Source organism: Heteronotia binoei, chromosome 1 (genome assembly GCF_032191835.1).
Source record: "Heteronotia binoei isolate CCM8104 ecotype False Entrance Well chromosome 1, APGP_CSIRO_Hbin_v1, whole genome shotgun sequence".
NCBI lineage: Eukaryota > Metazoa > Chordata > Lepidosauria > Squamata > Gekkonidae > Heteronotia > Heteronotia binoei.
In genome coordinates, this window is record NC_083223.1 from 160,677,335 (window position 1) to 160,749,423 (window position 72,089).

The following is a 72,089-nucleotide window of genomic DNA, read 5'->3' on the forward strand; positions in this document are numbered from 1 at the left end:
GTGACATGATAGCGGTTTACAAGATTATGCATGGAGAAGGTGAAGTACTTTCCTCCCTTTCTCACAATACAAGAACTCGTGGGCATTCAATAAAATTAGGGTTTGTAGAATCTTTTGGGCTCAAGTGCCGTGTTCTACTGGAGAAAGTTTTCCTTCCAGACGTTTCGTTCTCAGCTGTGGAGAACATCCTCATTGGCGTTGCAGCCGGAGCAGGCACTCTGACCTTCTTGGCTGCTGTGGATTGAGTGGGGCCAGGGCTGCTGGAGAGCTGCTATTTCTAGGCTGGAGGGGGTGTGGTGAAAGGGCAATTGGTTTGTGGATGTGTCCATTGTTTGGTGGAGCTTCCTGGAAGCGTAGTGATAAGGAAACTGGCTGTTGAATGTGACCATTGTTCTGTGTTAATTGCTGGGAGGGTTGGAAGGGATGTGAAGATAAGGAAGATGGTTGTTGACTGCTGATTGTTCTGTGGAATGTGCTGGTTGTTCTGTGACTTTCTGCAATTTATAGTCTGTAGGGTGTTTTGCAGAGCTGGGTACCAAGATTGGTGGATGAAAATGCCTTCTTCCTTTCTGTTAAAATTGTGCTGGTGTTTGTAAATCTCAATAGCTTCTCTGTCCAGGAAGCTCCACCAAACAATGGACACATCCACAAACCAATTGCACTTGAGCCCAAAAGATTCTACAAACCCTAATGATGTTACCAGCCGTGAAAACCTGAAATCTTATTCAATGAAATTGCTGAGAAGTCGGGTTAGAATGGATAAAAGGAGGTACTTCTTCACCCAAAGGGTGATTAGCATCTGGAATTCACTGCCACAGGAGGTGGTGGCGGCTACAAGCCGCATAGCCAGCTTCAAGAGGGGATTAGATAAAAATATGGAGCAGAGGTCCATCAGTTGCTATTAGCCACAGTGTGTGTGTGTGTGTATAAATTTTTGGCCACTGTGTGATACAGAGTGTTGGACTGGATGGGCCATTGGCCTGATCCAACATGGCTTCTCTTATGTTCTTAAGGTGCTGGTTATTACCTTTAAAGCCCTATATGGCCGAGGACCTGCCTACCTTAGGGACCATCTCTCCCCATATGTTCCCCAGAGAATACTGAGATCTAGCTCACAAAATCTGTTGAAAATCCCTGGGCCAAAGGAGGCCAAACTAAAAGCGACAAGGGAGCGGGCCTTCTCGATAACAGCACCCCAATGGTGGAACCAGCTACCAGAGGAAGTGCGGGCCATATGGGACCTTAATCAGTTCCTCCAGGCTTGCAAAACCGTCCTCTGTCAGCTGGCCTTTTAAGGTGGAACCATTGCATCATCATCATAAAAACTATGTTTATACGCACATCAAGACTGTAGCACCATCTTATGTTATATTGTGGTTTTATATTATTAATTTAAATGTTGTTTATATCTAATTGTATTTTAATTGTTAATTGTTTTAATTTTATTGTATCATTGTATGATGTACTATGCCTTGTAAGCCGCCTTGAGGGGGTGTGGCCTAATGTGCAAATGAATGCAGGAAGTAAAGGAAGTACAGAAAAAATTGGGGGAAAGCAGACATGGTGAGGTTGTTCCTTGTGTCTCAGCTCTTCCCCCCACTTTCTTTTACAGTCTCTTTAAACCAACATGGTTTAAAGGAACTGCAGAAGAGGGGGGGCAGTTGAAACATGGGGAGACTGTTCCTTGCATCTCAACTCTCCCCTCACTTTCTTTTGTAATTTTTTTGTAGTTAGATCAGCCTGGTTTAAAGGGAAAATCCAAAAACATTCTACACATGCCATGATGAAATCATTAGAAAAAATCTTAAAGTTATATATCTAATATTTTCAAATGTATATCAATATAAATAGTAATTAATTATTCAAATAACATCATTTACAAAGGAACAACATTAACAACCTTCATCAGAAAGTGCAGTCTACGAATCCTATTGGATAGTGATGCTCCTCCTACTTAAAGTGACTTTCTGCCAATTCTCCTTAATAGACATTCTTAAATTTCAAATTCTCATAGAACTACTGTAGAGAGATTAGACAATTAGAGGACAAAAGTTGCTGTGCACCTGTGAATTATGACTCAAATTTCTAGAATTATTAAAATTGTATTTGATATTGATTGGATGCATTGATAGGAGTACATTTATGTTTTTATTTAATGAATACCTTAAACCCCCCCTCCTATACGCTTTACCAAAGATCCATAAACCAGGAATAGCACTGCAAGGGCATCACATAATCTACAGGATCAATAGATTATTGGAACCATTATCTAAATGTGTGGATATTTTCTTAAGACCATCTATATATAGTATTCATAAGGGGCACACAGGGTTTTATTTCCCAGGTGGAAGGCATGAGAGCTTCTGCAGAGGTGGTGTAATGTCTCTTTATACCAACATTCCCCTGGATGAGGCAAGGAGCGTTTGAGAGGAGACCCTTAAAAAATGTGAAAACCAACATCCTCCAACCTTCTTTCTATTAGAATTTACCAATATTACATTTGAAAAGAATTATTTTAAATTTGAAGAAGATTTCTGTTTCCAGGTTAAGGAGGTGGCTATGGAGAGCACATTTGCCTCCAGTGTAGCCTGTCTGTTTATAGCTGAGCTGGAAGAAGAATGGATCTGTCATAGAGAATGCAATCCCTTTTTCAATAAGCTCTCACTGAACAAAAGAAATATTGATGACTTGTTCATTGTTTGGGTTTGTAATGAATCATACCCTCCACACATCAAAATCAGTATTATCAGCTCAATCTGGAAGGGGCTCTCCTGGGTCATGGGGGGAAAGTTCCCAGGTTCAATTCCCAGAATTTCCAGTTGTTAGAAGGACCTGGTAGAGATCCACCCCATTTAAAGAGTCACTTTATTACAGTCTAGAAATTCCATATTGTGATAAACTAGAAACATTTTAATATGAAAACAAAATGATCTTTAATGGTTAGCATTTCTGAAATAAACCTATAACAGTTTTTGAGTTATACATGACTTGTCTTAATTATTTATTCATTATTTTAATTCTAGGTCTGAACATAGTGGGTGCCCCACAAAAAAAATGCCCTCCAAAATGAAAAATCCTGGCTACAGATTTGGATCAGCCTACAGCCAGGGTCGGTGCTAGGCTTTTTGGTGCCCTAGGCAAGACTACCTATTTGTACCACCACCATCCCCGCTCTCTCTGCCCTTTGTCCAGTACCTACCTGTGGCTCACTCCCCACCGCCCCTGAATCCTGCCCTCATGTCAGGGGCAAAGGAGATAGCTGTTGCCCCCCAAACATAAGAATACAAAGCATCATTGCAATGATATAGTGTTCTCTCTATATCGTATGGCCCCTGTTATCTAGAAGCAGCATTTCAGGGAGTGTTTTGGTCTGTAGCCATAAGGAGGAGATGAGATTATTGTGCTCTATGACTGAATGAAATAAACTATTCGTAAGCAAAATGCATGCCACTTTTTTGTCTGTCAAACAAACATATTAAATAATCAGTTTCATCTCTGTGAACAGTTGGCTGTATAAGGTGTGGCATTTGAATTAACCTCTATGCAGAGGTGTCAAACATGTGGCCTGGGGCCCAAATCAGCCCTTCAAGCAACTGTCTGTCATCTGCTTCCTTCTCTCTCTCTCTTGCTTCCTTTTGCATAACAGCTTGCTTTGCAAGGCTTGCTCAATTGCACAGGATCTACAGAGCAAAACCTCTATATCCTCCATTGGCTGAGCTTCCTCCCTTGGGGAGGAAGGCAGAGCTTGTTTTTCCAGGCTCTCTCAATCACAGAGCTTGCTTTTCCAGGCTCTCTCAATCACACAGCAGAGCTACTGAACAAAGTTTCTTCTATTGGCTGAGGATCCTTCCTTTCCTGAGGAAGAAAGGAAAGAGCCAGCTTCCTTTGCCCAGTTCCCTGGATCCCATGGGGAAAAGACAAAGAAAACACCTCTAAGTGACAGCCCTTGAAATACTTATAGAGAGCAATCATGTTCCCCCCCCCCCCAGCCTCCTCTTCTCCAAACTGAACATTTCCAAGTCCCTCAGCCTTTCCTCATAGGGCTTGGTCTCCAGGCCCCTGATCATCCTTGTCGCTCTCCACTGCATCCATTCTATTCTGTTCACATCCTTCTTGAAGTGAGGCCTCCAGAAATGTACACAGTACTCCAGGTGTAACTTGACTAATGCAGTATACAGCAGAACTATGACATCTTGCAATCTGGATGTTATGCCACTGTTGATGCACCTTGTGATGCATTGCAGCAAATATGCATGCTGAGAGGCAGTGCATGTGAGTGACAGCTAATGAAACTGCAAGTGAGTGACAGCTAATGGAACTCACTCTGATTGGAAAACAGCTTCTAATTGTCAAAAGAGGGTGACAGGCAGTTGGAGAAATGCAGTTACAGAGCTGAAGGAATTGAAGAGTGATTGGAAAAGAGAGTAGTCATCTTTGTGATGCTTTCTAGTGTGTGACAAGAGTCACAAAGCAGAGACTGATTCAGAGCCCATGTAGGTCGTTTTGAATATTGGAGACTCTGGTAGGAGGCTGTTCCAACGAGTTAAGAATAGTCTCTGTATTTGTAAAACTAAGAATCACATCTTGAGAAGGAAAACAGTTTCCTGTATTAAACTTAGTATCCAAAGGGGGAACTGTTGGCAGTCTGGAAGATCAGGCTTTGGCAAAAGGTTTTGAGGTGGCAGTGAAAGTCCCTTAAAAGGTGTCAAGGTGCAGGTTATTTATCTTAAAAAAGAAGATAGTAACAATCTTGCCAGAGAAAGAGGTCTAGTGGAAAGACCTTAGTCTTACCACCAAAGGGACAAACAGTGTATACTCAAGATTGTGTGATTTTAAAGTGGGAAAAGATAACCAGAAATATAGAACATTTATCAGAAGATAAACACTTAACACTGATGATATCTTTAGGGAAAGTTAAGCCAACTTAACACTGTATCTTGTAAAGTCAGTTACCTCAGAAGTAGTTGTGTTCAGTTTTAACTGTCTGTGTGCATCTTCTAAGTCCCCAAAACCTATGTATATATTGAGTCCCTTCCCTGCCAGTTTGTTTAATAAACCTTCCCTATGCCTACTGTGCCATTTTCTGAAAGGCAAATTTTGACAACAGAAGCAACAACAGGGTGATCAATTTTAGTGGAGTGCTTATTAAATCAGTCACGCTTATCACACACACCAAGATGCCATTTGCCTTTTTTGTCACTGCGTCACACTGGTCGTTTTCGCACTTAGCGTTTGCTCCCCTTATTCCGCGGCGCAATTACATCCGGATCATTTTCCTCGTTTTCGCACATTGCCTCTTTAGTGGAGTCGCTTTCCATGAAGCCCCGGCTCAAATCGTTTTCGCACTAGCATCGACTTGAGTTCGATGCCCTGTCAATCATTTTTTTTTAAGCGCAAGTCTGGTTGCGTAACTACGTAACAACGAGCAGTCACAGCTGTTCTTTCCCCTTCTTTTCGTGGACAAACCGCATCACGTATGCTGCTTCTGCTTATGGATTGGCTGCAGCTGTAGTATCCTCCACAGCCCTTTATGTATTAACAGAAGCATTCACAGTGGAGAATCCCAGCACTAGATTCCGCCCCCCCCAACACAAATTCCGGAGTTGCGAAATATCGCAATAACGAAGAGAGAGAAATCGAGGGGTTTGTGTGTGTGTGTGTGTGGCAGCTTCTTCCTTTCCCAGCCTTGCTCTCTCCCGGGTGGCGAAGCTGGGATTTCCTCCGTGCTCTTCCCCCTCCCCGGCTGGCGCTTGCAGCTGCAACGGGGACCTGACTGACTCCTGCTGCCAGAGCTCCCCCCCCCGCCCCATTCTCTCCTTCCCCTTCTGTGGCGCGTGTGAAGAGCGAGCTCGCATCTATTTTCTAACCGAGCGGAATGTAGCCAGGGAGGAGAATGCAGGACTCCAACTTCCCATTTTATACATGGCGATTTTGTGCAGGTCCAGAAATGTTGGTGGCACAGCTGAGGGAGGCATTGCCTTTTTAAAACACACACACATGAACGCTTTGGCCCGCGCCGGCACTAGATTTCCCCCCCCCAACAATGTATAATGTATAATGCAATTCCGTAGTTGCGAAATAATGCAACAGCGGAAAAGCAACCTCACATACCCGCCGCTTCAGCGAAATAACGCAACTAAAGTCAATAATAAAAAAAAAAAACACAAAAAATATGAAGTTTTTTAAAAAAAATGGCCGTGCGGGCACTTTTGGGAAGCGCTGCGAACGGCTGATGATTGGCCAAGGGGGTGGATGGGGTGGGAGGACGGAAAGGGAGAGGGTGACGCCCACAAAGCAGTCGATCCGGCGTGGATGGATTTCCCACAGCAAACTCCGCGGAGTGGATCCGGAGGTTTTCAAAAATTCCGGAAGCATGTTGAAAAACATACTCCGGCGTGAAACCCCTGAAACGCCGGAGCAAACCGCAGCCCCGGAGCAACATGTGCGAAATCCAGGAAAAGATCTGGAGGTAAATGGGGTGCTACGCCGGAGTAAACGCTAGTGTGAAAACGCTCACTCACTGCTCATATTAGAAGCTATTGGATTTATATCCCGCCTTCCACTCCGAAGAGTCTCAGAGCGGCTCACAATCTCCTTTACCTTCTTCCCCCACAACAGACACCCTGTGAGGTGGGTGGGGCTGGAGAGGGCTCTCACAGCAGCTGCCCTTTCAAGGACAACCTCTGCCAGATCTATGGCTGACCCAAGGCCATGCTAGCAGGTGCAAGTGGAGGAGTGGGGAATCAAACCCGGTTCTCCCAGATAAGAGTCCGTGCACTTAACCACTACACCAAACTGGCTCTCCATTTAATTTATGGTCCACCCACACCCAAAGATCTTGTTCACACACACTGTTAACCAGAAGTGTATTCCCCCATCCAGTAAGTGTGTTTCTCAGTTTTGTTACCAAGATGTAGAACTCGGCATTTGTCCTTGTTAAATTGAAACTTGTTCACTTCTGCCCACTTTTCCAGCATGTTCAGTCTTCTTGAATTCTAACTCTATCTTCTAGTGTGTTTGCTGCTCCTCCCAATTTGGAGTCATTTGCAAATTTAATAAGTAGCCCCTCCACACCCTTATCCAGATTATTGTTAAAACATTGAAAAGTACTGGGCCCAAAACTGAGTCCTGTGGCACCCCACTGGACACTTTCCATTCAGATAACTACTCTTTGAGTGTGGTTCTTCAGACAGTTCCCTATCCACCTAGCTATCCTAGAGTCTAGTCCAGTCTACAAATCATATTGAATACTTGGATGTATGGGTATATAAAACTTACTCTGATTGTCTGGCTATAAAGACTTTTTAGAAAACAAAATATAGGCAGAAACTCATATTTGCACTTCTAGTCATTTCACTGTGCACACTTAAGGAGGAATTTGCCCTCCTTTGTTATTTGTTTGATCTGATGAACAATATCTTTCCAGTAAAATTGTATTAATTAACAGGTTGGTGGGATTCCTCTTGATCCTGAGGAATGGACTAAAGGAGGAATTTGCCCTTTGGTCAATTCCTCAGACTCAAGAGGAATCCCACCAACCTGTTAATTAATACAATTTTACTGGAAAGATATTGTTCAACAGATCAAACAAATACTTTTGATTTACCTTTAATATCAGAACTGTTCCTACTTGATTTCTGGAAGCAACCTTTAAAGGATAAAAGTAGAATGAAATTAATATCAATATTGTTAGCTATAGCCAGAATTACATTGGCAGCTATGTGGAAAGATAAGAAAATACCTACAATTGAGCAATGGCAAGCTCAACTTTGGGACTACTTTCAGATCGAGTTAATTATACTAAAGCAAATAATTCCTCCATGAAATTTGTTGAATTATGCTTTCTTGTAGCTCAATATATTAGTGAAAAAGGTATACTTCTCAAAAATATATTGCCCCCCCAGTCGGAATGAAGAGGCAGACACAGGAATTGGGTTTAAAACCGGGCCGCTTTATTAAACACATAACACTGTAACTGGCAGGGGGTGAAACCTGAACCAGACAAGCCCTGGGGTCAACACCTGGACCCCGCCTTGTCCAAAGGGCGAGCCACCCTGCCCCCAGCACAAGCCCGCCGTATTCGGGTTGTAGCTGAGCGGCCAGGCCTCCAGCCATCACCATCTGGGCTGGCATCGATCCCCATGGAAAGATCCAACCAGGTGAGGCTCCCTGTGATCTGCATCACCGCACTGAGCCGTGTAGCCCATCTACGGTTCCTGCAGACCACTGCACCAACGGTGCTAGGCCATAGGTGCTCCCCTGGAAAACCCTGTGGCCAAACCTCCTCCAGCCTGCGACCTTAACCATTACCAATAACAAAACTAAACTAACCGGCAGTACAAGGTAGGCAAAAAACACCCCCACAATAGCCAATTGTGTGGAGCTGAAAAAATTCCTACCTGGCCCCTAATAAGGCGACCGGCATACGCCTGTACTACCGAAAGGGACGGGTGGGCGGGCAGAGAGCCAAAGGAACTGCGTATAGAGGGGGCGGGGCTTATATAGCCCCGGCTCCGCGCCTACAGCAAACACCCGTATGTGGTGTGATGATGCCCCTCCCTCCTTCCGGGGCGGCAAAGGCGGCCCCCAGCCTGAGCGCCGGCAAGCCGGCTTGGCTGGGAGGGGCCGGACACTGTATCAAGATATGTTATTTTTAAAAACAGACCTCTGATATATTTGTAGATAACCAAAAGATATGAAAATGTCATTTAGGTGACTGCCCACACGCTATATGTTATTTTGTATATATAATTTTTTAAATAACATTTAAAAAATAAAGATACAAAGGAGAAAAAGAGGAATCCCACCAATTTTAAGGATATTGTAGAAGATTACAGCAGAATGGCTAGGGATTTCCAAAACAGTGGCTACCCAGAACATGTTGCCCGGATTACTAGGGCACATGCTGTTGATGTGGAAAGACATAGCCTCTTTGTAGACTGGATAAGCTCAGAAAGAGTGAACATAAATTGTGCCTTAGATTTTACCATGGGCTCTAATTCCAACAGATTAATAATTTTGAAGGATTGGCACTTGCTACAGGGGATATGTGGATGTGAGAACCCACTATTTGTGGATTTTAGGAGGAGAAGAAACATTAATGATAGGTTCTTAAGAGCAGCCATCAGAGAATTGGAGTATGGGGACTTCATTGATGTGAGAGATGTCTTTATTATTTTATTACTTTAAATTTCTATCCCGCCCTCTCCGCAAGTAGACTCAGGGCGGCTACTCTTTAGCTCTAGAAAAATAATTTGTGCCTGTTTCAGGGGGCCTCATGTGAATGTGGACTTTTGTATATAAAAAGCATAAAATGCCCTGCATTCTAGAACACCATTTTAGAATAAAGAACAAGATTTTAGACACTTTCCTTGTACCATATTATACAGAATTTGAACGTGATATCGACAAAATTAGATTTTTTTTTGCAATTTATAAATATGAGGGTACTCCTACTCTGGAACAAGGTATTCAAAAGGTAGTATTGAGAGAAGAATGCTGTTGGATTTTCAGATTGAACACTTTAACACAAAATAGGCTGAATTTGAATAATGCTTTATCAGTATTTCTGTAATGGATGACATTTTCTGATAAATTTTCTGTTCTAAGTTTTGCAGTTTCTGAATATGTAGGCGCCTGTCAGCTTAAACTAAGTTTGAGGTTTGCTTCTCCAGCTGTAAGGATTTAATGAGGTATCTGTAAAGTACTGGGAGTTGACTGGGTGTTTGTTGTGAGAATTCATTGGTACCTGTCAAAGATGTAATAATATATAGGAGACTAGTGAGTGTTAGGCTCCTTTTAGAAATTATTTTTGGGAATAATTTAGCCTTTTTGGTGATCGAAGGGGACCACTTCCTCCTTTTTCACCAGTGGAAAACCTGGTTGGATTCCAGTGCTTCCAGTGAGAAATGCTAACGGATGCTACAATATTCATTGCTGAAAATATGAGCCAATTGAAGTGGAATTGTGGAAGACCTTTGTCACCTCCAGGAGTCATGGATGATGCAATTTCTCTATTTGTAACTGAGTTGCCTTGCAGACCTGAAGCCTTGCTGACTCAAACACTAATTTCTGTTTTGGATGTACCTATAGCTGATGAACTGAACTGGGGAGTACATTGTTGATAACTTATGCACCTGGTAAAGGGAATATTGGGAACATAGCACATCTATACTGATGTTTGCTGTCAAGAAACTAGTCTTTCCCTAGCCTTTTCTTGACCTTTCAAAATCTTTGGTTCAGGCTTTGGGGTCTAATAAGTTACAGAAGGCCCTTTCTGGGAAACTAATGTCATGATGACCTACAAATTCAGAGACAGATGTAGGTAATAATGAGATCACGGGAACTTTAAGACTGACAAAGAGGGAGTTTTGCACTCACATTCCATCTCATTAGCACAAGGAACTCTGGACAATTTGCTTGACTTTGGGCATGTATTAGCTGAGGACATATTCAGTTAATACCTGATTGGTCAGTCAGGGTGAGGCCAGCTGTGGGCAGTCTGACATAAAGAAAGATAAACTGTTCTTATTTGCATGGGCCATCCTTTTGACTGGGTTGGGCCTAGCATAGACAGAATACCTCCCTCTTGGATATTGGACTTTGAAACCTTACTTGAACTCTGTGTTCCAGCCTTGGCAGGTAACATCTGGGTCAGAGGACCAAAAGGTCTGTTTTGTATTGCTCTTACATTTGTACCTTTTGCATATTTCATTTAATAATCCATATTAATTAAGCTTCTGTGGTGTTATCTTAGGGTTGCCAATCCCCAGATGGGGGCAGGGCAGTTTGGAAGCCTTCCCTTTTCTTCAGGGTCATTGGAAAGCATTGGGGGGGGGGGAAATGTATGCGGGACACTCCATTATTCCCTGTGGAGACCGATTCCGATAGGGTATAATGGAGAATTGATCTGTGGGTATCTGGGACTCTGGTGGGGGGCTGTGTTTTGAGGTAGAGGCACTGAATTTTCCGCATAGCATTCAGTGCCTCTCCTCCAAGTTTCAAAAGGATTGGACTAAGGGGTTCAATTCTATGAGCCCCAAAAGAAGGTGCCCCTATCCTTCATTATTTCCAATGGAGAGAAGGCATTTAAAAGGTGTGTGGTCCCTTTAAATGTGATGGCCAGAACTCCCTTTGGAGTTCATTTATGCTTGTCACAACCTTGCTCCAGGATCCACCCCAATTTCTCCTGGCTCCACCCACAAAGTCCCCAGATATTTCTTGAACTGGACTTGGCAACCCTATATTATTTAGATTTTGGAGCTTTAAACTCTGTATCTTGGCCTATTTTGGTTACAGCTTCCAAAGTAATTGTTTTTGGAATTTATCTTACAAGTGTCCTACCCTACATTGCTGACTTCTTGAGTAGCAACCCATGATCTATGATCTATGTCTATGATCACATCAGCTGGCACCATGGGATAAAAGTCCTCCTAAATAACATAAGAGAATCTTCCCCAGCCAGGCAGGGGTACTCAGAGATAGCCAGGGCAGTCACCTTGACAGGAAGCAGAGGGAGGGGAACCAGCCTAACTGAGATAAAAAAAAAATTGGGTTCCATAAACAGCCAAAGGAAATAGGAGGTGGCACTGAGCTTGGAGTGAAGGCTGAGTGCTCCTTGAGGAGTGGAAGGATTTGATGTGTTGCAACCCCTGTCCTCCCTCCCAGTTTCTAAGGCCTGGGGGAGATGTGGATGGGAGGGGACACAACAGCAGAGGGACCAGGCCAGCCAAAGAAAACACTCACAAATTTTTACAAACTCCTGTGAAATTAATGACTTTTACGATAGTATATAAACCTTTGGAAATGGGAGTTGTATGCATGCGCTGAAGAAAGCCAACAGCTGGCCCGTTCTCTCCTCAGTGTAATTTGCTAAAAGCTCAAATAATTTGAGATAAGTCTGTCCTCAAGACAAATAGTAAGAAGGAATTGCTGTAGGAGTATTTGCTGATTGAAAGAAGTCTTATCTCAGCGTTCCAAGGGTAAGAAAACAATCATTCTTTACTCTTCTAAGGAGGCAACGCCCTGAGCGAATTTAAACTCTCATTAAGCCTAGTACACTTTGAAGATGGCGAAGACAATTAGGGAGTTATCTGAGCAGCTAGCTGCATTTCAAAATATAGTTACTGCCTCACTTAGGGCAGCTATCGGATGAAATTAAATCAGTAAATGAAGCAGTTTTGAGTATTGCTGAACAACTGAGAATTACAATGCAGATGGCTAACTCAGCCAAGGAACTTGCAAGCAAAAATAAACAAAAAATAGATCAGTTATCCAGCCAGCTGGCAATGATTTCAGACAGGAACAGGAGAGCTAACCTCATATTTGCAGGAATTACTGAAGAGATAAATAATACACTTCTAGAGGGAATGCTGAGAGAGTGGATTGTAGAACAAGGGGTGGAGGTTCAGCCCCAAGAAATTGAAAGAGCCCATAGACTACAGAGGAGAGGAGAGGGTGGGGCTCCAAGAGATGTTATTATTAAATTTACAAGAGAGAAGCTACAGCAAGAAGTTTATAAAACTTTGAAAAAGAAGAAGGATTTGTCCCTCAGAGGCAATAAGGTCTGGGTGAGAGAAGACTTCTGCCAAGATACTATTAAACAGAAAAATCTAATGAGACCTTACGGGAAAAAAAATTATGACAACAAAATAAAATTTTCATGGGGGTATCCAGCTACAATAATAATATTTAAAGATGGGAAGAGGATGATAGCTAGAAACCCCAAGGAGGCAGAAGAACTTTTGAGAAGATTGGGACTTGTCTTAGATAACTTGAGTGCACATCGAGAAGAGGAAACCATGGCGACACCTGATGATCCAGGAGAAGGAAGAAGAAGATATTGGATTTATATCCCGCCCTCCACTCCGAAGAGTCTCAGAGCGGCTCACAATCTCCTTTACCTTCCCCCCCCACAACAGTCACCCTGTGAGATGGGTGGGGCTGGAGAGGGCTCTCACAGCAGCTGCCCTTTCAAGGACAACCTCTGCCAGAGCTATGGCTGACCCAAGGCCATGCTAGCAGGTGCAAGTGGAGGAGTGGGGAATCAAACCCGGTTCTCCCAGATAAGAGTCCGCACACTTAACCACTACATCAAACCACTACACCAAACCAGAAGGAGCATCAAGCAGGCTTGATAAAAGGCGAAGGACAGCTTCTCTTGAGGATATCTCATAAAGGGAAGTATGCAAGAGTTTAATGAGCTAATTATATGGAATGATATGAAGGGGGAAATTAGGGATGCATACACTCTGGGAGGTGGGAGACGAGATGATGTTTTCGTCCACAAATTTGTCTCAACCACAGGGAAGGGGGGGAGGGAAGGCATCTTCTAATATATATAGATAAACACCCACAGCCAGGGAGGCCAATGAGGAAAAAAAATAAAGAAAATGGATAGGTCATTAAGAATACTTTCACTGAATGTAAATGGGTTAACATCAAATCTGAAGTGGTATAGGTTAACTAAATTAGCCAGAGAATAAAAGATAGATCTGATGTGTCTGCAAGAGATACATAAAAAAAAAAAGATAGAACATCGTTATTAAAAGATTCGTATTGGCAGGTCTTAGCAGAAGCTAGAGGGACTTCCACAGCCAGGGGGGTGGCAGCCTTGACCCATAAGAATTTAACAATAGAGGATATCGAAACATTAATGGATAAGGAAGGTAGATACCTATTAGTTAAGTTTAAATTGGAAGGTAAACGAGTTACCCTAGTGAATATTTATGCACCAAACAAAAAACAAAATAATTTTCTAATTAAGGTCTTCAAAAAGATTCAACAATTCTCAGAGGATGAATTAATAGTTGCAGGAGACTTTAACATGGACATAACAAAGAATAAAAATATTAAGTTGGAAGTATGGGGATTGAAAGAAGCACATGAATTTACAAGTTATAGATCTAAACCCATACACATTTCTAGTGGGCATAAAATGGCGTCATGCATAGATTATATAATTCTGGAAAAGAATAACAATATGTCTATAAAAGAAATTATAGCCTTTCCAATCTGGATATCTGACCATTCTCCTATAAGCATTGAGTTAGAGTTAAATTTACCAATAACATATAGACCCTGGAGATATAATAATTTAATAATGGCAAAAGAAGAGGATAAAACTTTATGAAAACACAGATAAATTTATATTTTAAGGAAAATAGAGGAACAGTCCCTACTAATGTATTATGGGATGCTGCCAAAGCGGTAATAAGGGGGCATTGTATAAAGAGCAAAAAGAGGATAAAAAGAGAATGGTACGACAAAAGACAGGCCAAATTTCAGGAATTGGAGAAGTTACAAAAGGAACAAATGATAAAATATTGCCCTGCAAAACAGAACAAAATAAAAGAGATCCAAAAACAGCTGGAGGCATTGGACATAGCTACAATATGAAAAGGAAATTATGGTAAGGAATGATTTTCAGAGAAATAGTATTAATACGGTGAAACGATTGGTGAATTATTTGAAGATTAAAAAAGCAAAACAGAAGGTTAGAAGTATAAAAATTAACAAAAACTCAACACAAAGCCTCAAGGAAATTATTAAGGCCTTTGAGAATTTTTATAAAAATCTGTATAAGGAAAAGCCCATAAAGGAGTTCCAGAAATCAATTAGTCTTTCTTTGGAGAAAGAGAGGATTGAAGCATTAGAAGGTGCTATTTCGGTCCAGGAAATAAAGGATGTCATAAAAGGTTTAAAAAAAGGCAAATCACCAGGGCTAGACGGTTTTACAGGTGAATTCTATAAAGAAATGATTGAAATTATTGCACCTGAAATGCAAGCAGTTTTCAATGAAGTGTTGGGAGGAAAGAATGCCCCAGATACGTGGAGGGGAACAGAAATAATATTAATCCTAAAACCTCAAAAGGACCCGGAAGAGGTAGGTTCATACAGACGAATAAGTCTATTAAATCAAGAGTATAAGATTTTTGCAAAAATATTGGCTAATAGACTTCAGAAGGTCATTTCGACAATCATCAAAGAGGACCAATATGGGTTCATTAAGGGTAGAAACATCACACACCCCATTAGAAACATACTTAATGTCCTATATCATGGTCAGAAGGAAAAAATAGGATTATTAAAACTAGACATTTATAAAGCTTTTGACACTCTATCTCATGAATTTCTATGGCAAATATTGAGAAAAATTGGGGTAGGGAAAAAGTTTCTACAGGCACTTCAGGGGATCTATAAAGGAGGAAATGCGAAAGTAAGGGTGAACAACAACCATACACAAGTATTTTCTATACAAGGAGGAGTAAGACAGGGTTGTCCTCTATTTCCTCTCTTATTCATAATAGCAATGGAACAACTAGTGGAACGGATTAGAAATTCGGGTAGAATAGAGGGCTATAAAATAGGTAACAAAGAGATGAAGCTTAACCTTTTTGCAGATGATATTATTGTAATTATGTCTAATCCTAAAGAGGGGGTTAAGGAAATTAATATTATCCTAGAAGTCTTTGAAAAGTGTTCAGGGCTAGGGGTTAATTTGGCAAAATCAGAAATTATTTATTTCAATGTTAATAGAAAAGAAAGGCAAGAGATAAATAGGTCTACAAAAATAGGATTGGGGGTTAAGAAATATAAATATTTAGGTATAGTTCTGCTTAAAAATATCGATAATATGATAAAGAATAACTATGATAAAATATGGGGGAAAATGGTGAGAGACATGAAAAGATAGAAAAATAAAACGTTAGGGATATCAGCTAGAATAAGAAGCGCTAAAATGTTTTGGGTACCAAAGTTAACATACCTATTTCAAACGCTGCCTCTGGGAACAAGGAAAAATAAAATTGAACAATGGAATAGAGCATTAAGAGAATGGATATTCAACAGTAAAAATTGCAGATTCCATAAGCGAATAATATATAATCATAAATCAAAATTTGGATGGGGGATTCCGGACCTAAATATTTATTATGAAGCTTTCCAACTAAAACCATTATTGGAAATAGGTGAGGAAAAGACTCAGAAGTGGGTCAATTTTGAAAATGAAATAAATAATAATATTGGGAGTTCAGGCATTTTTTCTAAAGTCACAACCAAAGACTTACAATTAACAATAGGCTCTAGAATAGCTTCATTGGAGGTTTGGAAGAAATGGCAGCCACACTGGTTAGGAAGAATTTCTAGATGGGCACCCCTGGAAACTGTCAATGAGGAAGTGCAAGAAACTAATTGGTGGGAAAGGTTAAACCTTAAAGGTTATTGCAGAGTGGAAGACATGTTTCGAAGTGGAATTCTTAAACCCTTACAGGAAATAACAGAAGAAATAGGAAAACAATACTGGTTAAAAGCAGCTGGGCTATACAAGTCAGTAAAAAAGATTAGTGAAGATGAAGATTTTTGGATAGACACGCCAATGGAAGTATTATACAAAGAAATGGCAAAGCAGAAAAAGGGTTTGGTAAGGAAGATATATAGAATGATGATAGTAAATATGGAAAAAATAGTAGAGTATTTACAGAGGAGATGGAGCCAGGAGGGCAGGATATCAGAGAGGTCGGTGGAAAAAATTAAGAAAGGAATAGAAGAAATCAAAGTAACCAAGTTTAAAGAACTTGAATATAAATTCCTTACAAAATGGTACAAGACCCCAGCACAATTAGCTAATATGATTCTAGGATTGAGTCCGCTATGCTGGCACTGTAAACTTTCTAAAGGGTGGTATGCTCATATGTGGTGGGAATGCCCGGAAGTAAAGATCTTTTGGAACAAAATTATCGAAATAATCAGAAAAGTATGTAATACAACATTAACTATAGAGTTTAATCTTATGTTGGTAAGTACAATAGGTGGCCTGATAATAGATAGGAGTATGCAAAATTTAGTCAAGGCTATGGTATTGGCGGGTAAGGCGGTCATTGCTTTGGGTTGGAAGGACAAAAGTAAATGGACAGTAGAAATCTGGCACAATTATTTGTTTGAATTTATATAGTCGGACTTCATGGCGGTACTTAACAAGATGACAACATGGGATGAGAAAACCAAGGAAATTACGACCAGATGGAAGACCTACCTAGAATGGACAGCGATAGAAGGAAGGACAGACATTCAGTGGAAGATTAAGACTTTGTGCCCATGGCTAGGGGGAAGAGACTAGGAGTAAAGAGTGGGGGGGGGGGAGGGAGGAAGGGTGTGTTGGAAATAGAAAAAAAATTGTTGTAATGGGTTTAAAAGATTAACAAATAAAGATTATTTATACAAAAAAAAAAAATAAACCTTTGGAAATAGCCCTGAGATTGGAACTAGGGATGGGCATGAACCAGAAAAATGTGATTTAGTTTGTTTCATGGTTCATGGTGTGCCCCATTTACAAACAACCATGGACTGTCAGAAACTTTTAGCTGCCTCACTGCCTGTCATTTCCCCATAAAGCACTTTTCTGGGTGCACCTTCTTTGGACATGTGACTTGAACCCTGCAAATTCAATCCTTACCAAACTTGGAGAGTAGGTAGAAGTGAGTCAGCCTGACAGCCCATGTGAGTTTGATGTCTTTATGTTGTACAGGACCTGTTCTATACACTCCTGAACCTGCATCTGTCAAAATGATAGCTGACAAGCAGTCATTTTGACAGCTGTAGGTTCAAGAGGTTTGGGAGGGGTGTATAGAATGGATCTTGTGTGAGTTAGAGACATCAAAGTTGCAGGAGACCTCTCCCAGATGCTCCTCTACATGCCCTCCAACTTGTAGCTTTAAAGTTATGTAAACATTTTGATTGAGTAGAGACAGTCTGTCTGGAAATGTCTCCACTCACAAACTGGAATAAACCTCCATGGACAGTTTGAAAATCTGTGGAAAGTTCATGCTAGTTGACCTACCATGAATTTGTCTTCAACAGCAAAGAATGAAACTGCAGAACTCTACTGTACTGCTGGCTATTTCCAGGAGGTTCATCAATTGTTGGTCTGCAGGGGTTCCCAGTAGTTGAATAGTATATAAACCTTTGGGAGTAGCCCTGAGATTGGAACTACAGATGTAAGTGTAACCCATGTCATTTTTACCATAACATTTTATTTCTATTAAAAGGTTTTAAATTTAGGACTAAATGAGCAAAAAGTTACAGAGCATGGGCAGTTAATAAAGTTGCTCATATTTTACCCATTGCAAGAATCTCTCCCCCTCAGTCAGTCTGGCCTTCTGCAGGAGAGAGAAGGCTCAGAGCTTGACAGAGGGAACTTCTAATTTCTTTGCAGGTATGTGATGCAGCTAACCAGGGGAAAATTGCACATTAGAATCTCCCTTTTAGGTGATATTTATTTATTTATATTTACTTTAAATTTATATCCCACCCTCACTGTGTGCAGACTCAGGGCATCTAACAACAAAGAAAAAATTACTTGTTAAAATCACTAAAACAATGCAAAACTAAAAACCGTAAAACAGAACATTATGGTGCTATTATAAAGGAAGTGCTTGGCAAGCTGTTAGATGTTGTTTAAAACTCTTCCCTATGATTCAGTCTGGTCTTCAGCAAGAGAGAGAAGGCCTAGAGCTCAGCAGGAGTGAGAAGGCCTAGAGCTTGGTTGAGGGAACTGCTAATTTCCTTGCAGGCCCAAGTTAGAGAAAGCTCCCAGAGCACTAGCCGCAAGAGCCACGGCAAGAACATATGGGGAAAAACAACCTTGCAGTTCTTTAAGTTAAATGTTTTGGGCTTTCTCTTTTTCTTATCTTACTGGGCATTGTTTGCTAGGATTTGCTTTTGTTCTGAGTGCCTTTTCTGAAGGGCACTGAAGATCCTGTTTCTATAGAGGTTGCTACTTTCATTGCTATAATGATTAAATTTTACCTTTAGTTGTAAATTTGTTGGATTTATGATAAATGTTTGTTACTTTGATGAAGACCATAACATCTTGAATGTTTCTCTTCTTGAAGCAATTTTACATTTACTTGACAAGCCTCAAGGGTCAGTTATTGATTTGAGTCCCCTCCCAAGTCTCCAGCTGAAAAAAGTAATTTAGGAGAGGGATTTATGTAGCCAGGGTTCTGCTGGGTTACATAAACATATTATTTTCTTGCATTGATTCTTTGGTAGATATATTTTCTTCTGTAAGCTACTTAAGCTACCTAATAAAATCTGTTTTCCTTCTTCATTTGTGTGCTCATTGCCTCCATATCCTTTAGAGGAAAACAGCCATTGCCCCTTGGCAATTCACTGCCTCAATGAAACCTCTTCAGGCCATGTGACCTGGTAACTAGAATCTGTCAAGCTTTGGTTTATGGCAATAAACTTTAAGGTGCCAAGAAACACTAAATAAAAAGGCCACTTTGTATTCTTAAAACAACAAAATTGCTTGGTTTCTTTTGGTTTCAAAATAATTGTAACACTGGAAAGAAGTGAAGGGGGTTTTTTAATTAAAAAAAATCTTCATCTCACACACTTCTATTATTTTGGCTGCAGCAGTCTAACACAGCTTTCCCTCTGGAAATTTCCACTTAGCAGCCACTAAATATTAATAGTGCAACATGCTATCAAAATGTAGCTGGAGAATTCTTATACCTTTTCATGCTGGCCTAGTATTCTGTCAACCAATAGGATCCAGCCAGATGCTTCTGGAATGCTCATGTCGGGTTTGAGGATTATATCCAACCTACTTTTAGTCAAAGGAACACAAAAAGCTGCATGAGTTGACTGTGGTCATGGAAGTCATGGTGGCACTAGCAGACATTCCAAAATGAGGCCAGGATAAGTGTCACAATCTGGTGACTACACAAAAAAGGATAGTGAGCAATAGGGATGGGCACAGACCAGAAAATGTTAATTCAGTTCACAAACAGAACCGGACAGGTTCCCGAACCAGTTAGTGAACTGAACCACAGCCAGGTTTGTAGTAATGGTCACACGACTCAGGGTTGAGGTTCATTGCACCAGTCTGTCCATGCTGCTTTTCTGACAGTGGTTGCGTTTACTTTATACATTCTTTCTTACACAATCATTTACCAGCAACGTGCAGATTTAAGGAGACAAATGTTTACTTTAGCTGTCTACCCCCCCCCCCCCCGATGTGGACTCCAGGAAGGAGGGGAAAGGGCAGAACATTTTGAGACCCTCAGCATTCATGCATAGGCCAAAGTACATAAAGGCTTTAATGCTGCCTTCTGAGTCTTAAGATGGAACAAGGTTGGCTAGGCCATTGTCCTCACTTCACAGGTTAGCGAACCAGTTCGCAAATTGATCCGGTTTTTAAAAAGCCCCCCAAAGGGCTTTGAGGCTCCAAAATGGCAAGTTGTCTCCAGATCACTCTCCTCAATGTACCCACCAAGTTTGGTCCACATTGGACTTTGGTGGGCTGAGTTACAGATCCCTTAAAAAGGTCATTCAGTGCAATGCTTTTCAATGGGATGTCACCTCTGCTGGTTCAGGAGTGACAAAAACTGACCTGTAACATGTGAGCCTTCAATACACACAATTCCTCCTTGGGGTGACCCTCCACATGACCCACATGTTACATGCATGTCAGATTTGGGGGGATCCAAGTAGCAGACCACCAAGCAAGGTGCCTCCAGGAAACTGTTTTTGGGGGAGTTGTCTAATGCCAGTTTGAGACACTACAGTGTGGACCTGGTTAAGTTACAGGCATCAGACTCACAGAATACCTCCCCAGGGACCACCCACATGGCTACAGGTGGCTGTGTCTTCCTAGGACCAGCCACCCAGCCCTGGCAACACGATGACTGATTGGGGGCAAGCCTTCCATCCTACCTGAGAAGGTGACAGGGACAACCAAGCCTGGCAACTGGGACTCACCACAGCACTGGTGGGCTAGCTAAAAGAATGTGTGGGAATATGTGGCAGAGGAGAAAGGATGCTTTTTTGGAGGAGCAGAAAGGGTACCCCACAGCTGGGGAAGAGGGCAGTTAGCCAAGCCCCCCAGAAATCTGTAGGTAGTTTGGGTGCCTGAGTGGGAGAAGAAAGAGGAAACCCCTCAGGTAGAGACTCAGGCAATGTAGGAAGAAATGGGGTGCTTTTCGGAGGAGCAGAAAGGGGACCCCACAGCCAGGGAAGAGGGCAATTAGCTAAGCCCCCCAAAAATCTGTAGGTAGTTTGGGTGCCTGAGCGGAATAGGAAAGTGGAAACCCCCCAGCCAGAGACTCAAGCAATGCAGGAAGAAACAGGGTGCTTTTTGGAGGAGCAGAAAGGTGACCCCACAGCCAGGGAAGAGAGCAGTTAGCCAAGCCCCCCAGAAATCTGTAGGTAGTTTGGGTGCCTGAGTGGGATAGGAGAGTGGAAACCCCCCAGGCAGAGACTCAAGCAATGCAGGAAGAAACAGGGTGCTTTTTGGAGGAGCAGAAAGGGGACCCCACAGTCAGGGAAGAGGGCAGTTAGCCAAGCCCCTCAGAAATCTGTAGTTAATTTGGGTGCCTGAGTGGGAGAGGAGAGAGGATACTCCCCAGGCAAAGACTCAAGCAATGCAGGAAGAAACGGGGTGCTTTTTGGAGGAACAGAAAAGGGACCCCACAGCCAACATGCAAGAAAAGGGCAGTTTTCAGAATCTACAAAAGTGAACAGTCCACCCCCAAATCAAATAAAAAACATGTTTTAAAAGAAAAAAATCTATCCATGCTTCCCACTCCTTACAGTAAAGAAATAGAAGGGGGGAGTGGAGAGAAATGTAGCTCTGAATGCAAGGAAAGGAGAAAAAAGAGAGAGGTGATGCTTTTATTCTGGCAGTTTGTATAGAAGCCAGGAGATTCAACAGATTTCTCCACCCACCCCAGTAATTCCCCCCCCCACTCAGTCCACTAAAAGACATTCTTTCACGTGCAAGCAGAACAAGACTCACAAAACCCAGACACAAACAGAGGACAGGAATGTGCCTGCAGTGATTATATATACTCCACACACACACACACACACACCCGCCCATCCTGAGGGAGTCAGATTGATGCCTGTCACTGGAAATCAGACTTGCCTGTCAGCTTCAGACTGTCACTATTGGTCCCTCAATGCCTGGAAATATCCCACCCATACCCACTTTTCAGTGCAATACTCCATGGGTGGAATTTCTTTGCTGAGAGTGTACAAGAGCTTCTGAACTGGGCAAAAAGTTTGGAGACTTCCTGGTCCAAACATGTAACTTTCAACCCAAGCTGTCCAAGCCTCGAACAAGGTAAAGTCTGGGCCAGATTTTAGTTCGGTGTTCGGGTCTGTGCCCATCCCTAGTGAGCTGTAAGTTTGAAGGCACAATCATGCTGTGCAGAAACCACAGATATATAAGCAATGAGGCAGAAAGGCTATAGGGGGGAAAACACACTTTGTCTACTGTCCTCATCCAAGTTTAGGCTATAGTATTCAAAAACCAAGAGGCACAGTCTAGACCAACTAATACATGTGGGATATATACAAATAACTCGATAAATATTACTCTTTACACATTAACACTGCTTTGGAATGCTCCAAGTTTGAATGGATTGGTAGCACTAGAAGACAATGCATTCACTCCTTTTCCCCATTATGGTTTTCTGGTCTAAATAATCCTACTCCCATCAGAAGTATGTAGAAACCTCAATGGGACCAAAGCCTGGCTTTATAAATTAAAGTTGAATACGTCTATCAGTGGCTATTAGTCATGATAACAAAACGGAATTTCTACAATCAGAGGCAGCATGCAAACAGTGGAGTAGGGATGTTGCTTTCATGTCCTGCTTGTGAACTTCCAGGTAACATTTGGTTGGCCACTCTTGGAAAGAGAACACTGGACTACATGTGAACTTCCCAGAGGCCAGGCCTTCCCACTAGGTAAATTAGGCATTTGCCCCTCCCAAGTCGGAATAAAGAGACAGACACAATTAGATTGGTAAAACGATGGGCCACTTTATTAAATAACACAGCAACGACAAGGGCAAGGGCAACCGAACTGCGGCCAGGTCAGGGCCAGGGGTCTCCTCAGACCGCTCCCCTGCCTTTTTCAGTAAGCAAGAGACCCGGCCCCCCAGCCGGAGCTGTGTGTCACAGCTCCCGTCAGGCAGGCCCAGCAGGGAGGCTCGCACTGGAGGGCCCAGACACCAGACGCGAGTCTTAGCGAAAGGCACCCATCCAATCGAGTCTCCAGGACAGTCTGCATTCACACACCTTGGGCCACACCCAAAGGTTGATCCTGCCAGACCCCTAACTCCCCAAAAGGGGGAGGCTAACTGGTCCTCCCCAGGCCGCATGGTGCCATAAACCCCATAAAACCTGCCACAACTAAGGCCAAGTCTCTACTTAGGGCTTAGCATCCACCGTAAGGCCCATGCCAACACAAGCCCTTGCCGAAGATCCCTCAGGAAAAGCATATTACCCTTTTCCGAGAGATGCACCCCATCCACTCTGTAGAGGTCAGGACATTCCCTAGAAATATCCGGATGGGGCACATAGTGGCCCAAACCACCCTCCAAAACCTTGCGAATCTCCTTATTCGCTCTGTAACGAGTCCTCTCTAACCCCGCTGGATTCCAAGCACTGCGCCACACCAAGCGCGGAATCATGGCTGACCACAGTATAATGGTACCAGGCCACCTCTTCCTTATGTACTTGAAATCCTCTCAGGATTGCAAGATCAAAGCCTTGCCTTTAATCAACCCGAGATCATTTTCTCCCAGGTGAACAATTAATACCTGCGGAGGAGGACCCACACAGCCATGAAACAAAAGGGGGAGCAAGCCAGGCCACTGAAGACCCCTGCGCCCCCACCATTCAACTGTAACATATTTGCTGAGCCCCAGCTGAGAGCCAACAGCACTTCTCCGAGCTTGATGTGCCGCCCAAAACACATAATTGTGCCCGCAGATGAGAACTCGGCTCCTACGGCCAGGAACAACAGCATCTAAAAAGAGAAACAAACAAGTTATAAAACCAACCTCAACCCACCCCAGCTCCCTCAGACACAACTAAGAGTGGAGCAAAGGGTGAACATAACCCTTAAAAGCCTGAGACCACCAACGGCCCAGTCACTGGATGGACGCTGAAGAGTAACCCAAGGCTGCGGCCGTAGAGGCCGCTCCAGTTCTGAAAGAGTGAGTACCAAACCTCACCCCCGACAACCCCAATAATCCTAAAGCCCTGGACATCACCGACCAAAACTGATGTTTTGTCAGAGGGCTGCCTCCAAAATGACAAAACAACAACCCATCACAACCTCCCCGCACAGCCAAATAATCGGCCAATGCTGAAACTGGGCAAAGTTCCACCTCTGAACACGGATCCAACTCCACCATGGTCCCAATGCCCAGTTGATCCATCTTGGATCGTCGGATGGTAAGAGCTGCCATACCCCCCTGCAACCTGACATCCCTTAGTGACAAGGCTCTATCAGAAACATCAGTCCTGGAGCTTGCCACCAATTCACTAATCCTCAAAGCCCCAAAGAAAGCAACTAAAGAGGCTGCATGAAACAAAACCTTTTCGAAATGAGATGCACAAACTGCGTTCCACACCCCCTTCAAACCCCTAAGAATCTCAGGAGACTTAGGGGTCCTAGTATCAGGCTTAGGCTCCACCTCTCTGGACCACCCTTCCAGCATCTTTTGAATACGAAAATCTGCTGTTTTCTCCTTATACCCTAAGACTTTGCTAGCAAAGGCCAGCGCAGACATGCGTCCCCTGATTGATCACACGGCCAGTCCCTTACCTCTTAAGGAAACACAATAATGGAGCAACTGCTCCACTGGGAGGGGCCAAACAATGTGATACCCTACCTCAGCCTAAAGTCTTCAAACTGCCGTACAGCACGTTCATAAGACTTCCTGGTGCTAGGTGCAATGGCTAGGCATATCGCTCTGCAGGCCTTGGCTCTCCAATCAGCCATAGCTCCTGTGGCATTGGTGCCGCTTCCAGATCGGCATCCGGGGCCAGCTGACCAAACCTCTCCATCTGTTTACGAGAGAGAGCGTCCCATTATTCACCCCAGGAACATGCTTGGCCAAAAACAAAATATTAAGCTGCAGGCAACGCAGAGTGAAGGCCCTCACCAACCTCATCACCCGCTGCGATTTGGATGAAAGGGAATTAATCACATGAACAACGGCCATGTTGTTGCACCAAAAATGAACAGTGCGATCAACCATATCTCTTCCCCACAGCCAAACCGCAACCAAAATAGGAAAAAATTCCAAAAATGTGAGATCCCAGCTCAAACCAGCCTGAACCCAGGACTCTGGCCACACCTCCATGCACCAATGTCCACAGAAGTAGACCCCGAAACCTAATGACCCAGCAGCATCGGACATGACCTGAAGCTCTGCCTCAAGCCTCATGTCCTCACTCCAAAAAGAAATCCCATTGAAGGATTCCAAAAACTCTTGCCATACTCGCAGATCCTCCCTCATGCTGCTAGTAACCCTGGTCCTGTGTTGGGGCAGGCGAAGGCCCGCCATTGCATCACAGAACCTATGAAGTTAAAATGCCCCACCATCTGCTGCAGCTCAAGAAGCGTAACCTTCTTCTTGAGGAGGAAATAACCAATCCTTTCCTTTAAATCCACCAGCTTCTGGCCAGGAGTCCTGGACGACTGCGCTAATGTATCCAGCTCAATCCCCAAAAACACAAGGCACTGAGCAGGGCCTTCGGTTTTCTCCTCAGCCAAAGGCACACCTAACTCCGTGGCCAACTCAATAAATCCAGACAGCAACTGAGCGCAGCATCCAGAACCAGCAGGGCCCACAAAGAGGAAGTCATCCAAATAATGAACGACATCCTGCAAACCCACTTTCTCATGCACAGCCCATTCAAGAAAAGTGCTGAAATGCTCGAAAGCCGCACACGATACAGAGCAGCCCATCGGCAATGCCCTGTCCATGTAAAATTGCCCTGAAAAAGAGAAACCCAAAAGCTCAAAATCATCCGGGTGGACACGGAGAAGGCGAAATGCAGATTTGATATTGCATTTAGCCAACTCAGCCCCCTGACCACAGTGTCGAACGACGCCCATGTCCTGATCAAATGTGGTATACCTAATGGAGCATAGCTCCTCAGGTATACCATCATTAACAGAGGAACCCCTAGGATAAGAAAGATGGTGAATCAAACGAAATTCACCCGGTGCCTTCTTTGGCACCACGTCTAATGGGGAAATCCTAAGATTAACCACTGGAGGGGGCAGCTTCAGCTTCAACTATTCCATCAGTGGAGCGGACACAACTAGGAGATGACTGGCCTAGGGATTCCAGTACTCCTGGGGAGGGGAAGGTATGATGGTGGGACTAGGCGGAATTATAAGGGAAGGGGGTTGAGACATGACAGGGCTCGACCCCCTCCAGCCTACGTCCCATCCCGACGGTGGCAAGTAGTAGGGCCAGAGGAAATTACCCGCCTCCGACACTGGTGTTATGCAATGCCAGGTCCATCAATAATAAGACTTCTACCCTTCGGGAGTTCCTGTCGGAACAGGATATGGACCTGGCATGCGTGACCGAGACCTGGGTGCACGAGGGGGAGACTGTGGCTCTCTCCCAGTTGGTTCCCCCAGGATTCTCGGTCTTTCACCAGTCTCGGACCAGCGGGCGGGGGGGTAGGGGTGGCTATACTCATACGAGAGGTTTACTCCTTTCGGGCTCTCCTGCCTTCGGAGATCAGGGGCATTGAATGTGCCGGTTTGGCGTGGGGCGTTGGGGAGGGGTTGGCGGTTTGGCTGGTGTACCTACCGCCTAACGCACCGGCCGACACCTTACCATCCCTGATGGAGGCCGTAGCAGGCTGGGCATTGGAGTACCCAAGGCTCTTGATCCTGGGTGACTTCAATGTCCATGCCGATAACATGTCCTCTAGTCAGGCGATGGACCTAGTGTCATCCATGGCGACACTAGGACTCTCCCAGGTTGTTACAACACCCACCCACCAGGCGGGGCACATGCTAGACTTGATCTTCGCGGCGGGAATTTTAGTGGATGATATTACTGCTCAGACAGTGCCATGGTCAGACCACTATGCCCTTAAGGCTCATGTGGATATTCCACTCCAAACCCGTTTAGGCGGCGAGCGCATTTTAGCTCGCCCGCAGAGCCAGATGGACCCTGAACGGTTCCAGATGGCTCTATGGGATCCCTGGCCCTCTGGCAATTCCCTCAATGACCTGGTGGAAGCCTGGAATGATAGGCTCTCCAGGGCCATCGACGAGATTGCACCTAGGCGCCCTCTGTGCCCTCGCCTAAAGCTAGCACCCTGGTATAACCAGGAGTTGCGGCAATTAAAGCGTGGACTCAGACGACTAGAGAGACAATGGCGGTGCACTCGAGACGAAGTGACTAGAGCATCTTATAGAGAATGCATGAAGTCCTATGAGATGGCAGTCAAAGCCACAAAGAAAACATACTTTGTGGCTAGGATTGCGTCTGCAACTTCGCGCCGGCACAATTGTTTAACACAATTCGGACTTTGATAACGCTGCCACAGGGCAGCCCAAATGCTAGTCAATTGGAAATCGGCTGTAAGGCCTTTGTGAATTTTTTTTGCAGATAAAATTGCATCGCTCCGCCGCGACACCCCCGCCATATTGGAGACAGTATGCGAACCCGAGGCTCCTTGCCTGTCTTCAGACTGTATTCTGGATGGTTTCGGCGCTCTCAGCCTGGAGGAAGTTGACAGGATCCTCCTATCTGCACGCCCTACAACTTGTAATTCGGACCCGTGCCCCTCCTGGCTTATTAAATCTTGTCAGAGGGAGCTTAGGTATCCTATACAGGATATCATAAATAGATCCCCAATGGAAGGGCAATTCCCAACACCTCTTAAGGAGGCAGTGGTCCGCCCCCTCTTAAAAAAACCAACATTGGACCCGGCTGAATTGGCACACTATCGGCCGGTCTCGAATTTACCCTTTTGGGGTAAACTCATTGAGAGGGCAGTGGTGTTGCAACTACAGAGTTTCCTGGAGGATGCTTCCGTCCTTGACTCCCATCAGTTGGGCTTTCGCCCGGGTCATGGGACGGAGACAGTGCTGGTTGCCCTAGTGGATGATCTCCAGCGGCATCTGGACCGAGGCGGCTCGGCGGTACTGATGTTGTTAGACCTATCGGCAGTGTTCGATATGGTTGACCATCGGTTGCTGACTTGCCGTCTTGCCGACGTGGGGATTCAGGGGTTGGCTCTACAATGGTTTACCTCTTTCCTCAAGGGTCGGGGACAAAGAGTGGCGATTGGGGGTGAACTGTCCCGGAGGTACCCGCTGGATTGCGGGGTCCCTTAGGGAGCAGTTCTCTCCCCGATGTTGTTTAACATCTACATGCGCCCTCTTGCCCAGATTGCCCGGAGATATGGGCTGGGTTGCCACCAGTATGCTGATGACACCCAGCTCTATCTACTTATGGACGGCCGGCCTGCCTGTGTCCCAGAAAACCTGGACCTGGCATTGCAGGCCGTATCTAGATGGCTCAGGCTGAGCGGGCTGAAGCTAAATCCGTCGAAGACAAAGGTCCTTTGCCTGGGTCGCCGTGGTCCGGGGAGGGAGATTCCCTTACCGGCCCTCGATGGCGTGCCTCTATCAGCGGCGCACAGGGTTAGGAGCCTGGGGGTGCTATTGAAGCCTACTTTAACTATGGAGGCCCAGATAGCAGCCACTGCCAAGTCCGCATTTTTTCATCTTAGGCGGGCAAGGCAGTTGGCTCCTTTCCTGGAGGACGACGACCTGGCAACAGTGATCCATGCAACGGTCACCTCGAGGTTGGACTACTGCAATGCCCTCTACATGGGGCTGCCCCTGTGCCGAACCCGGAAGTTGCAGCTAGTGCAGAATGCCGCTGCCCGGCTGTTGTTAGGGCTCCCTAGACGGGAGCACATTCAGCCAGGGCTTCGGGGACTGCACTGGCTGCCGATAACATACCGAGTTCAGTACAAGGTGCTGGTTATGACCTTTAAAGCTCTTTATGGCCTGAGACCTGCCTACCTTAGGGACCGTCTCTCCCCACATGTTCCCCAGAGAGTGCTGAGATCGGGGTCTCAAAACCTTCTTACAATCCCTGGGCCAAAGGAGGCCCGTCTGAAAGTGACCAGAGACAGGGCCTTCTCGATTTCAGCTCCCTGTTGGTGGAATCAGCTCCCGGAGGAGGTGAGGGCCCTGCGGAACCTTGAACAGTTCCGCAGGGCCTGCAAAACAGCCCTCTTCCGGTTGGCATATAATTAATTGTTATCGGAATGCCTGAACATTCAAATCTCGAACATCAGATTATTCAATACTGGAATATTGAAGAATTGATTTAAGGAAGGTAGCATAGTACATACTGAAGTGAGTTTTACGTGTTTTTATGTATTTTATAAGTATTTTATGTATTTTATTGTATAATTATAATTATTAATGTATTATTAATGTATTTTAAATTGATTTTGTTAGCTTTTTGTGTTGTAAGCCGCCCTGAGCCCACCTCGGTGGGGTAGGGCGGGATATAAATCGAATAAAATAAATAAATAAATAGCAAATGGGCCTAAAATCTTGCCCTCCACCAGTTCCTTGGCGATCTTAGCCTGAACAACGTGCACTAAACCCATAACTGAACTGAGGTTCTGAGACCAAGTTGGTACCCGAGAACCTTGAAAGGGAATTCGAAAACCCAATGTAAAACCATTCAACAAGTATAAACCGTCATCCCTACATGGGTACCTATGAAGCCATTGCTCAAGAGGTCCCACCCTTATCGAGCTGGGGCCCTTTTCCAGTTTGAAAGGGGCCCCCACCCGGTTTTCTCTGACCCTTGCATGGCTGAAATCTCGGACAGCTATTAAACGAGTGTGGGCCTGCACACAAGGGGCATTCATGCTTGAACTGGCAAGCTTTACAACTGCACGCCCCTTGCGACCCAAACTCCCAGCAAATCAAGCGGGGTTGAACCGCCTGCCCCGCAAAACTGTGGGAGGAAGATGACGCACTAGAAGGAAAAGAGGAAGCCCTAGTTACTAGGTGACCACTGTCCGATCGGTCCCCCAAATTGGGCCGCGCAGGTGACATCACTTGCAGCCACAACTGTTGGTGAATCCGATCCCAAGGGAGCGAAGGGTACAAAGCAGCCCTCATCCTGAACTCCTGGTCGTATTGGATCCACGCCGGGCCACTGAACATCGTATACCCCTTGTATATAATGTCCATGTATTAGATCAACGCAGCAGCCCGCCATGGCTGCGCACGTGCAATCACTCCAGCATATATAAATAACCCCGGAAGCCAATTGGCCCAGGTCTGATCAACCTTCCTCTTCTTCAGCTTCTCCTTCTCTTTATCATCCAGTTCCTCCTTATTCTTCTTTTCCAGCTCCCTAAATAATAGTGAGAATATATCAACATATTCCCCTTTTAGGATTTTGTCCCTCGTGGCAGGCAGCAGGTGATCCCACAAAGGTAAGGCCACCTCACCAAAAGGCATAGCGTCAAAGTGTACCACCCCGTAAGGAGATGGGAAACCCCATCCACCCGACAGAGCCGCTCCTGCCCCCTGCTGCCCAGCCCTAGGCCAATTTCCAAATGGACCAAACTGGCCCTGCAGCCACATCCAATTGTTCTGTTGCACCAAACCCAAAGTTAAAGGAGGCCCTGAACTACCCGACATAGCCCTGGCCCCATTAGGAGCAGCGGATCCCCAAGCCCCCCAGGGCCACAAAGGCCCTGTGTAAGGCAGCGAACCATCCCCTGACTTACCAGGAGGTAGAGCTGGCACCAACGATGACCTGGCACCGAGCACCCCGTACGACGGGCCTGCTCCCGCATCTGAGCCAACAAGCCCCACAGCTCCTCCGGTCGAAGACGCAGCAGACCTGCCCTCCAAAATAGACAAACGGGTCAGTATATCTGCCTGCAAAGCCCGCTTAGGAACCTGCCCCTTCTTAGGCATCTGAGAAGGTGGAAACCCTGATGCCTGCTCCAGGGCCTGCAGCCTCTGAAAAATGACTGCGTTCACCTCATCCTCTACCTCATCATCAGAAGACGAGGGCGGCTTCGGGGACGGCCTAGGAGCCTTAGGGGCAGGCTGCTTCCCCTTTGATTTACCACTACCTTTACGCCCTGACATGCTCACTAAAGCGCACAGCCGAAATCAAAATTAAGGGGAGAATGGACTGCTGCAATGCTGCTAACCACCCTGAGCCAAAAAGGGTGAGTCACAAAAAACCCACCAAACCCTTCAATTAACCTAACAGAAAAAGGGGGGGAGGGCCAAAGCCTACACCTAAAATGGCCGCCGCCTCACTTTTTCTTAAAATGGCCGCCGCCTCTCTAGACCTAAAATGGCCATCAAGAAGAAGAACCCAACAAAAAATGGCCGCCTAGCCCCAGGCAAAAGAACCACCACCCAGGCTCAAACAAGATGGCTGAACCTCTCTCCCACTAATAACCACCTCAGTGCTCTTAAAATGGCTAAAAAATGCCACTGCAAGGGAGCTCCCCACTCCTCCAAAAGCAGAAGTCGCAAGGAGAAATGATTACCAACAAGGCAACCTTTCCCCACCCCGCTGCCCCACAACCGCACTCAGCCCCCAGTCCACCCTGCTGGGCTGAAGCACGAGGCCAGCAGCCCTTATACCCCTCTACCCCCGAACAAGCACGACAAGCCTAAAACGGATCCCACCATGATCTCCAGCCGACCGCACTAACGCACAAAACGACTTTCCCAGGCCTAATCCCCCTCAGGTGCAAGCCAGGAGCTCAAACACACACTCCCTACTGGCCAAGCACCCGAAGAGGACTGAGCCTTCAAGGAGTGGAGGCTTCCGAACAAGCGCGGAAGCCCCGCCCCCTCAGATGCACCGAGAGTGCGCCGAAACGTTCGCTTTCCCTCCAGGGGGGCAAAAATTCCCCAGCAGCCACACCGCAATGCGGCGGGCTGCTGGAGGCTCAATTGTGTAGGGAGCCAGGAGGGGGGGCACTGAATAGGAATTCCCCCCCCCCTCCCGGCACTCAAGAAAAATACCTAATGGCTTTGCTGCGGTCGTTGGCTTGCGACGGCAATTAGGAGATGGCAATTAGGTGGTGGTGGTGGGCAGGCCACCCTCCTTGGCACTTAAAGGACCGACGCCAGCCTCCTGCTTACCAGCTTTGGCTGGCATCTCAGTGGAGCATGCTGTTTTAATAGAGATCAGGAAAAGTCTTCGCTCACCCCTCCCTTCCTGTTCTGGAAGGGAGGGGGGAGCAAAGCCTCTTCCTGATCTCTATTAAGAGAAAATGATGTCCTCTGAAGTGGGAAAGCAGGAGACTAGTGTTGCTCCTCTGAGCACATTGTGGGGGGAAGAGAGGGGCAAGCGAAGACTCTTCCTGATCTCTATTAAGATACTATGCTCCACTGAGATGCCAGCTGAAGCATAAAAGGCAGCGTGACTACTAGGACACATCAGGCTCCCTTTTAAAGAGACTAGGGTTGTAGTGCATCTTGCTTTCAGCCACTGAAAGCTGGTGCATCCTTAGATTTCCATAGGGTAAGCCACAGTTTCTCTCTAGTTATAGGGGACACCTGATTCCTAGTTTGCAAGGAGATCTGGTTTGTCCCAGGATATAGTTAGAAGAGGTTTAACTAGGAGGATATAAAAGGATTGTCTTCATCTCAAGGTAGCATTTTAAAAACTGTAGCCAAATAGAGGGAGGATCACCTAGTCTCCTAAACTTTACCAGATCACTACTACCCCAACCCAAAGAAGGACAGATTAGGGACCAAAACAAACAAACAAACAAGTTTTGGTGGGAGGGTTTTTAAAAAGAAGTCAGGGCACCTGTTAGTTCAGAGTACAGTGCAGTGAGTTAGGTTTGTAGAAAACCCCACTCTCAGTTCAGGTTGAGTGAGACTGGCCAAGGGTGACATGAGTGGCAGGCAGCAGAAGAGGGGCCCTAGGGGCAAGGCAAAGGAGAAGACTAGAGGGGTGGAGGGGAGGGGGAGGACCCAATTCCCCCCCCCCCCCATCTGTGCGTAGGGCGAGTCCACAGCCGCCTTCCAGCACTCCGACCTCTGGCTGGAGTGTGATGAAGAAGTCCCACCTTGGGCCCTTCATCGAGGCTGCTTCTCAAGCAGAGGTGCCATTAGGTGCTGGCACTGAGCAGGGGTCTGCTGCTCGGGCAGTCTCTCCTCCAGCTGATGTCGGTCGGCCTCATGTGGGGGAGTTCCCTGAAGCTGCCCTGCAGCTTTGAGGCCTCTCCCTCAAACCCCCCTCTGGCCAGAGCCACTTTCCCCACAGCAATTATAGTGGAGGAAGTGGCTAATTGGGCTTTCCCCAGCATTGGTGGCAATGGGCCTTTTGGGGAGCCCAAAGACAGGGACCCCCTGGCCCGAACTTTTTGGGACTTGGGGGTTTTGTAGGGGAGAGTCCCCTGCAGGTTCCCTGCAGTTTTGGGGGCTCTCCCTCAAACCCCCTGCCCCCCAGTAGCCTCTAATTATGCCCTATGTTGCCATTGATTTCCATGGCCCATAGGATATAATGGTGGGATAGGGGCACCCTCTTTGGGTGCCCCTGGAATGGGACCCCCTTGCCCAATCTTTTTGAGACTTGGGGGGTTTGTAGAGGAAAATCTCCTGCAGGACTCCTGCAAGTCTGGGTTCTCTCCCTCAACCCCCCTCCCCTCCAGGTGGCTTCCAATATACCCTATTTTGCCTTTGATTTCAATGGCCATAGGGTATAATGGGGCTGTATATTCGGAAATAGCCGCACATCTACCGTATATATGGCTATTCCAAGTACCAGTATTCGGAAATATATGGTATTCCGAATTTTTTGACCCTGTGTATTTCCGAATCCGATTTTTTCCATTTTTTTTTTTTTTTTGCACACCCCTAGCAGTGGCTTCCTGGCAGGTCTGCTTATCTTTTGCCCCAATCAGGATATCATCTACATATTTCTCCTGGCACAGTTGGGAACTGGCTCAAGTCTTTACTGAGTGCTTTGCCAAAAAGAGTAGGTAAATTTTTTAACCCCTGGGGTAAACCGGTCCATGTATATTGTAGTTTTCTACCAGTCTCTTTCTCTTCCCACTGGAAGGCAAACAGTGGCTGACTCTCAGGTGCAAGTCTTAAACAAAAGAAGGCATCCTTAAGATCCACCACTGAAAAATAAGTGGCAGAGGTAGGTATAGGTCCCACAAAACATATGGGTTTGGAACGACAGGATGCAAAGTCAGTGTGCAAGAATTAACAGAGCGTAAATCTTGTATTGGTCTGTAATCATCGGTGCCCGGCTTCTGGACTGGCAAAAGAGGGCTATTCCATGGAGACTGACATTCTACAAGAATTCCATATTCAAGAAGCCTGTCAAAGTGTTTCTGGATGCCAGCTACTGCCTTCTTAGGGATCGGGTACTGGCGTTCTTGGACTGGAACAGCCCCTGGGATTAATTCTACCTTAATAGGCGCATGGTTTACTGCTAGCCCAGGCGGGTTCTCTTCTGCCCATACATCTAGTAATTGTTGAACCCAGACTTCTGACATAGCCATTACAGGAGCTGATTGGTAGAGCCTCCACTCCACTTCTTGGGGACATTCTAAAACATATACACCTTGATAATGTAATTTGCCTTCTGAGGTTATATAAGGCAGCTCAAAGGTCATTTGACTTTCTGATTCAAAAGTCAATCGGGCTCTTAACTTGGAAAGCAAATCTCTTCCCATCAGCAGCACTGAGCAATCAGGCAAATGGACAAAATTGTGACGGACCACGTGGCCTTCTACTGTACAAGTTTGTTTGGCTAGAAGTTGTCTGAATTGTTTATGCCCTGTAGCTCCAATTATATTAATATACTTGCAAATTGAAAGAGCAATCTTATCAGGCACAACAGATCACGCAGCCCCAGTATCCACAAGGAATATGGATATCAACAGTGATCATAAGCTCCGCAGGGTCAGAATTGTCGGTGCCCGGTCTGTCCTAGTCATCCCATCCTTCCAACCCAACCAAGCCCTGGACAGGCTCTTCTTTGTTTCTCCAATATCTGCCACTCTGGACTTGGCCTCTTCCTCTTCTCCTCGCTCTGGCTCCTCTGCTCCCTTGGGCTTTAAACTCCAGTCCTGTCATCTGTCTAGGAGCATTTTGAATTTCTTGTGTGCGGGCGGGGGTCGATTTGGACATGAATCTTTCCAGTGCCAAAATCCTTACAAAACGCATACTGGTTTGGGTCTAAATTGGTCATCACCGTTCTTTGATTTCTGCCATTCATTCCTTGCCCTCGAGCAGCCCTTCTGCCTCTTATAGGTGGCTGTCCAGCCAAAGCTGCTGCCAACAAATCAGCCTTCTTTTTCATCTTTCTTTCTGCCTCTCGCTTTTGGTCTACGTCCTGATTGGCTTTCTGGGACTTTCTGAGCAATCTCTAACAGTTGGGATAAGTTCATGCCAGCAAAGCCATCTTGCTTCTGAAGCTTTTTGTGAATGTCACCATAGGATTGAGCAACAAAAGTTGTATTTACCATGCGCAAGGTCTCTGCAGCCTCAGGATCGAATGGAGTGTACATTCAAAATGCCTGCATTGTGTGCTCAGCAAAAGCTCCAGGGCTTACATCTATTTTCTGGAGTACTTTGCTGACTTTAGACATATTTATGGGCTTCTTGCCTGCTTCTTTCATCCCTTCTAAGATAGCCTGCCTGTATTTTGGTAGATGCTCTTTGGAAATCTGAGAATTGGGGTCCCAATTTGGATCTGCTGGAGGAAAACGGGCCTTTATCCACTCCTCTCTATCTGCAGTTCCCCGAGGAACTTTTCCTTCTACATGTTTTCGAGCATGATGCAGGATACCGCTTCTCTCCTCAGTTATGAAGAGGGCCAGTAAAAGCTGCTGACAGTCTGCATAGGTAGGCTGATGTGTAGCCATAATACTGGTTAGCAGATTTGTCATTGGGACAGTATTATCAGAAAATGCAACAGTATGGGTTTTCCAGTTTAGTAGATCACTTGAAGTGAAAGGTACATACATGTATCGGGTCTCAATACCAGGGCTAGGCTGTTGAGGGATATGGAGCTAGCAGGGAGCCCTCTGTGCTGGATGTAAAACCTGGAAAAGTTGGGGGTGAAGCTGTGGAAGAACTGGAAGTTTTCTCAGTACTTGATGAGAGTTCTGTATGCAGGGGAGGCTCAGGAGGTGAATTAAAACTTGCAGCCAACATCTGACTATTAAACACAGGTGTGGAGTAACGAGGAGTTGTTGCAAAAAATGGTTGCTCTGAAAACAACTGCTGAACTGAATTTAGAGTTTGCAGGGGTGTCACTCGCCCTTTCCAGCTCTAGTTCCCTCATTCATCTCTATTTCCTGGCTCTCTTCATCAAAGGATTTTAAAGCACCCTTAGCTAGCTGCACTTGATCCTTGCCATCAGTACCTCCTTCTGCTGCCTCAGCACCTCTTTCAGCTGGCTGCATTGGGAGAAGAGGGTATACTGGAACATATGGCGGGGGACTAGCCAAGGGGTCTTCGGGATCGGCATCTAACACTGGAGGCTTTTCCTTCTTTGGAGGGATTGTTGTTTTTACTAACACATCCTTGCACAAAGCCATAATTTGACTTGCAGCTTTATCAGCGGCCCTCTGAACCCACTTCTTCTTCATGCTCTGTAACTTCTCTGGCTACCAGTAAGACTTTTGCACCATAGCTGCCCAACTATCAATGTAGGGAAACTGACTTTCACAAGTCGGGGACTGTACCACGCTCTTAGAAACTCGATGAACCAAGCCTCGGTCAAAGCTACCCTCAGGCAGCCATTCTACATGTAAGGCCACCCAGTCTTTCTGATATAACGCTTTCAGAGTTTCAGGAGTCAGTTTGACTCCATAATCATCACAGAAATGTTCCTTAAAATTCTTACACATATATTCTAGCTGAGTTTTTGGCTGAATTCCACCCATGGCACCAGACGTTTAGACAAGACACACTTTGAAACACAGAGGGTAGGGAGGGTGAGTTGCCAGTGGGATTCTGACAGTTCCAGACACAAAGGAAGCCTTAACCAATTGCTTCCCCACTTCCCTGGCTCAGATCCACTCACGTGGCTGAGAACCTCGATACCAGTGGGTACAAAAATCTCTTAGAGGCTGCGCCTCCTCTCATTCACACACACATACACACACCCCAGAAATCCTCCCAGATCCTAGCCTTTGTGTTTCAGCACCAGAACGGAGCCTACTGAACAGGGCTTAAGGGGTGATCAGACCCTTCTCTCTTAAGGAGAGGTAATCCAGATTCCCAGAGAGTTCATACAATCCTGAAGATCTTCCGATTCCCTGCACACGTTGGTTCAACCAGGTGCAGGATCTTGGTTGTCTGGCCAGGCACCTTCCCCCATCGGGGCAAAGAGAGCTGGACTCGATCAAAAATGTGACCATGGCGTTTAGTCCGTTCTTTCGCCACGAGGGTGGAAGGCAGACGGTTACGCAGCCAGCCCAAGGGGAAGGAAAAATCCTACCCCGTCATTTTCTAGCCAATGCACCAGGTTAATGTAGCAGGAAAATAATGGAGCTGCACACATTACTGGTATGAAGCATGGTTTTTTACTTCTGGAACCAAAAGCAAGGTCCAGTTGAGCAATATAGCTCCAAAATACTGAACCTCCCCCCACCCCGATGCTCAGACCATCTTTTTAAGCACAAAGCAAGCTTAGCAGACAGGCTCACAAGTTTATCTGATTCAACATTCCCCACCCCCTTGCAACTCCTTCTAGTACTTTTCCATTCCTTCTGTCTCCTTCCTTTATCAGCTCCAGCAAGAAGCTTCTCAGTGAGGCCCCTTTGTCTTATCCTAATACACATCTGTGAACACCCACCCACTGAAGGCTGTCTGTGCTTCTAACAAACACTGCATCAGACACCCTCATTTTGAAGGCAGAAGCATGCTTTCATTCATTATTATAGGGGTATTCATTAATTATTCAGGGGTCCCCTTTCACTACTGTTTTATGTGCTCTGCCTTCTCTGCACCCCTTGTGGCTGCATTACAGACCTGAACTAGAAGTAAAATAAATCAAGATGTAGTCTGAATACAGCATGAAGCTGGTTTCAGGGCTCCCTAGCTGACTTGGACCCTATGGAATTTGTCTCCCCCAAATTGCCCTGTCTCAGCAGCTCTAAGCTCCAATACCACTAAAGATGAAAGAATACTGTTCACTGTTGAGGAAAAGTGGTTAGAAAAAAAGAGTTAAGGGTAAAAAAGCTTTTTCTGTTTGCTGACCATTTGTCACATGATTTGATCAATATGGAGCTGAATCAGGCAGTCCCATTCAATGCTCCCTCTAGGCTGTGGAGTCTTGTGAGCAAAAATATTACTTTGTGAGCTACTGCATAATTTAGTTTGCTCTGGGGCCATTTTTCCTGAGATAAGACAAAAATCTGTGAGCTGGAGGGTAAAAATCTGTGAGCTAGTACACACTAACTCAGCTTAGAGCAGGGGTGTCAAACTCATATGTTATGAGGGCCACATTTGACATAAATGAGACCTTGCTGAGCCATGGGCTGAGCCATGTTGGGCCGGGCCATTTGTGTACCTAATTAGGTAGCAGAGATAAAAACTTTATAAAGGAAACAGACAAACACAATTAAAGATTTTTTAAAAAAATAAAACTTAAAATAAAACATGCTTAAAATATGAGCACTTGTTGGTCTGAAAGGTGCTTTCTTTGTATCTCTCCCACAGGATCCAGGGAACTGGTTCTTTCTTTCCTTCCCTGTGGGGCCAGGAGGGGGAGGACCCTCAGCCAATAGAAGGAAGAGAGGCTTGGCTCAGTAGCTCTGCTGTGCAATTGAGAGAGCCTGGCAATGCAAGCTCTCCCTCCCCCCATCCTCCCCAGGGGAGGAGCCTCAGCCAATGGAGAAAATAGAGACTTTACTCTGTAGCTCCTGTGCAATTGAACAAGTCTTGCAAAGCAAGCTGTGGTGAAGATGGAAGCAAGAGGGAGAGAGGGAGAAGGAAGCAAATGGCAGCCAGTTGCTCAGGGACTTTTTTTTTTTTTTTTACTTCCGGGTTCCGGCATCTCGAGCTGGGTGAGGTGTGCGGAGCTCGCTCTCTGCAGCCACTCAAACCTGGTGGTGGTGGGGGGTGCCACAGCTGTGGTATCTTGAGGAAGATCCTGGAGGGGTCTTCCAACAGCAAGGGGGCTCTACAGAAGCCGGGGAAATGGCGGTCATCCCTGTTTCTCCTGTCTGCCTCAATGCCCCACCGTCACAGTCACCATGATGCAGTAAGAGATGAACGCCCGACTGCTTTTCTTCTTTAACAAGCTTCTACTATATCATATTTCTACCTTAATCACCGAAATGCTATCATGCAAGTAAGTTTTTTCTTTTTACTACTACCAATCAATGGATCTTCTGTTATAATGCCAATTCAGACTGTACATAAAAAGGAAAGAGGAGGATATCCCCCCCTTCTTTCCCCCAAGGAAGGCTTCAAAAAGACAAAGAACAAACTTAAGAACTATTTATAACTTAAATTGGACTGAATGTGGACATTTGAATAGATTTGGCTTACAATTAAGCAAGCTATAATGAGAGCATTATTTTACTTTAATATGGTCTTAACAAAATTCTGCTATATTTTTTTAAGAGAAATGCTTTTGACATCTGATTGGAATTGAAATAATTATAACCAAATTGTAAGAGGAAAGCTCATGGCTGGAGGAAATTGAGAAAGATAGACTATCTGGGACTTTGAGTTGGTTTTTAAACTTTGATTATTAGACTGAGTTATACTGCAGAGAAAATGGTGATTCAACCTGAAGGGCTTGATAAAAAAGATATTATGATTGCCATATCCTCCTTAAAGCAGGAAATTGATCTGCTAGCAGAGTTAATACAGGACAAGATGGAAATCTTTATTTTAAAAACACAGCAAAACTGAAAATCTACATGAGCGGAATGATGAAGGGATCCCAGTGATGTCTACGAAGATGAGATAGGCGGAGAAAGATCCGGTGGAAAAGATGTTGGAAGAAATCAAAATGGAGACAATGGACACTGTGCACAATTACAAAGGAGACGGAAATCAAGGTTGATTAAAATTTGTTGTGGGAGGAAATGACAGTGTGGAGATCCCATTGCGTTTAATAAAATGGATATATATGCTAAAGGGAGAAAAGGCTGACTACTTCAAAAAGATCAAGACTTGGAAAACTTTTTAAAAGAAAGGATTATAAACTGTTGCTCTCTCTTGTAACTGGTTAACATGGAATCAATAAAAGGGAACTGGCGCATGGCCTTGAAACGGATTGGAGATGACAAGCATGATTTTTAGAGAGGTATGATTTTGAAATGACAAATGAGATTTTTAGAATCTGAATGCTTTTTTCCTGTTTGTTATTTTTACTTATAGGTTCCATATTTTTGAAACCAGTCAATTTAACAGAGAGTGGGTTATAGAGATATATGATTTTTTTTTCCCATGGGTAAGATAAATAAGTGAGAGAAAAGAGGCCGTTTTTACTTAGGGATTTTGCTTTTTTTTTTTTTTTTTTTTTACAAAGTTAGATGGAGCAAGTTAATAGAGTGGGTTATAGAGACTGTATGATTTTTTTACTTGGGTAAAAATAATAAGCATGGGAAATGAGATTGTCACTGGTTATTAAATTTGAGTGTGCTTTTTAAGGGTAATATGAGTCTCCCAAAAGTCTAATGAAGCTAAATATTTAAATACTCAATTTAGACAAATACTTAATTACTTAATTTAGACAAATAAATAATCAATTAATGTGGGTCAATTTATAACAAAGGAGACAACATGAGTATTTAAAAACTTTAAAGATCTGCTCTTGGTTATTTTTTGCATTGTTATTTCTTTTTAGCAATAGATTCTGTTGATATTGAAATAGATAAAGTAATATCTGTTAGATTCTATTTTGATCCTTTGCTATTTTTATTTTAACTTTTTTCTCTGTTGGCAATAATTAAGGTAGTGTTAAGGATAAAGAGATTATATTTATCTTCTTTCTTTATGATTATTGTTGGTATGGTTAAAGTCAGTAATTCTTAATATGGTTAAAATAAGCTACTGGGTTCTATTTTGTGATTGGTTTCTTTGCTTTTCTCGTTTGTGGACATTAAAGATGAATAGTATAGATTTCTATTATAAGTAATAATTAGTAAAACTATATATAATAAAGTAATAAGACTGCAGAATGTTATGTTGGATTGGGTTTAAATCTAAGACTTGCAGGTAGAAAGATTTTAAAATTAGGTTTGGAAGGTAGAAATGTAACAGCTTTATCTACTGCTTCTCTTTTTTTCCTTTGTATTGTTCCCCCAACTCCCCTCCTTTTTTGTTTCTGTATCCCTGCACCATTCCTTCCCCTTTATACTGAAACTTAATAAAAAAATTAAAAAATAAAGATTTTTTTTAAAAAAAACTTAAAATAAAACTTGTTTAAAATATTAGCACTTGTTGGTCTGAAAGGTGCTTTCTTTGTATCTCTCCCACAGGATCCAGGGAACTGGGCAAAGGAAGCTCTGGTTCTTTCCTTCCTTCCCTGGGGTCCAGGAGGGGGAGGAGCCTCAGCCAATAGAAGGAAGAGAGGCTTGGCTTAGTAGCTCTGCTGTGCAATTGAGAGAGCCTGGCAAAGCAAGCTCTCCCTCCCCCCCCCCCCATCCTCCCCAGGGGAGAAGCCTCAGCCAATGAAGAAAATAGAGACTTTGCTCTGTACTCCTGTGCAGTTGAATAAGTCTTGCAAAGCAGGCTGTGATGAAGAAGGAAGCAGGAGAGAGAGAGAGGGAGAAGGAAGCAGATGACAGCCAGTTGCTCAGGGACCTGATATGAGCCGTCCAAGGGCCTGGTTTGGCCCCCGGGCCACATGTTTGACACTCCTGGCTCAGAGAAAACACTGGTCCCAATTTATTCTCAATATGGACAAGAACCAGGACTGGATTAAACCTTGTCAAGGCCCCTAGGCAGTCATAGTCTCAGGAGTCCCCTCGCAGATTATTTCAGATTATATCAACCTGCAGGCACCTTCTCAAAAGCCCCTTTGAGAAAGCTGCAGGGGAGGGGCAGAGAGAAGCAAACTTGGCAATGACACCAGCATCAGCCGCCTCAGGCAGGTCGGGCAAAGAATGTTTCAGTTGCTGGCTGTGCATGCAGGCTGAGAGAGCTGCAAGCAGGGGGGAAACCGGGGGGGGGGGGTGGGGAGCTTCCTGGGGCTCCTAAAGGCATGCAGGCCCGTAGGCCAGTGCTTACTTGGCCTAATTGTTAATCTGGTCCTGCCGAGAACAGCCCCCTTCCCATTTGTGAGAGGAAAATGCCTTCATAAAGAAAGAGAGCATTTGCTTCTAGGGACATTGTGAAGGTTATCTAACTTGGGCAGACATTTACGGAAGGTAGAGCATATCTCTTGAAACGTAGAACTAGCTTAAAACCATCCAAGTGCAAACAATGGATTCCTGTAGCAGCTTGACCCCCTCTCTGTATCTTTACTTAACACTTAAGTTGTCCTGTTGTTTCTTTTATATTTGCTTAAGATAGGAAGAGAAAAATCTGCAAGTAATTTGCTTGAAATACCATAAAGTAATTCATCACAGTTCAGTCTTACACCAACTGATACCAACTCACAGGAGTTCTGATGCTTGTTCTATGATTACAGGTTTTATTACACTGAATGCAACAACCCATTATTAATCTTAAACCCACAAACTGATCCTTGCTTGCCTCCTTTGTCTTTGATTATATTACTGATTGAATGCACTGTCAATCTGTTTTACTCATTTTCTACTTCCATAATCAGTTTGCATTCTACCTATAAAATACCCCATTAAAAAAAGGAAGCATTAAATGCTGCAATTGTATTGTGTCTAGAATATAAAGTTTATTCCAAAAGATCAATGCTAGTGGCAGTTCAAATAACATAAGTGAATGTGCAGTAATTGAATGGTACTGTTTACAGTAAAATTAAATATATCTGATTTACATGAAATGTGTTCAAAGTCAGGGACTGATTCCCCACCAGCCTCGCTATGGTCTCATTTCTCCTTTTTCTGCCTAATTTTGCACATACTTCTGTGAAGCTCCGACTTGTCCCACCTCTTACCCAAGTTCTCTCTGCTGAAAACCGAATTTTGAAGCCATGGAGAGAACTTGGGAAAGAGGTGGGGCAAGTTGCAGCTTTGCAGCAGCATGTGCAAAATTGGGCAGAAGCACCATGGGAAAAAAGGAGCCTGAGACCACATCAAGGCTAGTGGGGAATAGGCCAGGGCTGTTGAAAGTCACTATACCTCCTCTGACAAAGGTTTCCTCTAAGCCCCTCCTTATACCGCTCAGATACAACTCAAATCACAACTTGATTTTAGTATGGATAGACTAATCTCAATACATTTACCATCAACCCATTAAATTAAAACTTAAAACGTGCCCCAGGTGCCCATCTCATAAATATTCAAGTACATCTTCCTTCATAGGTCAGCCCAGTTAACCACTCACAGCCTGGATCCTGACCCCCACACAACTAGGGTTTCAGTCTTTTACTTGTACCAATCAGAATACAGCCCTGAATCAACCAATGAGCTCCCCAATTTTATACTATTGTTCCAATAGGACCACAGCAGCTAGTTTTGCATTAAATTTAACCAATGGCTAGGCTTTGCCATTGCAGAAAAATTCAGATCCATAAGAACAGCACACCATGCCCCCTCAGACTTTGTAAATGAATTCACACAGCCATTTTTCACTATTACAGCACTTCCTTGCTGTGCTTCTAATGCAGTTTTGCATCTAGATGCAAATTTCTCAGGAAGCTTGTGTTAGATACACAGTATTGATTACTGGTTAAAACTTATTTTTTTCTCCTGTAGGTCTGGCATCTCTGACATTAACAGACACCTTGCCATCAAACTGGATAAGATCCCTCTCAGAAAAACTGCAATCAATTCTTTATTCTACCAGCAGTTTAATAACCTTGGGGTACTCAAAAGCTAAATCAGCAATTAAGCAAAGAATCTGGGATATCAAACCCTAGCACCACTTACATTCCCTTGTGACACCATCACCTTAGGAACAAGAAATTGAAGCTGTAAAATTACTTCGCTAATATACTGATACCCAAACTTAGAATAGCTTTTACCCTGGTCCATTTTAATGCTCTCCTATCTGCCATATACCATAATATTCCGTTGCACAAGCATTTATATCCCTATGCTACTGAGGAAGCTGAAACTGTTGGGCATGTATTGCTGTGTTGCCCATTTTATGATGGCCTCAGATACACTTTTATTCAGCCTATCTTCCATAAAATTCCAGGACTATTGGAGAAATGGTACATCTCTTTTCTTTTAACTGATCTTGACCCTGCAATCTCAGACACAGTTGCAAGAACCTATGCAGCTGCCAGAGTCTACTGAGGTACAGAGCTAATTTAGTGCACCATATTTTCTAGCTTTGCATTTTTATTGTATTCTTATTATATAGAGAGACTTTTAGAACTGTCTTGTTGGTATCCCTAGTTGTTTGATTTTGTATTGTGCTGGCCTTTGACTGTAATAAACAAAGCTTCAAACTTCACTATTATAAGCAGAATATGATTCATTCTCCTCTGTTTTGGTTTTCTTCCCCATTTTTAACCTATTCTTTCTTTTTACCTGTTCGCGCTTTTCTTAGCTTCTCCTTCCCCTGTTCAGGACTGGTCAGCCCTTGAGCTAGCAAGTCTCTCTCCATAGCCACCTGGTCAAGGAATTCTTCCCTTCTTACCATAACACAATCCCATTTTCCCCACCACATCTTTTGGCCTCATCTCAGGCAACCAACCCATCATCTATCTCCTGTCTCTGGGCTGGACTGCTCTGGATTAGCCAACTGGAAGAAACACAATTTATTAAGTAACATTAATTGGATGTTTTTAATGTAAAAGAAACACAGATATACACTAGGATTGGTTTTGTCTTGCTCAATACCTTTATTTTCCTTCAAATCTCTTAGTTTCTCATCATCTTTGTAAGGTAATAAAATTACTTCCTGGTTGAGTTCTTTGTCTGTGTTCTAATTGTCATCTAAAAAGATTTATGGCATGCATCTGGGAGTTGAGTAGACACTGGACTGAACAATTCCCATTTTGGCCCAAATGTTTTGTGCTATGTCTGTACACAAAAGGACTGATTTGGGTAACATCCTCAAATCTCCAATTTTTTTTTTTTGTGAAACTCAAAGCTATTAATATACTTAAATACCCAAGGAAAAATATTTCACACACACAGATGCCTTCAAGAATAATGCATTATATTGCCCACAAACCTTAAAACAATGTTTCCCATTGCCTAGATAGGTTCCAAATAATGGAATGTGGCAAATTTAGAGATCAAAAGAAATATATTTTAAAACGAGGAACTAGCCAAAACTTGAAAAAGAACAACAGGAAGCCACTTTTTAATGGAGAGTGTCTTCAAAGTACAAAACCCGTTCCTTTGATTGAGACAATCCATTGTCTGGTGTGTACTGGAACTAAGAATGGCACTAGGCATGGAACAGGAAGTATAATTGCATACACCAAATGACTTTAGAAAGGACGCACCTTTAAAATGATTAGTTCTGTGTAAACTTCAAAGCAATCTTAGAACTGTCCAGTAGCTAAAGGAATATACTACAATCTAACCTTGATTCAGTCTTTTTTAGATTGCTCCGCAGTCCTATACTGAGATGTGGCCAGGGTTAATAATTATTGTTTGCTAGAACATTGAGATCTTCAATGAAAAAGGTTTATTTATAATAATAGCATACTGTACATTTCATGTACATGCCAGTCACATATTAAAAATGCTAAGTATATTTTTATCTTGTGCTTGCTTCATAGTCTCCTCTTCCATTTATCCCCAAAAGAACTCTGTGAGTTAGTTCCAGGTGGGCAGTGAGGTAGAGTGAAAGTTAAATGATATTTGAATAGAGATAGAGACATGTGAAACTTTCAGTATTGTCTCTAACCCAATCTCCATCTGAATCAAAGAGGCTTCTAATTGCAGTATTTTCAGATAAAACATTAGAAAAACAGAAAATAAGTAAATATAGACTTACTTGGCTAGGATAAGTATATTAAGCATACGGCAGAAACTTTGTAAAAGTATAACACTAGCATTTTTTGGGCTCATCAATATATATTATTCTCAACACAGTCAAATGTACATACATTTAAATCCAGAGATTGGTGCCATAAACCAGCAAGACAGATCTTTCTTCAACCTTGAGGAAAGTCCCAGGTTTTCAGAAAATTGAAATCTTAAAGTAAAATACATTGGGAAGTTAAACACCATCCCCAGTAACAAAAGCCTCACCTGTACCTTTAAGAAACAAATGCCCTCAGTTGCTAGGCAACCACAACAATATTGCCAGCCTTCAAGATTTGGTTTCTATCAGTAAAAGGCAGGTGGCGGAGGCAGGAGCCTTTTCCAGGAAGTTTTGGGATTTGAGGAAAGACTCATTGAAGCCAAGTTTTCCAGCAACCACGGTGACTTGATACTAAATGACCTGCATGGTGTTCCAAAGACTAAATGCTTGCTACTGTTCAACAGTATCCACCTCATGAAAGCTACTTTGGTGCAGTTGCTACTTTTGGACTAGGATCTGTCATAGAAGGTCGCCGGGTGACTTTTGACAAGTTACAGATTCTCAGCCTAAACAATCTCACACAATTATTGTGAGGATAAAATAGAAGAGAGGAAAATGATGTAAGTTGCTTTGAGGTCTCCATTGTGATGAAGTAAATAAATATAGCTGATGATGGGAGGGGGGGTAGATAAAAAGTTGGTAAGTGGGTGGGAAGGAGAAAAAGAAGGGAACTGGGAGGTTTGGTGGGTTGCCAGTAGAAGGAACAAAGAAAATAGTGTGAATGAGTGGATACAGGGGAAAGTGAGATGCCACACAAAAGTCCTTGTGAGATCCCTACCATGCAACTGGGCCCAACTAGTGGCCAACACCACACAGATTTTCCCTCCATGGACAAGCTTCAAGGTGAATTGGAGAAAGGAAAGTTGAAGACAGGGGAACAAGTAAAGGTAGGTTTGCTGGTGGCTGCCAAAGAGAGGGAAGCAGGGTAAGTGGAGAAGCTATATTGGCTGCCAGGGAAAGGAAAAAGGAAAGAGGGGGAAGGGAGGATGAGATCTCTGCCACAAGTCCTTGTGGGTCTCCCTCTTGTTCAGTTATAAAGTTATACAGTTTCAATTGTCAGTTCCTGGATGTAGAAAACAGTTATCAGACAAGTTTTTAAAACTCTTGAGGTAAATCTTTGGCTTTTCCAAAGCTCAAGACAGTGCATCCATCTAGACTTGAGACCTAGGTTTCTTGTCTCATTATCAATGCTGATTTCTCCATTCCTTTGCATATCACATCAAATCCAATCCCACCTGCTATTGTCATTTGTCTGCTAATGTCATTTGACATCTGAAATCACTCTACTTTCCAATATATAGAACAGATTGATTCCCACTCTAGCTTTATCTGAAGAAGTGACCAGTGACCCTGCCACAAATTGTGGTTTTTTTTTTAAAGTGCTACTGAACTCTTACTTTTTTCTACTGCTAAAGACAAACTAATATGACTACCCATCTTGATCTATGTGGATGCATGCATGAAATGTTATATGGACAGAGCAGACTCTTGGACCCAAATATCCTTTAGAACAGGGGTGTCAAACATACGGCCTGGGGGCTGAATCAGGCCCCTGGAGGGCTCCTATCAGGCCCCCAAGCGACTGGCTATCCTCTGCTTCCTTCTCCCTCTCTCTTGCTTCCTTCTCCATCACAGCTTGCTTTGCCAAGCTTGCTCAGTTGCACAGGAACTACAGAGGAAGGGGGGGGGAGGCACAGCTTGCTTTGCCAGGCTCTCTCCATCACACAGCAGAGCTACTGAGCCAAGTCTCTCTTCCTTCTATAGGCTGAGGCTTCTCCTCATCCTTGTCCCCTGGGGAAGGAAGGCAAGAGCCAGAGCTTCTTTTGCCCAGTTCCCTGGATTCCATGGGAAAAATACAAAGAAAGCACCTTTAAGACCAATGAGTTCTAATGTTTTAAGCATGTTATATTTTAAGTTTTTTTAAAAAAAAATCATTGTGTTTCTGTCCTTTATAAATTTTATATTTCTGCTACCTAATCTTAAATAGGTACGCACATGGCCCAGCCCAGCCCAACAAGATAACATTTATGTCTCTGCTACTAAGAGGAAATGATCCCTAATAATTTTAAATGAGTCTAAATCAATGTTTTGTCCAGTTCTCCCTGCAACTGATATATTGGGAAGGCTTGTGTTCAGAATAGACTCCAATCCAATGTCAGATATCTCTCCCATTTTTTCAGCTGGAACTTCATCATGCTCATTCAAAAAATGAGCTTGTAGGTGGCTAGAAAAATCTGAGTCACCCAGGTACTTCAGTATACTAAATCTGTTTTTAGTGAAAGGGGACTCATTCGGGGACCCAGCATTAAAAAGATCATCTATATAAAGCTGCTTTAGAGATTTATGTCTGGGAATCGGTGAAGGATCAGAGTTCAAGATATTTCTACTCCTTTTTTTTAACTTTTAGGCCCTGTTCACACAGCGTGTTGAGTCCGTGTTAAACTGACATGGTTCTGTTCTGAATATCTTTGTTCCAGATATTATTGAACTGACTGCCATACTGCAATTCGAATCATTCCGTGGTGAAACCGTCTTCTGCCGTCTACACGACGGCACCATGCAGTTCTTTTTTCTCCACTATTATGCACATGCGCACACTATGCGCATGTGTGCACTATGTGCACATGTGCACACGTGTATGCACATAGGTTAAAACATTATGTGGTTATGCGCATATCGCTAAGCAGTAAAAAAAAAAATGGCAACCGTAAACGGATGTCTGAGGCTCCTTTTGCTCTGGGACTGCCTTCAGACATCCGGAAGTTGGTTACTGTCACAGCAGAACTATCCAGACGGAGAAAACTACGAGGTGAAACCGGAGAACTCAAAAAACACCGCAAAGAAGCAGATAACAAAATAATTCAGTTCCAAGAACAATGGGGGGGGGGCTACCACGAGTTAATACCGGGAGGCAGATGTTGCTGTCTGATCAGCCACTTTAAATCCAGAAGGAAACAGCAACGATATCTGATTATACTGTGCGTCTGAACAGGGCCCAAGTCTTTGACATTACACTGACACTGAAGCAACTCCCTCTAAAGGCAGTCCAGTGACTAATTGCTTCCAGGAGCTAGTGTCTCCATCTGCAGCAAGTTACAGATGATTTAAAACCTTCTTTCTGTAGAGTTCAGTTTGCTCTCTTTTTTCCACCTTTTTTCTTAAATAATTTAAAAGAGGGGTTTTAAGCATGAAGTGCTTATTGCGGAGGTTAGTAAAATCATTATAAAAAGGGCAAAAAGGAGGATCCATCTAATTATTCACCAATCAGCTTGCTGGACATCATAAGCAAGCTTTATGCAGGACATCTTCTGGAGAAATTCCTAGACTGGCTTGAGCAAGAAAATATCCTGGTGACTGAGCAGGCAGAGTTTAGAGTGAGCAGATCCACACTAGATCACTGCTTGCTTCTATAGCACCTTATAGAGAAATACTCAGCTAGGGGAGTAACATCACTTTATGCTGCCTTTGTTGATCTGAGATCTGCATTCGACTCAGTGTCTAGATCTTGGCTCTGGTCTAAGTCCCTTAATTCAAACATGGATAGAAGACTCCTGTATTTAATTTGAACTTTGCATGACCAGACTTTTCTAAGAGTCAAATGTAGTAAATATGGCCATCTAACAGATCCTATCAAAACCCTCAAAGGTGTCAGACAAGGATGCCTGTTAGCAACTGCCCTGTTTATTTTCTACATAAATAATATGGTATCCTAGCTTAATTCCCCAGATCTTCACCCTCCAAAACTTCTAAATCATCATACAACAAAGCTTCTATATGCTGGTGATACAGTGATTCTCTCCAGGACCCCCATTAGTCTGAGGAGAGTGCTTAGAAAGCTGACCATGTTCTGTGATGATGAGCTTCTTACAATTAATTATCAAAAACCTTAAATTATATCCTTTGGGAATAGCTCAAAACCCAGGACTTGGACAATAAATGGACATCAGATTGAGCAAGTTAGTAGTTTTAAATATTTTGGGGTAGTCTTACAGGCCTTAGGCTCCCGGGTTGATCATAGTAAATATGTTGCTGAGCAAGGAGAGAGATCAGCAAATGCCATATTGAGGTTCCATCAACTCCATGTGGGGCACTTTATTCCTGCAGCCTTAGAATTATACAAAGCTAAAACTGGCACAATTGCTCTATGGAACTTTCCTAGATCCTACCTCTTCTTGTTTTGTACTGCAGGAAAGAGTACAATCTAAATTTCTAAGAGCAGTTTCACAAGTTTCTAGATGTGTATCCAACACATGGATAAGACTGGAGACAGGTATTATTAAGGTTGAAGCAAGACCATGTGTTCTCTTCAACTACACATAGCTAAAAGGTCACTACAACCCCCAAGGTCTGCTCCCTCAGATGTTCAAAGGCAATTTTCAATCCACCTGATTCAGGGCTGTTCATAGCCATATTGTCAGAATCGGCTTAGCACCTGAGGTACTTTTATCCTGTTGAAATGACCATGCAAAACAGCTAGTTAAACAGAGTGGAGGATATTGAATACCAATCAGACATCTCCTAAGTATCTAAATCTGGCTTCTTTTTAAATGACAAATATAGTGTTGACCCAGCAGCATACTTGGCTTCTTTGGAAGTAAATTACTTTAGAAGGGCGTTCTCTTTGGCAAGGGGTCTTACACTTCCTTCTGCAGTTCTTGAAGGCAGGTATTGGAAAAACCCCTACATGGAAAGGCTATGCTCATGTTCTTTAAAGGAGGTGGAGTCTCTGGAAAACATGTTTTTCAGTTGCACATTTTATAATGTGCCATGGTCAGAGATTATTACTCCCTTGTTGGACAAGATCCCTGGCCTCACAAGTAAAGCCAGGCTAGGCTACCTGCTATCTGACAAACCCTAAAATCGCCTATCAAGTTGCCAGGTTTTGTATGTTTATTATGAGGCTGTGGAAGATGTATGTTAACCAGGTTTGAATTCTGGACTTGAATAAGTGGTATATTTCATATCTCTCCTCTCTGCTTGTATGTAAGAATGTATACTTTTCAACTTTTAATTTTTAACTTTTGTTTTGTATGTTTTCTTCTGTACATGGATAGTCTAATGACTGTAATAAATATGACTGACTAACTGTATCATTTATGTCATAACATAGATGATACATAACAAATGAGTTTGGCACCCCTGCTTTAGAAGATTCTGCCACCACCTAAATATTTTAAGTATGTTAAGAGACCACTGGTTGTCAATATCTCCTCTTTAATGTAGTCCATGCTTATATGTGAAACAGCCTACCATGTCTCCCTTTTCTGCCTTAATTGGTATAGTGTGTTTGAGCATCAAACCTATGAGGGAAAGTATTCAAGAGATTCTTTCAGAATCAAAGAATAAACTGGAAAAAAATTCTATAAACATACTGCTAAGATATTAGGGAAATCTAATAGATATAGAATATAGACAGCAAAAAATCAAAGCAAAGCTTCTTGCTGCCTAAACACTTATGAAATGCCTTCCCCCAGAGACTGATTATCTTTCCTACAGTAGATGTTTGGAGAAAGGCATGGCAAAACAGTGACAAAAGCTTGCTTCTTACTACCCCAGATTTCAAGGGCTGCCTCATAAACAAAGAGTTCCTCTTGTCCCTGTCAGAAAGTGGGTTGCTCAATCACCAAAGGAAGAATGGCACAATACATTATTTTCTCCAGGATCATGTATAGAATACTTGTACATGATACTTGCAATGTGAAATGCAAAGGAAGTAGAAGGGGTCAATCAGACCAGTGGAAGTTCTCCATTGATCCTCCTTGGGATGACTGTTGCCATTGTGACAGATAGCTAGGTGTGGTCTCTGTATTCCCACTTTTTATCTAGGATTGTTAGGTATGACATTATGTTCTAACAAGTAAGTTATTATTGGATACCATAACACCACAACTTTCTTTTCATATATCTCTGGTATTGTGAGTTGAGTAAGCAAGTTTACATAAAATAAAATAGTCCCAAATTTGCTTTCTCCAGTTGGCAATGTGGAAGATTTCTAGTTAAATGCTAGAAGTGTTTTTGCTATAGAAAGTAAAACTGTTGTGATTTCTCTTCTCGTTTGGTCTATTCTAGCCGTGTCCAATTTTCCAGGACGATGATTTCCAGATCTAGAGGTAAGTTGATGTTTATCATTTGATTAATTTGAGTTATAATATTTCCCCAAAAGTTTTGAATGTAGGGGCATAGCCACCACGCATGCATATAACAGACAATACTTCCACATTGTTTGACACATTCTGGTGATTGAAATGCCTTAAATCTGTATAAAGTTGACGGGGTTAAATACCACCTGGAGATTAGTTTGTATGATTGGAATTTTACTGCAAAAAAATATTAGAAGAGATACCAGAGGTAGACCAAATTTGTGACCAGTCCTCTTTTGACAGTTGTTTTCCTAGGTCTTTAGACCAATATTTTTGAAAAATAGTTGTTTCCTCTTTGTCACTTTCAAGTAAAATACTATACAATATTGTAGTCAGTTTGGGCAATGTTCTTTATTTTTATAAATAATTAACTCAAAAGGGGTCATGTCTCTAGTAATCGCTTGCTTTAAAGGTCTTGAAAGTAAAGTGTGACGGCTTCCGGGGTTGAAGCTTGGTGAGTTGACCTGTTTCCTTGTGTGGAGCAGACCAAGATCTTTGTTTTTGGACAGAAAAGGCTTTATAAAGCCTACTGTCTACTTTTTCCAGTAAAGGAACTTGTCTATGGCATGCATGTTTATTTCGAGGGGGATTCACTTTGGCTGACGAACGATCCCAGGAGGGTTTTTTTTTTCGGCTTTGAAGATTCCCCCGATGAAGAATTGCATTCTATCACCTACAAAGAATCCTTGGAGTCATTAAATTGACATAAACTTACTAAAGCTTCAACTTCCTATGGACTATAACAACATCTGAGATAAAGTGGATGGTATAATGAGAGATTAGACGTCGTTAATAAGGTAAAGATCCTTATCTGCTACTCCGGGTTTAATTTAAGCTTGTTAAAAGGGAAGATCTGGGACCCAGAACTATTTTTCAAAGTGGAAAATCAAGGAGAAGTGGAAGGCGGTAGAAGTGGTTTCTTTGGACTCAAAAGAAAGCAGAAAAGTGCAGAAAAATACTTGCTGTTATGAATTCTTGTGGCTTTGAAAAAAAAAACCCAGTCATAACAAAGCTGCAGACTCTCTCCTTAAAACAGGAAGTGACGTTTTCTGCAATCATTGCGAGACTTCAATGCTAGAGAGTCAGGAAGTAAGTGTGGAGTGAAGAGGAGCATCCAAGTATCCGGATACTTGCAAGAGTCAGTAACCATAGAGAAACATTGGAGGCCAATTACAGAAAGGCCAAAATATTTTCACTAAATAACTTGGAAGTGGACTATAGAAGGATTCAAAACATATATAAACAATCCCCTAAGGGCTAAATAACATGGACTATGTGCTTGAAAATGGAAAATAAGCCCTAGAGGGTAAAAAGAAAACTTTTTAAAAAGAGAGGCTTGGAACTTTAAAAATTAATATCTTGAGCTAGGAAGCTCTGAGGACGGCGTTTTTAGGCTTGTTGAAAAGGGCATGCTCTGTTCTGTTAAATGCAACTATTAGATTGGGGATTGAAGATACCAATTAAAAACCCAATATTTGTATTGGGCAGTCAGTAATGTCTGAGCAGAAGTTTGAATCAAGAGTTACAAGGTTAAGAGCTGCCTCACTGGGAGAGGGTAAAATGTCTAAACAAGTTCATGAACAACTGGACACTATGGAAGCAAGAATATTGAAGGCAATGAGGGATTTAATAACTGGAAGTGAGAAGAAATTAACTAAGGAAATAAACTCCAGTGTTGAAGAGGTAAAGAAAGAATTTAAGAAGAAAATTGATGACCTAAGGAAAGAGTCTCAAGCAATAGCTAAAAAGACTGATGAGATAGAAGGGAAAATTAGAGATCAAGATGCCACCATTAAGAAAATGCAAGACAAAGCAATACTATAAGACTGTAAGTTGATGGAGAATATGATCCGGCTAAGGGGAGTGCCTGAGAATGAACAAGAGAATGTGAAGACTCATATTGTCATAATTATAGCTGAATTTTTGGAAGAAGATCCGGAGGAGATGGAGCGTTTATGTGACTATGCATATAGAGTCAATTCAAAATTTGCCAGAAAGCGTAAACTACCCAGGGATGTAGTAGTGAAGTTTACCAGGAGAGACGTGGTGGGAAGGATCTTAAGCAAGCAATTTGAAACCCCAGTGGTGAGGGAGGAAAGCAGAGTATGAATAATGAAGGAGCTGCCGAGAAAGGTTATCAGCGACAGAAAACAATTTAAGAAATTGACGGACAAACTAAGAGAGAAGAGCATAAGATATAGATGGATTCTACCAGAAGGTCTCAGCTTTGAATATAAAAGACTGCGAAAAATAATAGTTGACACTCAAGGAATGAATGAATTTTTTGTGGACAATAAAGAATTTGAAGGTACAGAATAACTGAGAAAACATTATGGATTACAAATTAATTTCTTGGAATGTAAATGGACTTAATTCACCACAAAAAAGAAGGGCAATTTTTCATTGGATTAACAAGCAGAAATGTAATATAATTTGTTTACAAGAAGTGCATATTAAACAATTGGATTATAAATTTTTATGGAATAAGGCTTTGGGAGAAGGCTTTGGGAGCTAAAGAAAAAAAAAGGGGAGTGGTTTTTTACATTAAAAAAGAACTAGAACCTAAACTGGTTTTTAAAGACAATGATGGCAGATACATCGCAGTGGAGGTGTTGATAAATGAAAAAAAAAAGTTGTTGTTGGGCTTATATGCCCCTAACGGGGCGAAGGATGTTTTCTTTAAAGACATTTTGCAACAACTTAATCAAGTGACTTATGAACAGGTTATGTTAATGGGAGATTTCAATGGAACCATCAACAACTCTCTGGACAGATCTGGAAACAAAAAAAAAGAAAGATGGGAAGCTACCAAAGTCCTTCTTTGATTTAACAGAGCAAGAAAGTTTGGAAGACATTTGGAGAAAGTTTAATCCTAATGTATGTGACTATACCTTTTTCTCAGCAAGGCATAGCTCCTTCTCAAGAATTGATATGTTATGGTCCACAAAGGACCTGGGACTTATTACAAATAAGATGGAAATTCTTCCGAAAATAGGTGCAGACCACAATCCACTAATGTGGTCAGCGAAGGCTATGAGAAAGAGCAGAAGATGGAGACTAAATGAAGGTTTGTTGCAAAAAGTGGAAGTAGTGAAGTCTCTGGAAAAAGAAACTAAAGCTTTCTTCCAAGCAAATGAAGACCAAGAGGTTAAAACACAGACCGTTTGGGATGCATATAAAGCAGTGAAGAGAGGATTACTAATCACAATGAACAACAAAGACAAAAGAGCTAAAGAAAAGCAATTGAAAGACTTACAAACAGAAATAGGCAAAAAAGAAAAAGATCTAAAAAAACGACCAGGGAAAAAGAAAATAATGCGAGAAATCACAATTTTGCAGAATCAATTGAGACATTTATTGAACAAGGAGGTGGAATGGATGTTAAAAAGGTTACAGCAAAAATCATTTGAAGGTGCCAACAAACCAGGGAAATATTTGGCTTGGCAACTTAAGAAAAAAAGGGAGAAAAACTTTGTAAATAAAATTTGTGTGGAAGGGAAAGAAATTGTAGATCAAGTTGGAATTAAAAGGGAGTTCTTTAAATTTTATGCCAAATTATATAAAGGTCAACAGGTAAACAGGTAAAAAAAGAAAAAAATTGATGCCTATTTGCAAAGATTAAAAGTGAAATCTTTGAATGATAATATGGAAAAAATCTTGAATAATCCAATTGAGAAGGTTGAAATTGAAGCAGCGATTTGTTCAATGAAATTAGGGAAAGCTCCGGGTCCAAATTTTCAGCAAAATTTTATAAAGTCTTGGCGGATGTACTAGTACCCAAAATGCAAAAGTTGATGAACTGTATTAGAGAAGATGGGAAGGTACCAGATTCTTGGAAAGAAGCTGTTATTTCATTAATACTGAAAGAAGAAAGAGACTCCACGAATGTTAAAAACTATAGCACGATTTCACTACTGAATAATGATTACAAAATATTTGCTAGAATTCTAGCGGAAAGACTCAAATAGCATTTAAACATTTCTATTCAGGAAGAACAAGCAGGCTTTCTCCCTAGGAGGCAAATAAGGGATAACATCAGAAATGTAATAGACATTGTTGAATACTACGAAAAACATCCAGAAAAGGAGGTGGCTTTATTTTTTGCGGATGCGGAAAAAACTTTTGATATGATAATCTTAACTGGGACTTTATGTTTGCAGTTATGGAGAAAATGAAATTAGGAGATGATTTTATAAGGATGACTAAAGCAATATATACAGAATAACAGGCAAAACTCTATGTGAATACTGACTTAACTGAACAATTGAAGATTAGCAAAGGCACAAGACAAGGTTGCCCTCTATCTCCATTGTTGTTTATAATGACCCTAGAGGTCTTGTTGACTCAAATTGATGAAGATAGTGAAATAGAGGGATTGAATTTGAAAGGTTTTTCCTATAAATACAGAGCCTTTGCAGATGATGTGATGTTCATTAATGAGAACCCAGTACAAGTGATGCCTTTGTTGTTAAAGAAAATTAAAGAGTATGGTGAGTTAGCTGGCTTTTATATTAATAAAGAAAAATCGAAAATCCTTACTAAGAATCTGACACTAAACAAACAGAAAGAATTACAAAATGCCACTGGATGTGAAGTTGCTTCCAAAGTAAAATATTTAGGTGTGGAGATGACGATGAAAAACATTGACTTATATAAGAACAATTATGAAAAGCTCTGGCATAAAATAGAAGGTAATATGATAAATTGGAATAAACTAAACATATCTATGCTGGGGAGGATATCTGCAATTAAAATGAATGTTCTACCAAGGATGATGTTTTTATTTCAAACTATCCTAATAGTGAAAGATAAGAAACAATTTAACCTGTGGCAAAGAAAGATTTCAGAGTTTATTTGGGCGGGCAAAAAACCAAGAATCAAAATGAAAATCTTAACAGATGCGAAAGAAAGAGGCAGCTTCCAACTACCTGATTTAATGCTATATCATGATGCAGTTTGTTTGGTATGGATTAAGGAATGGATGACTTTGATCAACAAAAAATTATTGGTGCTAGAAGGACACGGAAATATCTTTGGCTGGCATGCGTATATGTATTACGGGAAAGAGAAGATGGATGGGGGTTTTTCACATCACTATATAAGGAGGAGTTTGCTGAATACTTGGAAAAAATATAGTAAGTATGGAGATGAGAGGAAACCACTTTGGATTGTGCCAACAGAAGTAATAAGTATGCCGCAAAGTGTAAGGGAAGGGAAATGGGTATCATATGAACAACTGCTAAAGTTCAAGGGGGGCAAAGTTGAAATGAAATCGGTTGAAGAACTGCAGGACAAATTTGATTGGTTTCAGCTGTTACAAATTAAAAGCTTGATAGAGAAAGACATTAAGAGTTCAGGTATAAGACGAGAGAAAACAGAAATGGAGAAAATGCTGTTGGGTGAGAATGAAAAATTGATCTCAAGGATGTATAAACTGTTATTGAAATGGTCTACAGAAGAGGAGGTGGCGAAGCCTCAAATGATTAAATGGGCGATTAACTTTAATAAAGAAATACAGATGGAGATGTGGAAACACCTATGGAAGAATTCAATGAAAATATCAACGTGCTATAACATAAAAGAGAACTGTTTCAAAATGCTGTACAGATGGTACATGACACCTAAAAAGCTAACACAAATGAGTAATCAAGCTTCAGATAGGTGTTGGAAATGTAAAAAAACATGAAGGTTCTTTCTACCACATGTGGTGGACTTGTGAAAAGGCGAAACAATTTTGGACAATGATTCAACAGGAGATCTCGAAAATCTTGGGTTATAATATTAGGAGAGCACCAAATGTCTTTCTGGTGGGATTACAAATGGAAAGCTTTCAGAAGCAAGACAGAACATTGTTGTGGTATTTGCTTTCAGCTGCGAGAACATTGTATGCGCAAATGTGGAAGCAAGACAGAATACCTGAAAAATGGGACTGGGTCTTAAAGGTTCTTAACTGGAGAGAAATGGACAAACTTACTAGAATCTTAAAAGACAACAATTTGGAGAAGTTTAAAGAAGACTGGAGTAAATTCCAAAGTTACGTGGAAATACAATGGAGGGTGAAGAGTCATTTAGTAGTTTATGACAACATTAATTGAACTTTAAATGATAAAGAAGAATCGTGATTATTGAGTTAGTAGGATATAGTTACATGGTAATTATACATATATGAGTTAAGATAAGATTAAGACAGCTGGAATTCCGGAGTTGATTTTATAACTACGAGTTTTGTGTTTAATAAATACTAAGTGAATTATAGAGAAAAGGTTATTGAAAGATAACTCTTTGTGTAAAAATTTTATAATGGTGTAAAGATATTTAGTAGTGTACAACAATATTAATTGAACTTTTAATGATAAAGAGGAATTGTGATATTGTGATAAAAGCATTAGTAGAACATAGTTATTTGGTAAATATATATATATATATATATATATATATATATATATATATATATATATATATATATATATATATATATATATATATATATATATATATATATATGAGAGTTAAGATAAGACTAAGATAGGGGAAACTCTGGAACTGAATTAATAATTATGAGCGTTGTGTTTAATAAGTGCTAAGTGATTATTAGAGAAAAGGTTAGTGAATGATATTTTTTTTCTTTCTAAAGATTTTATAATTGTGAATTTACCTTTAATATGCCTTTAATTTGTTTTAAGTACCGGCGGAGGTCATGAATAAGAGTGTGGGGGGGGGAGGAAAATATGTAATGTATTGGAGAAGTATATTTGAATTTGAATAGATGAATTTATTTCAATATATTGCAAAATAAAAAGTTTGGTCACAAAAAAGAAAAAGAAAGTAAAGTGTGACAAAGTTGGAGATAAAGAAACCAAGGTAATTTTTGTTTCAGTTTTTCTTCCAGTATAGATTTCTCGATAATGGAACCTTTGTTCCAAAAATGGATGATAAATTTAAACCCAGCATCCTTCCATGCTTGGAAATAATTAGTTTCTGCCCCGATGCAAACCACGTTTGATTTGTGTATGAAGATATCAGAGAGTTTTGAGGCGCTAGTTTCTCCTTTCTCTAGTACCAAGTATCTAATGCATTGTCTAAAAATTTTTTTTGTCTATTTTCTGTTTTTTTAATAATGTCTTCATTCCACAGGATATCACAGAGCTGGTTAGTATTCAACATTAAGCCAATCTGGTGGGGTTTTTTTTTTGAGGATACTGTAATTAAAGTCCTAATGTTGATTGCTTCATAGTATAATTTAAGATTTGGTGTGTCTAGCCCTCCTCATTTTTGGGGTCTAGATAAACTTTTAAAGCTAATTCCAGTTTTTTTTCCCACCCATAAAAATTTTGTGAACAATCTTTGCCACACATCTTTCAGAATTTTTATCAATAGCGTACAGAATAGGAAGAAAAATTTTGGTAAAATAAAAGGTTTTAAAAGGGTAATCCTATCTGACCAAGTCAATATTTTTGCATTGTTTCTGTTTAAAGTATTTCCCACCTCCTTTTGTAGTTTAAGAAAATTAACTGAAAGAGGTTTGAAAATTTGTCAAAAATGTATAACCCTAAATATCTCCAGGGTTTTTTTGGGTAATGGTATTGATATTGATTTTTTATCATTTCCAAGTCTTTCTGTGAGATGTTAATAGATTTTGTTTCATTACAGACCAGAAATACTACTGAAACCTTGAACTAGTTGATGGAATGCTCCCAGGGACTGAAGAGGCTTTCTCAGGTATAATATTACATCATCTGCATATAATGTCATTTTGTAATTTTGCCAATATCAACACCATGCATTTCTTTGTTTTCTCTAATCAGGGTAGCTAAAGGTTCTAGTGCCATGATAAATAATAAGGGGAAGAGGGGACACCCCTGCCTAGTACCTCTTTGGAGGGAAATGGGATCAGAGAATGAATTATTTATTCTTAATTTTGCTGTTGGGTTGGTAAATAATGTTTTAATCAAGTTCTTAAAGTTACCACCAAAGCCCATCTCATCAATGAGAGTTTTCAGATAAGTAAGGTTAACACTGTCAAATGCTTTGTTTATATCTAGAGCCATTAATAAGACCTCAATTTTAATTTGTTGGGTGTGTAGCATTGGACTAAGGGTTCTTCTGGTATTATGGGTAAGACCGGGTAAGAATCCCGTTTGGTCTTTGTGTATATAATAGGGTAAGATTGTCTTTAGCCATTACTCTAGTGAAAATTTTTTGATCAGTGTTTAGAAGGGCTATTGGTCTATAAGATGAGGCTTGTTGTAAGTCTTTGTCTGGTTTGGGAATCAAAACTATCTCAAAGTTTGACCATGAATTAGGAATTTGTCCAAGTGAGAAAATTTCTTTATATAATATTTTAAAAGGCCCTGATAATTCTGCTTTAAATGCTTTAAAAAATTCTGAATGAAATCCATCTGGTCCTGGAGATGAGTTGTTTTTTTTAATTTAGATATAGCTTCTTCTATTTCTAGCAAGAGTCCATATACTCTTTATGAGTCTGTGAAAGTTTAGAAATAATGTTATTCTTCCTAAAAAAATAAATAAATGCTTTTGTAGAACATAAGAGCATAAGAGAAGCCATGTTGGATCAGGCCAGTGGCTCATCCATTTCAACACTCTGTGTCACACAGTGGCCAAAAAAATAAATAAATATATACACACACACACACACACACACTGTGGCGAATAGCCAATGATGGACCTCTGCTCCATATTTTTATCTAACCCCCTCTTGAAGTTGTCTATGCTTGTAGCCGCCACCACCTCCTATGGCAGTGAATTCCACATGTTAATCACTCTTTGGGTGAAGAAGTACTTCCTTTTATCGATTTTAACCTGACTGCTCAGCAATTTCATCGAATGCCCACGAGTTCTTGTATTGTGAGAAAGGGAGAAAAGTACTTCTTTCTCTACTTTCTCCATCCCATGCATTATCTTGTAAACCTCTATCATGTCACCCCACAGTCGATGTTTCTCTAAGCTAAAGAGCCCCAAGCGTTTTAACCTTTCTTCATAGGGAAAGTATTCCAAACATTTAATTATTCTAGTTGCCCTTTTCTGCACTTTTTCCAATGCTATAATATCCTTTTTGAGGTGCGGTGACCAGAATTGCACACAGTATTCCAAATGAGACCGCACCATCGATTTATACAGGGGCATTATGATACTGGCTGATTTGTTTTCAATTCCCTTCCTAATAATTCCCAGCATAGCGTTGGCCTTTTTTATTGCAATCGCACACTGTCTTTACATTTTCAGTGAGTTATCTACCACGACCCCAAGATCTCTCTCTTGGTCAGTCTCTGCCAGTTCACACCCCATCAACTTGTATTTGTAGCTGGGATTCTTTGTCCCAGTTTGCATTACTTTGCACTTGGCCACACTGAACCTCATCTGCCACGTTGACGCCCACTCACCCAGCCTCAGCAGGTCCCTTTGGAGTTCCTCACAATCCTCTCTGGTTCCCACCACCCTGAACAATTTAGTGTCATCTGCAAACCTGGCCACTTCATTGCTCACTCCCAACTCCAGAACATTTATATCTTGTATATATATTTATATCTTATATATATATTTATATCTTGTGATATATATGTTAGAATAGTATCTTAGGATAAAAGGAATAAAAGGATAAAAGGAAGTACTTCTTCACCCAAAGGGTGATTAACATGTGGAATTCACTGCCACAGGAGGTGGTGGCGGCCACAAGTATAGCCACCTTCAAGAGGGGTTTAGATAAAAATATGGAGCACAGGTCCATCAGTGGCTATTAGCCACAGTGTATGTGTGTATATAAAATTTTTTGCCACTGTGTGACACAGAGTGTTGGACTTGATGGGCCATTGGCCTGATCCAACATGGCTTCTCTTATGTTCTTATGTTCTTATCTTACCAACTCCTGTTTGATTAGTTTTGAGTTTGTTAAAAGTTTTCCTTCTCTATTTTTCAGAGAGTAAATCATTCTAGCTGATTTTTTTTTAAGTTTCCATGCCAATTGTTTAATTGTCTTTGGGGACTTCAACCAATTTGCTTGCTTACTGTATAAGGGACTTTTTTGTATTTGTTTTGTAAAAATTGATTCTACCAAGTTGCATTGTGATAACAATTTAGAATATATTTTTCTATTGCCATTTTTTTTGGATAAAAGTTCCAATCTAGTAATTTTGTTTTGTAATGAATTAACTTGGTGATCTCTTACTTTTTTCAGAGCTGAGGCAATGGAAATTAATTGGCCTCTCAAGACTGCCTTCATAGTGTTCCATGTGTTGGCTGAAGAAGTGTCTTCAAAATAAAGTTTTATATTCTCTGCTATTAGTTTCTTAATGTGCTGTTTAAATAAAAGTGACTTGTCCAATGTCCATTTGGTGTCTGGCCTTGTGTGATCAAATAGTTGTATATTACATGATATAGAGGAGTGGTCCGACCATAACTTGAATTCTGTTTCTGCTGATTCTACTGAATCTACCATTGACAATGAAGTTAAGAAAAAATCAATTCGGGAAAAAGGTGTTATGCTGCATTGCATAAAATGTGTAGTCCCATTCTCTTGGGTGTTTCAACCTCCAGATGTCATGTAAGCCAATTTTTTTTTTGTCAAGTAGTGTAAGTTTGTTTTTGCTGCAGGGTGAGCATTTTGTCTTTTAAAATTTCATTTCTCCCAATATTTGCTAAAAATATAGTTGAAGTCTTCCTCAATAAGGATTTCTCCTTCCTGAAAAGTCTTGTTCTAACAATTCTCTGATAAATTTGAGTTGGTTATCATTGGGGGCATAAACAGAGCCTATAGTAAATAGTTTTCCATCCAATTTCCCCTTAATAAAATTGAATCTACCATGAGTACCTTTTAATTCATCCAGTATTTCAAACTTGATTGTTTTTTATATTAGCACTGCTGTGCCTCTAGCTTTTGACGACCCTGGAGATATATACTGATTTGAATACCAATTGGTAGCTAGTAAAGGAATAGTTTTATTTTTTGGTGTGTTTCTTGAAGAAGAAGGATTTGGGGTTTGGTTTTGAGAATATGACTGGTAACCCTCTCTTTTTTTATATGATTGTTAAGGCCACGGACATTCCATGACCAGATTAAATATGACATGCCTGTAGTGTCTGGATACTAGTGTACTAAGCACTTCTAATAGAAAATATACCAATTTGAGCAAAGTTTTGTCTGACAGAAAAGTCCTCTAGCTCTGGTGACTCAGTTTTTGCAACATCTGTATGAAGGATTTACTACCCTTTAAACTACCTTTACTACCTCTATAGCTCTGTTAACTCCAAAAATAAGTAAAGAGAAAAAAGAAATGTATAAACACTCAGTCAGTTACTTCTGTGAACTGGTTACTTAGTGTAGAGGTGGTTAGATAATTGCACCACACAACACAATTTGGTCTTTTCAGTGGCCTTTTAACAACACTTCCTACTGATCAACACAGCTACAGGAGCACAATCCCTTCTTGTGTCCCAAGCCCTGCCCTTCCTTCCTATTGTAATAACATATTATTTAATAATGATTCTACATAAAAATCATAATCTTATATGCCCAAAGATATCAATTTTACTATAGATGTCAGACCTCGTTTAGACTTGCCTCTGTTACTTCTTCTCTGGAAGGTCCATGAAGGATAGCTTCCGTTTTGCAGATTTCTGTGATGCCTCAGCAAATAAATCCAGACCCAAAGTCTGTAGTAGTTGAAGTCCACTTTCCCCATCAGTTGTGTAGTATGCAAGACCATTCTTCTTCACCATTATATTCTCTGGTGCAACCCATTTGTAGAGTATTTTTTTTTCTCTGAGCTTCAATGTTGTTGGCTAAATTTCTGTCGCGCTGTGAGGGCCCCTGGTGAAAGGTCTGGGAATACGGTAATTCTTTGATCCTGAAAGGTAAGATATCCAAGTTCTTTTGCTTTATTTAATATTATTTTAGTTTGTCTGATGTCAGCAAAAGATACAAGAATGTCTCTTGGATGTTGTCTATTAGTTTTGTTAGGATTCCCAATCCTGTGGGCTTTTAATAGCACTGGGTAGATACCTTCTTTAAATTGAAGAATTATTGCTAGCCATACACTCATATCTTGAAGAAGAGTGGGCATTTCATTCGAGTCCTCATTAAATCCACAAAATTTCAGGTTTTGGTTTCTGACCTGAGTCTCCAGCAGTAGTACTCTGTCCCTCAAGGATTGAGTTTCCATTTGCAACTTTAATTGTTCTGTTTGAAGAGATTTTCCTTTTGCTGTAGTGAATTCCATTTTTTTTTAAGGCAGAGGAAAGTTCTGAGATTTGCTCTGATAAAGGCTGGATAACTCCTTTCAGTTTTGATTCAGGTTTGTCAAGTAATGTATTCTCTGAGTTTTGCAAAGCTGTTTTTAAAAGATTTTGGAGGGTGGACCCAGTAATAGGCTCAGAATTAACGTCTTTCTGTATCGCCGCTTTTTCAGCCGCCATTTTTTCCCCTTTGTTATTGCTGCTGCCGTTTTCTGAGTGAATTGATTTTCCAATTCCTGAGCTCTGCACCCTCTTTTTTTGTGGGGAGGTTTTCCCCACCAGTTTTATATTAGAATAAAGTGTGTGTAGTTGTTAAGAGTCGCGTTTTTTGGAAGGTTGGGTATTGTGGGCTCGGAGCTGCGGGATTAAGCATCCTCCATCTTGACACTTTCTTTCTTTCATTCATAAAATGAGTATGTTTTGAACTTTGAGAGAGGACTCATCAGGATTCAGGACTGAAGAAAATAACTAATAAATATGACCAAACATGGGCAGCAGACTAAAGGTAGGCTGCTGGGGTTGGTGGGAAGGAAAAAAAGAAACAGGAAAACATGAGAATATGAGTGTTGCCAAGAAGACAGAAAGAGAAAATAGGTATGGAAGGTGATACAGCAGAAAATCAGGTTCTCCTTGTGAGTATGCATATGAGATGGATTTATTTGTTTATTAAGGTGTTTATACCTGGCATAGTCAGTCCTCAGTCAGAGCACCCTTAAAATAGGGGGGATAGGTTCAAGTAGGGGAAAGCTGGCTGCCTGGGGAGAGGCACAAGAGCCAGTTTTGGTGAAGCCTTCCAGGGGCATCCATGAAGCAGTCAGCCAATCCCGACAACCTTCTTCTCTCCCTCCCTCCTATGGTGGAGGATTGGCTGGGCTAAGTGATGGAGGTGTGTCTGGTGCAATGCAGTTGAGCGGAGCTCCATCCCTTCTTCAGGTCAGGAGGTGAACACACAGCCATCGGGAAATGCAGCAGTGGCCATTACAGGCCAACACAGGGGAGCAAGCTAAGCCTTTCACTGAGCTGTAGTCCTGGAAGCACCCTCCAACAGTGCCTGAAGTAATGGACAGGGCAAGTCACTGGTACATATGTGGAGGAGTCAGAGAGTGACAGTCGCCAAAAGCCCACATGGAGGGAGCCAACCAAAGGGAAGTGGAGAGGCAGAAGGTGACTGCTGGCAAAGCCTCCATGGAAACTGTCTAAACCTCACACTGGCAGCAGCAGCCGAACACTCTCCAGCAGGCCTGCAGGTGGAGGGGGTAGGAGCACAAAGGCCACCAAAAGTCCATTCAGTCAACAAAAAAGTGGGGTGGGGTTGTAGGAAGGTCAGCAAAGCCATTGCAGAGACTGCTGAAACCCCTGCCTGGCAGCAGCTGAATGCCTTGAGGCCCACACCTAACCAATCCATCCTACCAGATTGACCCCCAAACTCTCCTGCAAAGCAGGCACCACACCACCTCTGCTGTTGTCAAGGTAGGTCCTGGCCTACCACCACACTGCTGCCAATGCAGGCCACCAGTACAATCTCTGCCAGCCTCAGGCACTCCATGTGCACTTCGACTGCTCCTCATCTGGCACTGCAGGTCCTTTCATGTAGGGATGGGTATGAACTAGCTTACAAACTAAACATCATAATGAATTTTGGCCAGTTAGTGGTTTGTGAAGTGAAATTTGTGGCAGGTCAATTGGCCAAACTTCCCATGAACTTTCAAGCTGTGAATGGAGGTTCATGCTGGTTCATGAACAAATACATTTCCTGACAGACTGTCTTTGCTCAATCTACATATTTGCAAGACTTCAAAGTAACTTTTTTTTGGAGGGGGGGTTCAGAAGTTGGAGGGCATGTAGACGGATATCTTGGGGGGAGGTCCCCTGTGACTTTGATGTCTCTATGATAGGTGGTCATTTCCCCAGAAAGCACTTTCCTGGGGGCATCTTCTTTGGGAGGCCATAACTCAGGCATCATAAATTCAAACCTCACCAAACTTAGAGGGCTAGTAGAAGAGAGTCAGCCTGAGACCCTTGCAAGTTTAGTGTCTCTAGCACATGGGGGGGGGGGGGTTCCTACTGCATCATACCTCACAAACTAAACTGGTTTGTTTGGCCCATAAAAGTTCATGAAAATTTGTGGTTCATGAACCAGGCTTGCCATGAATCAAACTGCATTTTCCCAGTCTGTGCCCATCTCTAGTTTCATGTAATTCTTGCACCTTATGTGCTAATCATAAAACTACTTTCCTTGGAATGAATAAAATGGGGCAACCTTCTGAATAGACTTGCTTAAGCTTGTTTTTTAATCAAAATCAGAACTTTGTTTATTAATAAATAACTTTAAGGATACAACGTTTTGGAAGAGGGGAAACATGAATTGGGGATACTCAGAATGACTCAAACTTATATACTTAGAGAACTTAAAATCAAAGGAATGTTGGCTTGGATAGTAAAAATAAAAATATTTACACAGTGGAGGACTAGTTTTTAATGCACCATTTTAAAAAATCAACAATATCATGATTTTGTACCTTCCTGTGAATCTTACTTTGTCTTTCTGAAGACTTTCCCACTCCATAATCCTAAAACCTGAAATAATGCTCCAGCAACCAAATACAAAGTAAAACGACTCACATCATCATCTTTTAAAAAATGTACTGGAAATATATTCTAGTTATTCTGATAGATTTGTTACTTTGCTTCTTTGCAGAGATGTAGCAATCACTTTCAGTTTTATTGAAAGAGTATCTTGTCCTATCTAAAATTTCAGGTGAGAAAACAAACTATATGGATCTTCTTTTGTATTCTGCCTAAAGAATTGAAACAGCAGCACTAGCCATGTTTTCAGGCAGACTTTTATTATACTAGGTTCAAGGAAAGATAGATGAGTTTTTGGTCCAGACAGCCGCTGCAAGAAAAATAGAAGAGTGTCAGTACCAAACACCTGGGTCTCTGGATATATCAACATTCTTGTAAGATAGTGCAATAATTGCATTTGTCTAGACACCTTAACAGTCTGTTTTCATTGTCTATTGCTGCAAGTCTATAGACCTCAGCTGTGCTAAATTTCCCAACAAGAACATAGGAATTTAAGGATATTAACATTCAGGTGATCAATTATAAAATGTTATGCTTTGTATTGTAAGCAATGACCTTCTACAATACTATCCAATCCTGTAGAAAAATATTATGCTATTTAATAGTAAAATGTATCTTCTTATTAACTGCTTTTGGCCTTTTTTAAAGACATGCTTACTGAACTCATCATAGAGAAATACCTCCATATGACTATTTATACCCACTGCCCCTGTGATGTGTGGCATAAAAAAAACTCATCATGAGAATTCTGTTAAAGGATATGCACTGGGCTTCCATGCTGCATCTCTTTCCATGGATGACTGGATGAGAATATGAGAGCAAAATGAGGCAGGTGGACCACTTGGCTTCTTGGTCCCTTCTAAGCACTCAGTGCTTAGAGATTTTTATCCCCCTCCCCCAGTCCTTTCTCTTAGCTGTCATGATAGTAGTACCTGAACACTTCTCACCAAACTTCTAACAGCCCTGGGGGGGAAAACATGGATCTCTGGTGGATTCTAGTAAGTTCCCCATCTCTTCCCAATCCATAAATTGCCCTAGTTGTACAGAATTCCAAAATCTGACCAGAACTGAGAATTCATGGAATTCATTTGCAACCATAATTCTCATTCTCAAGCAGTTTAGTCCATTCTAAATTGGTTATTTAGAAAACATTCTTAGAATTGCTATGATTATTCTTGTACCCAGCTGGTACTTTATCCATCTAATATTTGATTCACAATTGCCTAGATCCAATTAAAAATATAGAGATTATGCTGATGCTCCCTGTGAATGACTAACATTTATCTTACCGAGTACTAAAAACAACTGTGTCAAAAGAGTAGGGCCGAGGTAAGACGCACATAAACTGACGAGATGGGCATGGATGAAAGCCAGATGCATGTCGGATTTTATGCCGTTGTCCAAACATCAGCATCTGGCAATGGTTTTTGGCTCATTCGTGTCCCAAACTGCAACGACTGAGACGCGGACTTTTTTGATAGTGCATTAAATCTGGAATAAGAATGCTTCTGATGACTCCTGCACGTACTTTCTATGTTTGAACGCTCCATTGTAGCCGACTCGTCGCAAGCGCACATCCGCTTCCCTGCGAGAGCCCACTCCAAATGATATCATTGCGCCAGCAATTGTTGACTCAGCCTTCCATCCTTCCGAGGTCGGTAAAATGAGTACCCAGCTTGCTGTGGGGGGGGGGAAGTGTAATGACTGGGGAAGGCAATGGCAAACTACCCCGTAAAAGATCTGCCATAAAAACTTTGTGAAAGCAGCATCACCCCAGAGTTGAAAATGACTGGTGCTTGCACAGGGGACCTTTCTTAAAGGGGGGGGGGCAGATCACCCACATTTGCTGTCTCCCTGCCAAAGGAGGAGGATGAACCACCTTTGCCGTCTCCCTGCCAGGCGGAGAGACAGCAAAGAGAGTTGCTGTGTGCCCCCCCCATTTAAACACCACGGCGGGGTGTTTAAATGCGGGAGAGGAAGATCCCACACCTTTGCTATCTCCCCGCCAGGCGGAGAGACAGCAAAGAGAGTTGCCATGCGCCCCCCCCCCCATTTAAACACCACAGTGGGGTGTTTAAATGGGGGGGGGAGATCTTGCACCTTAGCTATCTCCCCGCCAGGTGGAGAGACAGCAAAGAGAGTTGCCGTGTGCCCCCCCCCATTTATACACCACGGCGGGGTGTTTAAATGGGGGGGAGGAAGATCCCGCACCTTTGCTATCTCCCCGCCAGGCGGAGAGACAGCAAAGAGAGTTGCCGTGCACCCCCCCCCCCCATTTAAACACCACGGTGGGGTGTTTAAATGGGGGGGAGGAAGATCTCGCACCTTTGCTATCTCCCCGCCAGGTGGAGAAACAGCAAAGAGAACTCCTGGGCTTCCCTTTCCTTTCCGGGTGTTTAAATGGGGGGGGGGGGCAGATCGCCCACCTTTTCTGGCATCTTTGGAAAAAAAAAAAGCCAAGCATGATATCCCATGGTACTGTGCTTGCGCGAGCGTGGAATGCCATCTCAAAAAATGAGGTCCGGTTGAGCACTCTGATTGACCAGCGACAGGACCCACATGGAATAGAACAGGAGCCAGGCTGTTGTCTGATCGGGAAATTGGTTGTGCGGATTATAATAGAGGCGTGTTGCAGATGGATTTAATGGTGAGTGTGACCGCACCCTTGAAGTGCCTTCAAATTAAATCAACCATAAAACAGAAGTAGAATTAGCAGAGCATTACTTTAGAAAAACATTTCTAAGTGTCAAATCTAAAGCCCCATTCATTAGCACTGGTGGCATGTAAGCTGATTCCTTCAGGCAAGATCTCATGCTGATGCAGTAAAGAGCTGGATACCATGGAAATACCTTTAAACTACTAGCTATGTGTGGGACTTCCACTGTTGTCAGTTTTTCAGAAATCTGGAATTTCATGTGCTCAGTAGAAACATATCTTTAGGAATTTAGATGGGTTTTTTTCTTTAAAAAACTTGCCTGCTGCTTCCCCACAAGGTAAAAGCACCACCTGGGCTGCAGCAGGAGGAGGATCGCATAGTCTCAAAAGGGGGGAGAGGAATCCACAGCCTCACTTCCACAATACAATGCAGCGAATGTAGTGGCAGGTCACTAAGCCACCAGAGCTGCTGGCATGTATATATTTGCAGCAATGACTTCACTCCCTCTCTCCTGGGCATGATGTCCTTTTCAATTAAAAAAAAAAATTAAATGCCATTTCCCTGTCACTAGAACTTCTTTGGAGCTGGGGTACAAGTTACGGTGTTGCATTTGGTAATAAATATGTACTGGTTTTGTTGAAAGTTCAAGCAATTGTTGTGTAGAATGAAGCTGACAACACAGGAGTATTTGCTGTAGTTTGAAGAGAGAGTGAGTAGTGGAGCAGCTGATCAATCTCTTTGTAATAATCTTTAAACTCCTTATAAAAGATAATTAGGTCAAGGGAAGCCCGTGGCCAATCTTTTTGCCTCCAGCTTTAACTTGGAGGGTGGGGGCAGCATTTTAAAACACAAGAGTTCTTGGGAACCATGAAGAAGAGGACTGCCCTTTTACTGAGGTGTTCATGTTCCTTCCACATGAAAAACAGGTTATAGGCCAGTACGGCAAGCCTGGAGTGGGACTGGTAGCTTTCACTTGTTGATGCTGAGCAGTCAAACAGTCAAACAAGCAGTCAAACCTAGCCTGACCCTCCTCACACTTCTGTACAACTGTGGGGGGCGATGGCCAAATCAAGGCACCCGAGGACCAGGTGGGGCCCAGCAGAAATGACAACGGTACCCTAACACTCAACATCTCCTGTAGTTTTCCTTTCCTTGTCTTAATTCCCTTTGTTAATAATGATTGTGCCCAGGGTTTTTTTTATAGCAGAAACTCCTTTGCATATTAGGCCACACGAACCTGATGTAGCTAATCCTCTAAGAGCTTACAGTAGGCCCTGTAATAAGAGCCCTGTAAGCTCTTGAAGGATTGGCTATTTCATGGGGTATGGCCTAATATGCAAAGGAGTTCCTGCTACAAAAAAACCCTGATTGTGCCAGACTATGTCAGTAGTAGATCCAGAGTAGTTAGCTGTGTTAGTCTGTTGCTGCAAAATAGTAGAACCCAGTAGCTCCTTTAAGACTAACAAATTTTGTTGTAGCATAAGTTTTTGAGAATCACAGCTCTTTTCGTCAGATGCATCTGATGAAGAGAGCTGTAATTCTCAAAAGCTTATGCTACAACAATCTTTCTGTGGTCTGTCAGTTAGCAATCTGCTCATCAGGATTACAAAATACAAAATACAGATTAATACACTTCACCAGCTATTTGCTTTCCTGCAAATCCAGACATTGTTGGATATTGAAAAAGATTATTTTATCAATGAACAAATCCAGCACACATGTGCTAAGTACATAGAACTGAATGCTGCAGCTATGATTGTTGAAATAAATTGCATTCAGTGCCGCATTGTCTTGTATAAGGAATCTTATGCTTGCAGACTGCAGCGTAGCTGCTAGGCTGCATGAGCAGAGTTTGCTTCCCTGGATGGGAAGAGTTAGGGGGCGCCCGTTTTGGCACACAGAGAAAAAGGCGGGATCTGCGCTCCTCGTCGGCTCCTTCGTCTTGGCAGATGATCAGCCTAGGCTGAGGCTTTTCTTTTGTTTTTGGTTGGACGTCGGGGTTTGTTGGGGCAGTAGACAGAGCAGCGGCGGGTGAAGCGTTGGCTGGAGTGTTGGCGTCGGCTGGAGCATCGGCTGGAGCGTCGGCTGCAGTGCTGTGGGCTGGCGACAGCATCGGAGGCGGTGGAGGACGTGGCATTGTCCTTTTTGTTGGCTGAGTCTGCCTAGGGTTTGGGGTCTGCTGGGGCAGGGGTTGTGCAGCCCAGGGGTTGGTCTTTCCCCTTTTAATTTTTGAGGGTGTGGGCCTGTGGGGCAACCTGGGTTTTTTATTATTGCCCTTGAGGCTGGCAGGTGACCATTTTGGAGAGCCTCCCCCTCCCCACCCATTTTTCTCCTACTGGAGACATTGGTGTGCAGCAGAGGCTTTTGTGGCCATTTTGAGTTCCCTTTCTTCTTCCAGAGGGAAACCATTTTAGAGTGGAGCTGCAGGAGGCCATTTTGTGGTCTTGTGCTTGCTATTTAGATGGCTGGTGGA